At 42.3% G+C, this 72089-nt stretch overlaps 3 protein-coding genes and 1 pseudogene across 3 annotated transcripts in view; all 4 read left to right on the top strand.

Annotated features, from left to right (window-relative positions):
• The first annotated feature begins 285 nt into the window (after positions 1-285).
• Positions 286-4122, top strand: LOC148064718 (ornithine decarboxylase-like). Its single transcript, XM_087809819.1, has 9 exons — positions 286-355; positions 1988-2175; positions 2379-2552; positions 2629-2801; positions 2937-3153; positions 3224-3307; positions 3453-3597; positions 3658-3767; positions 3838-4122. Exons 1-9 carry the CDS (start codon positions 286-288, stop codon positions 4120-4122), a joined length of 1446 nt encoding a protein of 481 aa, XP_087665945.1.
• An 850-nt stretch (positions 4123-4972) lies between these two features.
• On the top strand, positions 4973-24632 carry LOC148064719 (ornithine decarboxylase-like). The gene is made up of 9 exons (XM_087809820.1): positions 4973-5081; positions 22400-22512; positions 22733-22858; positions 22980-23152; positions 23288-23504; positions 23575-23658; positions 23794-23938; positions 23999-24108; positions 24179-24632. Exons 1-9 carry the CDS (start codon positions 4973-4975, stop codon positions 24461-24463), a joined length of 1362 nt encoding a protein of 453 aa, XP_087665946.1. The 3' UTR covers positions 24464-24632.
• Positions 24633-55453: 30821 nt separating this feature from the next.
• On the top strand, positions 55454-58730 carry LOC148064720 (ornithine decarboxylase-like; annotated as a pseudogene).
• A 443-nt stretch (positions 58731-59173) lies between these two features.
• LOC148064721 (ornithine decarboxylase-like) overlaps positions 59174-72089 on the top strand; it is a 16325-nt gene continuing 3409 nt past the window's right edge. The window contains exon 1 of the mRNA XM_087809821.1: positions 59174-59283. Within this exon, the coding sequence (XP_087665947.1) occupies positions 59174-59283 (110 nt within the window). The remainder of the gene's footprint in view (positions 59284-72089) is intronic.

Below are 72089 nucleotides of genomic sequence, written 5' to 3' on the forward strand. Positions count from 1 at the left end.
CGTAGATTAAGTCCATTGATGAACCTCCAAAGGTCACGTGACATAAACACACAACCTCCATGTTTACTGCCCTCAGTGTCATTAAACAGATAAACACACACATTGTCAACGACTGTCATTAACTTGTGTAAATAAAGTTATGGTCAGTCAAGAGAACGATCAGTTCTTTATTTCTTTACCATTTTCTTTAGGGGTCGCGACCTTCATCTCTCTTCATCTCTCTTCATCTCTCTTCATCATCCTCACCTCGACGCCAAACATCTTCTCCCATGTTCTCTCATCGCCATGACGATCATCCTCTCCTTCCTCCTGTCTGCACTCTCTTCTTCATCCTGGACCAGTGTAGTGACTGCAGGTTTGTGTAGTGACAGCAGGTGTGTGTAGTGACTGCAGGTGTGTGTAGTGACAGCAGGTGTGTGTAGTGACTGCAGGTGTGTGTAGTGACTGCAGGTGTGTGTAGTGACAGCAGGTGTGTGTGTAGTGACTCAGGTGTGTGTTGTGCGGCGGGTGGGCGGGGCTTATCTGACCCTCATGTTGGTGTTTATCCTCCGTGTTTGAAGGAGATCATGTCAAAAGTGACCTTTTATTGTGTGTGTGTCTGCGTCAACACAAGTGTGTGTGTTAATCTCCACAAACAAGACGACGACATTTAACACAAGGACTGTTTGTGTCCAGGAAGTTTGACCTGTGAAGAGTGTGTTACTGTGAAGAGTGTGTTGTGCGTGAAGAGTGTGTTGTGTGTGAAGAGTGTGTTACTGTGAAGAGTGTGTTGTATGTGGAGAGTGTGTTGTGTGTGAAGAATGTGTTACTGTGAAGAGTGTGTTGTGCGTGAAGAGTGTGTTGTGTGTGAAGAGTGTGTTACTGCGAAGAGTGTGTTGTGTGTGAAGAGTGTGTTACTGCGAAGAGTGTGTTGTGTGTGAAGAGTGTGTTGTGTGTGAAGAGTGTGTTACTGTGAAGAGTGTGTTACTGTGAAGAGTGTGTAACTGTGAAGAGTGTGTTGTGTGTGAAGACTGTATTGTGTGTGAAGACTGTGTTGTGTGTGAAGAGTGTGTTGTGTGTGAAGAGTGTGTTACTGTGAAGAGTGTGTTACTGTGAAGAGTGTGTAACTGTGAAGAGTGTGTTGTGTGTGAAGACTGTGTTGTGTGTGAAGAGTGTGTTACTGTGAAGAGTGTGTTACTGTGAAGAGTGTGTAACTGTGAAGAGTGAGTTGTGTGTGAAGACTGTCTTGCGTGTGAAGAGTGTGTTACTGTGAAGAGTGTGTTACTGTGAAGAGTGTGTTACTGTGAAGAGTGTGTTGTGCAGGATCTCAGACTCATCAAGCAGCAAATATTTCCTGTACATCGTTAAGATCATTCAAGACTCGTCATGAAACACGTCTGGATCTGTCATCGAAGTTCGACAACTTTATTCAAGTCTCACGATAGAAAAACAACACAAAGTGTCAACGTAAATGCTGAACAAATATTCGTCGATCGTTTGGTTGTTTGCTCATCGTAAATTAAAAGGGGCGGAGCCAGACCTGGAGCTCATAAAACCATCTGGCTCTGTGGTCAGGACATCACTTCCATCCCGACAGTTCAGTCACGAAGAAGATCTCTGTCTCTGCTTGAATCATGAGTGAGTCGACAAGTCAAGGTGAGCTTCAGTTCTTTACTTGATGATTCTTACGATGTTGGATCCATCTCTGAGGTTCCTGAGGGCGACAGAGTGATGGTCATCTGTGGAGTTTAACCTCAAAAGAACGTGGAAATGTTTTGGGTTCTTGAAACATACAGAACTTCAGTTCTGCAGAGAGGACTCTTTGAGACTTCCTCACCATCCTGGGACAGGTTACTGTGCGGACAAGTCACGTACTTTTTCCGAGTTAGTGATGAACAAAAACGTTAAACTTCCCGAGACCCGCCAACTCTGTCACATGTGTCTCTTGGTGTCAAAGTTCTGTTAGAATGTTCCGCCTAAGGTGCGATCACGGTTTCTTCTCTTTTAGTTCTGTGTCTGAGATGTTGTCGTGTTTGTGATTCTCGTCAAATCCATTCATTATTGTCCAAATCCTTCTTTAAAGCTTTGCTGGTGCGAAATGTGTTTCCCAACGATTTTGAGAAAATCCACGTGTTGGCGGACGGAGTGACCCCCGAGGACTTCACGGATACTTTGATCAAAGAGCGTCAGGCAACGGTGAGCAGTCACACCCTGATCCACTGAGTTTACAATCAGGCTATGCAACAGTGCGACCAATCATCCAAGTCTAGGAGGTACCAGAGCCACGTAGAGTTTGACGACAGATCAGCTGCTGTTGAAGTCTTGGAATTGAAAAGTCAGACAAGGTTCTTCAGAGAAGACGACTGCAGTCGTAAACTTCTAAACATCTGTTCCTTCAGGAATGTGAGGACGCGTTCTATGTGGGAAACCTGGACCTGCTGATGGAGAACCATCTCCGGTGGAAGGCCAGCCTGCCCCGAGTCACTCCTTTCTATGCAGTGAAGTGCAACCACTCTCCAGTCATGGTGCGCACGCTGAGCATCCTGGGAACAGGGTTCGACTGTGCCAGCAAGGTTTGTATTGAATGTCCAAACAACTTAAAATAATTTTACAGTGGTTACCAGTAACTACTACGTATGTGGTCTGCAGGGGGAGATTGAGATGACCTTGTCTCATGGGGTGACACCAGACAAGATTGTCTATGCTCACACCACAAAGTCCAGGTCTTGCATCAAGTACGCTCGCAGTCAAGACGTGGATCTCATGACCTTTGACGGCGAGGACGAGCTCCACAAGGTTGCACAATTGTATCCCACGGCCAGGTGAGACACTGGAGCTCCTTGAGTAGTTTGTGAATGTGTTTTAACTAACTTCTGTTGACTATCGTGGCTGGTCCAGTCCCATTAGTTGCTAAAGCCTACACGGGTGTAATCAAGTGAACTTCACGCCTGTTGCAGGTTAGTGCTCCGGATCGTTGCCGACGACTCCAGCTCTATTGTGAGGCTTAACGATAAGTTCGGGGCCACAATGAAGGAGGTGAACCAACTCCTGCAGACCGCCAAAGACCTCGACCTTAACGTGATGGGGGTCAGCTTTCACGTGGGCGTCCTGTGTGGCGAGAGCAGCTGCTTCACCAAGGCGATCGCAGACGCTCGGGAGGTCTTTGACATGGCGGTGCGTCTCTACATCACATCAGAAAAGCACGAGTTTCACATCAACAGTCAATAACGTCCCTGTTTTACAGACGACCATGGGCTTCAGGATGAGGGTCCTTGATCTCGGAGGCGGCTACGATGGAAAGGAGCCTTCAAAGATGAACTTGGAACAGGTGAAGATCTGTTTCTCCAAACTGTTTGAATTGGTCTAGGCCCCTGTGCAACATGGTTGCGTGCTAACTAGCGCACGCTAACTGATCGTTAATGGCACCTTGAAGTATCTTGAAGTATCTTGAAGTATCGTGCATCATGTTCCAGTGTGCGTTGGCCATCAACGAGTCCCTGGCAATACACTTTCCTCCTGAGAGTGGCGTGAAAATCATTGCAGAACCCGGTAGCTTCTACGCCCAGTCAATCTTTACGGTTACGGCCAACGTCGTCGCCAGACGAGTCGTGAAGACCGGTAAGATTTTCTTTCAAGAAGGTCTCGACTCCAGCTCCTAAACCTCACGATTGTCTGCAGAGAACGACGAGAGTCTGATCAACTACTACATCAACGAGGGCAGATTTGGATCCTTCTCCCTGCTCGTCAACCATCCGGGGTTCTTAAATCTTGAGCCCAAGCTACACAGGGTAAGACGCTGACAGAGGTGATACATTTGTCACAGACTTTCTCTCAAGCTAACCTTTTCCCTCTTGGCAGGCCGTTCCACACGACGAGCCCAAGGTCCGCTCCGTCATCTGGGGTCCTACCTGTGACTGTGTGGACAAAGTTCTGGACGAAACGTGGCTGCCTGAGATGGAGGTGGATGATTGGATTCACTTCAGCAACATGGGCGCGTACTCCATCAGCCTGCAGTGCGACTTCAACGGGTTTGAGCGCACAAAGATTTACTACATCTTGTCGGAGAAGAATCTGCAGAAGTTAGTGGCTCTGCTGAAGAAGTCCAGCGAAAAGTCAGACAAGTGCATTGTGTTGCAAGGTTGATTTGCTGCTTCGATCACCTACACAAGTGCTCGACGTTCACCAGTCACATGACCTTCTATTCTCATATAACACAACTTCAATCTGAGCGTTGGAATCCTAGCGCTGGAGTTATGAGGTCAATTACACATTCATCGTTAATACCACCATGGTGAACCACCATTGAAACTGTTTTGTAAGTAGATGAAAATGAATGTTTCAGTTTGTTTCCGTGTCTGGATGATCTAACATGTTTGTTGTTCCAAAATGATAAATGAACAACTTTTGAAATGAAAAAACGTATCTGTACCGTTTAAAATGTCATAAATCTGAATAAAGAGAACAAAACAAAGGTTTGTGTGTCCTTGTAAACAGTTCTGTTAATGTTATTGTCTATGGTTCGACTTCCTCAACTTTCTGATTAAAGCCTTGCTAAAGGAGTTTCTTCACCATCCAGTGCTGCTATGGACCAAAAGACCTGCATCTCTTGTACAGCCATCGTGGCAGATCTTGACCCCCACTGCTCCTGCTTCTTCTGCCTGGGTCAGGGGCACCTGCTTGAAGCCGACACCCGCTTGCCTCGCTCTTCCTCGGAAAGAGCGCCTGCGGCTGGGAGGTTTTGCCTTGGTAGTAGCTACTGCTAAGGCAGCTAGCTCCATCCCGGCAGCTAACACCATTGAGGCCTTACCAACTTGTTCAACCACTAGAAAAGTGTGGTCGGAGTATGAGGAGGAGGATAACCGTTGCATCTATGAGGAGGAGCCTGAGTCCCTGCTGTCTCCGGAGGAGATAAAGATGCTCACACCATAGCCGGCGCTATGCTGAGGATGACCCAGGCTCTGGCCATCAATGCGGGGCATGTACACAAGCAGCAATGCTGGTGGCTACTCGTAACCTGTGGCTTGGACTGTCCAACATAAGTCAGCGAGACCGCCGCACTCTCCTCATTGCGTCGCTTCTCGGCTGGAAGCCACCCGGAAGAGGTCAGAACAGCTGGCAAACCTATTCCATCGACGCCACCAACCAGCACCGCCTTCCATGTCGACCAGACGCCGCCTTTCCAGGATAGACATGACCACGTGCGACGTGACGACCGCCGACCCAGAGAGGACCCCTGAGGACAGAACGGCCCTCACCAAATGTCGGGTCCAGGGGGGCGGTCCGATTCAATCAGCACCTCGTGCATTTAGACAGCGCCCTTTCCAGAATAAAGCTTCAGCAACGGCTAATGCTAATTCTGACGTCACGTGAGAGAGAAGACGTCAGAGGTAACACGTCTACGGATGTAGCATGAAGCTATTGTGATGCTAAAAACAAAGCTACGGAAGTTGGTGTAGCATTGAAAATGTCACGGAAACGTATCGCTCCGTCTTCTTTCATCACAGACTCTTCCTGTGACTTGTATTTTAAAACCCGTAAACAAGCGCTTGACAGCTGCCAGCATTCCCTAGAGCATCAAACCGGCCCTTTTCGCCGGGGCTCCCCGCACGTACTTCCATACAACTAGAGGGACGGGAGGGCCCGTCACACAAGCACTGACATCACAATTTTACCCGTCACTGACAGATTTCCACCTTTCCTGTCTCAAGAGGAAATGTTTCCAGGGAGAACCGTTCACCTCCTCCAGGAAGGACCATCACACATAGAGATGCAGAAAGGTTTCTTTTCAACATAACACAATTGGGGTTTCTGGTCTGTTATCAGACGAGAGAAGAGTGTTGTTGGAACACCAGTTAGATAAGGTTCAAACAACCTGTTCTCTACCAGCAGGAGACATAATAGTAATTAAGTAAGTAATGTATTATATTAATGTATTATATGTATATATATTGTATTTATCAATCAAAACAATATTCAATAAAGTATATACTTTAAAGGTCAAGATAAAACTGATAACACAGAGTTCCAGAAAATCAAGGAAAAGCCTGAACAAATAAAAACGTCTTAAAATATTTCTTAAAGGAGTCAGTAGATCATCAAGAGCAAAGAGAGGAAGATCGTTCCAAAGCTTAGGATCAACAGCCTGGAAGGATTTCTCTCCTCTGGTCCTGAAGTTCAGGAACCATCAGTAGATTCTGATCCACAGACCTCAGAGCCCGAGCTGGGGTGTAAGGCTGGATCAGATCAGTGATGTAAGGAGGAGCCTGACCATGAATAGATCTGAAAGTAAGAACCAGAATTTTAAAGTTGATCCTGAAAGAAATTGGAAGCCAGTGAAGAGTTTTAAGGAGAAATGTGAGTTCTTCTACTAGAGCGGCTCAGAATTCTCGCTGCAGAGTTCTGAATCAACTGCAGACGAGACAGATCCTTCTTGTTAAGACATGAAAACAAACTGTTACAATAGTCCAGACGAGAAGACACAAACACATGGATTACAAGCTCCAGATCATGTTGCGACAACATTTTCCTAAGTTTAAAGATTTTTCTCAGTTGAAGGAATCAGTTTCTGGTCAGTTTTCTACAGTGTTGTATCTATTGTTGTTAATCTACACTCCTCTGCAGTGTTGATTCATATGAACTGTGACCTCTGTAGTGTTGATACATATGGACTGTGACCTCTGCAGTGTTGATACATATGGACTGTGACCTCTGTAGTGTTGATACATATGGACTGTGACCTCTGTAGTGTTGATTCATATGGACTGTGACCTCTGTAGTGTTGATACATATGGACTGTGACCTCTGTAGTGTTGATTCATATGGACTGTGACCTCTGTAGTGTTGATACATATGGACTGTGACCTCTGCAGTGTTGATACATATGGACTGTGACCTCTGCAGTGTTGATTCATATGAACTGTGACCTCTGTAGTGTTGATACATGTGTACTGTGACCTCTGTAGTGTTGATACATGTGTACTGTGACCTCTGTAGTGTTGATACATATGGACTGTGACCTCTGTAGTGTTGATACATGTGTACTGTGACCTCTGTAGTGTTGATACAAAAGGACTGTGACCTCTGTAGTGTTGATACATATGGACTGTGACCTCTGTAGTGTTGATACATATGGACTGTGACCTCTGTGGTGTTGATACATATGGACTGTGACCTCTGTAGTGTTGATACATGTGGACTGTGACCTCTGTAGTGTTGATACATGTGGACTGTGACCTCTGTAGTGTTGATACATATGGACTGTGACCTCTGTAGTGTTGACACATATGGACTGTGACCTCTGTAGTGTTGATACATGTGGACTGTGACCTCTGTAGTGTTGATACATATGGACTGTGACCTCTGTAGTGTTGATACATGTGGACTGTGACCTCTGTAGTGTTGATACATATGGACTGTGACCTCTGTAGTGTTGACACATATGGACTGTGACCTCTGTAGTGTTGATACATGTGGACTGTGACCTCTGTAGTGTTGATACATATGGACTGTGACCTCTGTAGTGTTGATACATATGGACTGTGACCTCTGTAGTGTTGATACATATGGACTGTGACCTCTGTAGTGTTGATACATATGGACTGTGACCTCTGTAGTGTTGATACATATGGACTGTGACCTCTGTAGTGTTGATACATATGGACTGTGACCTCTGTAGTGTTGATACATATGGACTGTGACCTCTGTAGTGTTGATACATATGGACTGTGACCTCTGTAGTGTTAATACATATGGACTGTGACCTCTGTAGTGTTGATACATATGGACTGTGACCTCTGTAGTGTTGATACAAAAGGACTGTGACCTCTGTAGTGTTGATTCATATGGACTGTGACCTCTGTAGTGTTGATACAAAAGGACTGTGACCTCTGTAGTGTTGATTCATATGGACTGTGACCTCTGCAGTGTTGATTCATATGGACTGTGACCTCTGTAGTGTTGATACATGTGGACTGTGACCTCTGTAGTGTTGATACATATGGACTGTGACCTCTGTAGTGTTGACACATATGGACTGTGACCTCTGTAGTGTTGATACATGTGGACTGTGACCTCTGTAGTGTTGATACATATGGACTGTGACCTCTGTAGTGTTGATACATATGGACTGTGACCTCTGTAGTGTTGATACATGTGGACTGTGACCTCTGTAGTGTTGATACATATGGACTGTGACCTCTGTAGTGTTGACACATATGGACTGTGACCTCTGTAGTGTTGATACATGTGGACTGTGACCTCTGTAGTGTTGATACATGTGGACTGTGACCTCTGTAGTGTTGATACATATGGACTGTGACCTCTGTAGTGTTGATACATATGGACTGTGACCTCTGTAGTGTTGATACATGTGGACTGTGACCTCTGTAGTGTTGATACATATGGACTGTGACCTCTGTAGTGTTGATACATGTGGACTGTGACCTCTGTAGTGTTGATACATATGGACTGTGACCTCTGTAGTGTTGATACATGTGGACTGTGACCTCTGTAGTGTTGATACATATGGACTGTGACCTCTGTAGTGTTGACACATATGGACTGTGACCTCTGTAGTGTTGATACATGTGGACTGTGACCTCTGTAGTGTTGATACATGTGGACTGTGACCTCTGTAGTGTTGATACATATGGACTGTGACCTCTGTAGTGTTGATACATATGGACTGTGACCTCTGTAGTGTTGATACATATGGACTGTGACCTCTGTAGTGTTGATACATATGGACTGTGACCTCTGTAGTGTTGATACATATGGACTGTGACCTCTGTAGTGTTGATACATATGGACTGTGACCTCTGTAGTGTTGATACATATGGACTGTGACCTCTGTAGTGTTGATACATATGGACTGTGACCTCTGTAGTGTTGATACATATGGACTGTGACCTCTGTAGTGTTGATACAAAAGGACTGTGACCTCTGTAGTGTTGATACATATGGACTGTGACCTCTGTAGTGTTGATACATATGGACTGTGACCTCTGTAGTGTTGATACAAAAGGACTGTGACCTCTGTAGTGTTGATACAAAAGGACTGTGACCTCTGTAGTGTTGATTCATATGGACTGTGACCTCTGCAGTGTTGATTCATATGGACTGTGACCTCTGTAGTGTTGATACAAAAGGACTGTGACCTCTGTAGTGTTGATTCATATGGACTGTGACCTCTGCAGTGTTGATTCATATGGACTGTGACCTCTGTAGTGTTGATACAAAAGGACTGTGACCTCTGTAGTGTTGATTCATATGGACTGTGACCTCTGCAGTGTTGATTCATATGGACTGTGACCTCTGTAGTGTTGATACAAAAGGACTGTGACCTCTGTAGTGTTGATTCATATGGACTGTGACCTCTGCAGTGTTGATTCATATGGACTGTGACCTCTGTAGTGTTGATACAAAAGGACTGTGACCTCTGTAGTGTTGATACATATGGACTGTGACCTCTGTAGTGTTGATTCATATGGACTGTGACCTCTGTAGTGTTGATTCATATGGACTGTGACCTCTGTAGTGTTGATTCATATGGACTGTGACCTCTGTAGTGTTGATACAAAAGGACTGTGACCTCTGTAGTGTTGATACAAAAGGACTGTGACCTCTGTAGTGTTGATTCATATGGACTGTGACCTCTGTAGTGTTGATACATATGGACTGTGACCTCTGTAGTGTTGATACATATGGACTGTGACCTCTGTAGTGTTGATACATATGGACTGTGACCTCTGTAGTGTTGATACAAAAGGACTGTGACCTCTGTAGTGTTGATACAAAAGGACTGTGACCTCTGTAGTGTTGATACATGTGGACTGTGACCTCTGTAGTGTTGATTCATATGGACTGTGACCTCTGTAGTGTTGATTCATATGGACTGTGACCTCTGTAGTGTTGATACATATGGACTGTGACCTCTGTAGTGTTGATTCATATGGACTGTGACCTCTGTAGTGTTGATTCATATGGACTGTGACCTCTGTAGTGTTGATTCATATGGACTGTGACCTCTGTAGTGTTGATTCATATGGACTGTGACCTCTGTAGTGTTGATTCATATGGACTGTGACCTCTGTAGTGTTGATTCATATGGACTGTGACCTCTGTAGTGTTGATACATATGGACTGTGACCTCTGTAGTGTTGATACATATGGACTGTGACCTCTGTAGTGTTGATACATATGGACTGTGACCTCTGTAGTGTTGATACATATGGACTGTGACCTCTGTAGTGTTGATTCATATGGACTGTGACCTCTGTAGTGTTGATTCATATGGACTGTGATGTGAAAAGGTTGCTAAGCACTTTTTTGTGCGTAAAACCCCTCAGTACATCAATCCAGGTCACTAATATGTCACGTGCGCTCACTCTCGTCCTCGCAGATGATGAAGAACAAACTGTTGATTCTCACCTCAACCTTTGAACTTTCCTCCTTTGACCTCCGCCACAGAAGCTCTTGTCAGTGACATCAAAGACACTCACATGTCAATCAAAGATCAATGATCGCTCAGGTTACTGCACATCAACTCAAGTGTTAGTCACTAATATGTGTTAACAGCGCCACCTGCTGGTCTCTTTCTGCACGTACGATCCTCCACTTTGACCTTTACAATTGAATTGTGGGAAATCAATAACAATAACACTTAATACACAGGAAAGTATTGAAAACATGTTTCAAACATATATAAACACGAACCTGCATGTGTTCAATGAGTCAATCTTTTTTTGATCTATATTATTTTTATTCCATTATTGTGAAGTGTGTCTTCACGTGTGTGTTGTTGTCCATCAGTGTGAACTGCGCTCACGTGAGCCGCGATTCAGCCGCAAATTTAAAAAAGGTGAGTTTTTGTGAAGGTGTTACGGTAGTGAGGAGAAGTCATACGCGGAAGGATCTACGTCACCATCACTGAGAGATTCTTAAAATCCTCTGATGTGACAGTAAAGTATCTCTCAATAGATTCTTAAAATACTCTGATGTGACAGTAAAGTATCTCTCAATAGATTCTTAAAATACTCTGATGTGACAGTAAAGTATCTCTCAATAGATTCTTAAAATACTCTGATGTGACAGTAAAGTATCATTTAATTCATGTATATTTAGCTTGATTAACATTGACATTAATACACTGTACTTAAATGACAATAAATCAATATTTCTACAGTAAAAATACATGAAACTTTGTTCAATTATACTTCAATTGTTATTATCATTATTGTTATTATCATTATTTTTATTATTATTATTATTATTGTTACTATTACTAATATTATTATTATTATTATTATTATTATTATTATTATTATTATTATCAGTATCAGTATCAGTATCAGTATCATTATCATTATTATCATAATAATTATTTTTATTATCATAATTATCATCATTATTATTATTATCATAATTATCATCATTATTATTACTATCATAATTATCATAATTATTATTACTATTATCATTGTTATTATCATTATTATCATCATTATCATTATTTTAACTGCTGCAGCAGGTTTTCACCACAGACTTGCGAGTCGACCAGTGTCAACTGAGCCTTTATTGCTTCTCTCTTTACTTTATGAACATGTTTGTTGTGAAAAACTGTAACAAATATACATATACACAATCATACACAATCATACACAATCCTACACAATCATACACAATCCTACACAATCAAATACAAAACTGGTCTCGAAAAGCGCTATATAAATAAATATTACTTACTTACTTACAATCATACACAATCATATACAATCATATACAATCATATACAATCCTACACAATCATACACAATCAAATACAAAACTGGTCTCGAAAAGCGCTATATAAATAAATATTACTTACTTACTTACAATCATACACAATCATACACAATCATATACAATCATATACAATCCTACACAATCATACACAATCAAATACAAAACTGGTCTCGAAAAGCGCTATATAAATAAATATTACTTACTTACAATCATACACAATCATACACAATCATATACAATCATATACAATCATACACAATCATACACAATCATATACAATCATATACAATCATGCGCAATCATACGCAATAATACACAATCCTACACAATCCTGCACAATCATACACAATCATACACAATCATACACAACCATACACAATCATACACAATCATACACAACCATACACAATCATACACAATCATATACAATCATACACAATCATATACAATCATACACAATCATACACAATCATATACAATCCTACACAATCCTACACAATCATACACAATCCTACACAATCCTACACAATCAGACACAATCCTAGACAATCATACACATGTATTATTATTACCATTGTTATCATAATTATCATCATTATTATTATTATAATAATACTTATAATAATAATTATTATTACCATAATTATAATAATAATAATAATAATAATAATGATAGTAATAATTACCATTATTATTATTATTATTATTATTATAACAACAATAATAATAATTATAATAATAATAATAATTACCATTATTATTATTATTATTATTATTATTATTATTATTATTATTATTATTATTATTATTACAGGAGACACCAGTGATCTTCTCAGCTGCTCTCACGATGAGAAGGTACCACACAGTGATGCAGCTGGACAGGAGGCTCTCGATGGTGTCTCTGTAAGGAGGGTATCATGGGTGGTGGAGATATTGCTCTCCTCAGGAGGAAGTTCAGGTGCTGGTGGTCTTTTTTGACCAGTGATGCTGTATTGTGGCTCCAGGACAGATCTTCAGAGACACCCAGGAACTTGGTGCTGCTCAGCATCTCCACTGCAGCTCCGTCCAGGTCAGTGGTAGATGCTGGGTGTGAACTTACTGAAGTCCACAATGACCTCCTGAGTCTTCTCCACGTTCAGCTGGAGATTGTTGTCTTTGCATCATGACCTCACACCTGTAGACCTTCTCATCGACCACCACAGTTGTGTTGATGAGACCACCACAGTTGTGTTGATGAGACCCCCACAGTTGTGTTGATGAGACCACCATAGTTGTGTTGATGAGACCACAACAGTTGTGTTGATGAGACCCAACACAGTTGTGTTGATGAGACCACCGCAGTTGTGTTGATGAGACCACCACAGTTGTGTTGATGAGACCACCACAGTTGTGTTGATGAGACCCACCACAGTTGTGTTGATGAGACCACCGCAGTTGTGTTGATGAGACCACCACAGTTGTGTTGATGAGACCACCGCAGTTGTGTTGATGAGACCACCACAGTTGTGTTGATGAGACCACCACAGTTGTGTTGATGAGACCCACCACAGTTGTGTTGATGAGACCACCACAGTTGTGTTGATGAGACCACCACAGTTGTGTTGATGAGACCACCACAGTTGTGTTGATGGGACCACCACAGTTGTGTTGATGAGACCACCACAGTTGTGTTGATGAGACCCACCACAGTTGTGTTGATGAGACCACCACAGTTGTGTTGATGAGACCACCACAGTTGTGTTGATGAGACCACCACAGTTGTGTTGATGAGACCCACCACAGTTGTGTTGATGAGACCCACCACAGTTGTGTTGATGAGACCCACCACAGTTGTGTTCATGAGACCACCACAGTTGTGTTGATGAGACCAGAGAAACACCACAGTTGTGTTGATGAGACCACCACAGTTGTGTTGATGAGACCAGAGACCCACCACAGTTGTGTTGATGAGACCACCACAGTTGTGTTGATGAGACCAGAGACCCACCACAGTTGTGTTGATGAGACCCCCACAGTTGTGTTGATGAGACCACCATAGTTGTGTTGATGAGACCACAACAGTTGTGTTGATGAGACCCAACACAGTTGTGTTGATGAGACCACCGCAGTTGTGTTGATGAGACCACCACAGTTGTGTTGATGAGACCACCACAGTTGTGTTGATGAGACCCACCACAGTTGTGTTGATGAGACCACCGCAGTTGTGTTGATGAGACCACCACAGTTGTGTTGATGAGACCACCGCAGTTGTGTTGATGAGACCACCACAGTTGTGTTGATGAGACCACCACAGTTGTGTTGATGAGACCCACCACAGTTGTGTTGATGAGACCACCACAGTCGTGTTGATGAGACCACCACAGTTGTGTTGATGAGACCACCACAGTTGTGTTGATGGGACCACCACAGTTGTGTTGATGAGACCACCACAGTTGTGTTGATGAGACCCACCACAGTTGTGTTGATGAGACCACCACAGTTGTGTTGATGAGACCACCACAGTTGTGTTGATGAGGCCACCACAGTTGTGTTGATGAGACCCACCACAGTTGTGTTGATGAGACCCACCACAGTTGTGTTGATGAGACCCACCACAGTTGTGTTCATGAGACCACCACAGTTGTGTTGATGAGACCAGAGAAACACCACAGTTGTGTTGATGAGACCACCACAGTTGTGTTGATGAGACCAGAGACCCACCACAGTTGTGTTGATGAGACCACCACAGTTGTGTTGATGAGACCAGAGACCCACCACAGTTGTGTTGATGAGACCACCACAGTTGTGTTGATGAGACCAGAGACCCACCACAGTTGTGTTGATGAGACCAGAGACCCACCACAGTTGTGTTGATGAGACCAGAGACCCACCACAGTTGTGTTGATGAGACCACCACAGTTGTGTTGATGAGACCAGAGACCCACCACAGTTGTGTTGATGAGACCCACCACAGTTGTGTTGATGAGACCACCGCAGTTGTGTTGATGAGACCACCACAGTTGTGTTGATGAGACCACCGCAGTTGTGTTGATGAGACCACCACAGTTGTGTTGATGAGACCACCACAGTTGTGTTGATGAGACCCACCACAGTTGTGTTGATGAGACCACCACAGTTGTGTTGATGAGACCACCACAGTTGTGTTGATGAGACCACCACAGTTGTGTTGATGGGACCACCACAGTTGTGTTGATGAGACCACCACAGTTGTGTTGATGAGACCCACCACAGTTGTGTTGATGAGACCACCACAGTTGTGTTGATGAGACCACCACAGTTGTGTTGATGAGACCACCACAGTTGTGTTGATGAGACCCACCACAGTTGTGTTGATGAGACCCACCACAGTTGTGTTGATGAGACCCACCACAGTTGTGTTGATGAGACCCACCACAGTTGTGTTGATGAGACCACCACAGTTGTGTTGATGAGACCAGAGAAACACCACAGTTGTGTTGATGAGACCACCACAGTTGTGTTGATGAGACCAGAGACCCACCACAGTTGTGTTGATGAGACCACCACAGTTGTGTTGATGAGACCAGAGACCCACCACAGTTGTGTTGATGAGACCACCACAGTTGTGTTGATGAGACCAGAGACCCACCACAGTTGTGTTGATGAGACCAGAGACCCACCACAGTTGTGTTGATGAGACCACCACAGTTGTGTTGATGAGACCAGAGACCCACCACAGTTGTGTTGATGAGACCACCACAGTTGTGTTGATGAGACCACCACAGTTGTGTTGATGAGACCACCACAGTTCGATCACTTTTCCGGTGAGCCTTTGATCGGCTGCTTGAAACGTAAGCTCCTGCAATAATTGCCTAAAACAGTCGTTTTAACGACTACTTGTCCGGATATTATGCTCATATCTCTTAAGATATGTCTCAAGTATCTCGGATCTATGATCGTGATGCTCTTCTCAACATCAGAGAGTCGATGGAGGATTATAACCGCGACCGTTACCAACGTCCGGTGAACGTGTTTCCGGCTCCGCTTCTCATCGACTCGGACTCTGTGGAATATCGTTTGATCTCTCGAGTACCGGGCGATTTCCACAAGGGATCGAGTCGGGCTGGAGTACAGGTCAGGATGAGACGTGCAGTTGCGATCGCTCGGAACAACTCTGACGTCATCGAACGTCATCGATGTTTGATCGACATCCCTCTCACTGTGTGTGACGACACATCAGCGCTGCCGTCTGTCCAGACCTCAACGAAAGGTGGTAAGATTTTTTCATTTCCTCTCTTTAATTCGACTTTTACAACCGAGTTGAACTTCAGTGACAGCTGGTACCCACGTGACCGCTGTTCGCTTCAAAAGATCCCGCTCTGCGCGCCTGTCAGTGACGCGGCGTCGTCAGTGACGTCATCGCTGCTGAATGTGGGACTTCTTAATGTTCGCTCCATTACTAATAAATCCTTTATTCTTAATGATCTTTTCACAAGAGTTAATTTGGATTTATTATGTCTTTCTGAGACTTGGCAGAGAGAGGAAGAGTTTATTCATCTGAACGAACTCTGTCCAGTAGGGAGCGCTGTCCTGGGGAAGCCTCGCCTCTCTGGTCGTGGAGGAGGTCTTGCTACTGTTTTTAGGGAGAGTTGTTCTTGCAAAGTGATTCAGACACAGGAATTCACTTCTTTTGAGTCTCAGATGATCTTGGTTGGTTCTACAAGACCTTTCTATTGTGTGTCAATCTACCGTCCGCCTGGTCCTGCGGCGGTGTTCTTGAAAGACTTTAGTGACTTCTTATCTTCCATTATTCAGATGGAATCTGTTCTTATTCTTGGAGACTTTAATCTTCATGTTGATGACGTCACATCTTGTTCTGCTAAAGAACTTTTAACTTTAACTGAAGCCTTTAATTTTGAGCAACATGTTTCAGAACCCACTCATCGAAAAGGCCACATTTTAGACTTAGTTTTTACTCTTGGCCTGAACATTTCTAATGTATCTGTACATGATGTCCATCTGAGTGATCATTCTCTTGTCTTGTTCAACCTGGACTTCATCCCTGAACCTAAGCCTTTGAAAGTTAGATCTCAGAGGCGTGTCATCTCAGCCGATACTGCAGACAGTTTTTCTGCTATGTTTGACCGTCTTTCCTTTGATGACTGTCCAGATGTGGACAGTTTGATTCACTGTTACACTGATCATTGTGTTGAAATACTAGATCAAGTGGCACCTGTTAAATCGAACTTGAAAATTCAGAAAAAACGGTGCCCTTGGACAAATGAAGATCTCCTGAGTCTGAAGAGACTTTGTCGAAAGACTGAGCGTCTCTGGAAGTCTACTAAACTTGAGGTGCACAGACTTCACCTCAGGGATCTGTTGACTTCTTACAATGAGATGGTAGAAACTGCTAGATCTGATTACATCAGAAAACTGGTAGCAGCAAATAGGAAAAACCCCAAAGTTTTGTTTGACACGATTAATTCTCTCGTGTCTCCTGCTCCTCAAATCACGCCGGTCTTCTGTGAAGCTGACAGCAATGCATTGTTGAGATTTTTCATTGACAAAATTAAATTGATCAAAGAGAAAATCTCTCCCCCTTTGTTGGGAACCCCTACTGTCTCTGAGCCCATCTCCTCCTCTTGGTCATCCTTCACTGCTGTATCTTTGGGTGATATTTCAGCACTAGTGAACAAGATGAAACCCTCCTCTTGCTCAGATGACGTCCTTCCTTGTAGGCTTTTTATCAAAGTATTTGATGTAATTGGCCCCTGGGTTACCAATATGGTGAACCTCTCCCTTTCCACAGGGGTTTTTCCCAATGCATTTAAACATGCCATTGTGGAGCCTCTGCTCAAAAAACCAGGCTTAGACCCAACTGACCTCAGTAATTTCAGGCCTATTTCTAAGCTCCCTTTCTTGTCCAAGATCTTGGAGAAGGTGGTGTCCGAGCAGCTGTCTTTGTTCCTGGATCAGAGCGACATCCATGAGAAGTTTCAGTCTGGCTTCCGTAAACATCACTCTACGGAGACAGCTTTATTGAAAGTGTCCAGTGACATCATGATGTCGGCTGACTCTGGTAAATTCACTGTTCTGGTTCTCTTGGATCTGTCCTCAGCCTTTGACACAGTTGATCACCAGATCCTGCTGAGAAGACTAAGGGATGAAGTGGGACTGTCTGGGTCTGTGTTAGAATGGTTCTCATCTTACCTTTCTGGGCGCAGTTTTAGTGTATCTGCCAATCAAATGAGGTCTGAATCGGCAGATCTGTTGTGTGGAGTCCCTCAAGGTTCTGTTCTGGGTGCTTTATTGTTTTTGCTGTACTTGATTCCCCTTGGTAAAATCATTCAGAGATTTCCAGATGTTTCTTATCACATTTTTGCTGATGACATCCAGCTCTACTGCTCTTTTGACCCAACTGAGCCCCAAAGGCTGAACAGCTTAGTCAATTGTTTGCTAGAAATCAAACAATGGCTGAGTGAAAACACTTTACAGCTTAATGTGGACAAAACTGAAACTCTGGTGATTGCTCCTGATGATAAGATTCCAGGGTTGAGTCAGTACTTGGGTGACTTAGGTCAGTCTGTCAAACTGAGCCTGAGAAACCTGGGTGTTGTATTTGATAAAGCCATGTCTCTTGTTCAACACTGCAGAAAACTGACCAGAAACTGTTTCCTTCAACTGAGAAAAATCTCTAAACTTAGGAAAATGTTGTCACAACATGATCTGGAGCTTGTAATCCATGCGTTTGTTTCTTCTCGTCTGGACTATTGTAACAGTTTGTTTTCATGTCTTAACAAGAAGGAGCTGTCTCGCCTGCAGTTGATTCAGAACTCTGCAGCGAGAATTCTGACTCGCTCTAGTAGAAGAACTCACATTTCTCCGATCCTTAAAACTCTTCACTGGCTTCCAGTTTCTTTCAGGATCAACTTTAAAATTCTGGTTATTACTTTCAGAGCTATTCATGGTCAGGCTCCTCCTTACATCACTGATCTGATCCAGCCTTACACCCCAGCTCGGTCTCTGAGGTCTGTGGATCAGAATCTACTTATGGTTCCACGCACACGGCTCAGGACCAGAGGAGAGAAATCTTTTCAGGCTGTTGCTCCTAAGCTTTGGAACAATCTTCCTCTCTCTTTGCGCTTGATGGAGTCTACTGACGCCTTTAAGAAACATCTTAAGACGTTTCTATTTGTTCAGGCTTTTCCTTGAATTTCTCGAACTCCTGTGTTGTTCTCGGTGTTGTCTTGATCTTTGAAGTATGTACTGTTTTGAGTATTGTTTTGATTGTTAAAGCGCTTTGTGACCCTGGTCTCGAAAAGCGCTATATAAATAAATATTACTTACTTACTTACAGTTGTGTTGATGAGAACACCACAGTTTGAGGCATGTTGGGACAACAGATTTCCTCAGTGAGGAGTTGAAGATATCCGTGACAACATCTGTGACAACTAGATGATTAAACTTTATTTATAATCTCAAATAACAACAAGAAGATCAAACTTTATTAATAAATGTGTCAATCATGTGTTCATCAGATTATCTCAAATAAATTAATATTTGAATGTCAATCAACCACATATTGTTTTTATTAAATAAAGAGGAAACTGGAGTCACGTCTGTATTTTTCTTTGTGGCTCAGTTTGAAACAATGTCATCTAAAAAAATCATTGATTTTGATTATAATATAATATATGATATAATTGATTTAAAGAAGAATGAGAAGCGAACGTTGACATATTTGCTGCAGGAGAAGGTGAACATTACTCTAATACATTATTATTGTTGTTGTTACTTTCTTTGACTCGTGAAATAATAACGACATACATTTCTCTGGGTTTTGTTTCCGTCTGCTGTTTCTGATCATTATTTTACATGAATGTTTGTTTGAATTCATCTGATCTATATTAGTTTTTTCATTCACCTCCTAATGTTCCATTTGTTTTGTGTCTTTTGTTGTTGACACAAAATAAACTGTTACAATAGTGTAAACGACACAAACACATGGATTATAAGATCCAGATCGTGTTGTGAGTTTAGAGATTTTCTCAGTTAAAGCTTGTCGTGAACCTGTTGTTAGCTGGTTGTTAGTTTGTTGTGAACTTGTTGTGTAGTTGTTGTCAGCTTGTTCTGAACTTGTTGTAAGCTTGTTGTGAACTTCTTGTCAGCTGGTTGTTAGCTTGTTGTTAGCTTGTTTTTAGCTGGTTGTTAGCTTCTTGTGAACTTGTTGTGTAGTTGTAGTTGGTTTGTTGTGAACTTGTTGTGAACTGGTTGTTAGCTTGTAGTTACCTTGTTTTTTGCTGGTTGTTAGCTTGTTGTGAACTATTTGTTAGCTTGTTGTAAGATTTTTGTGAACTTGTTGTGTAGTTGTTGTTAGCTTGTTGTGAACTTGTTGTTAGCTGGTTGTTATCTTGTTGTGAACTTGTCTTTAGCTTGTTGAGAGTCCCTTTCCGTTGCTCCAACACGACGTCACCTCCGGGTCTTAATACTTTGCTTTATGGAGAAAAAAGGATCAATTCAGAGTGTACGGTCGTTTATTCACCGCTTCAAAACAAACAAACATACAAACTTTTACGATCGATCGGACTCGCTCTTTGCCGGCAGCTGTACAGGTCGATAGCTCCGGGAAAGACGGTCCTGGGTTATGGGTCTTCTCTATATTTAAGGGAAAGTTTCCTGTCCAGGGGGCGTCTGTTCCGGGGCAGTGGTTCTTTAATGTTAGTTCCTGTCTCGAGTCACCTGGAGAGCAACATCCTTGCTTCCCTGTTGTGTGGGCGGATTCCTTTGTCTTCCAGCCCCCCTCTTTTGGGTGTGTTCCGTGTTGCCCTTTTGTTTCACGTCCACAGGTGTGAACAGAGCAGACAGACAGTCCTTCATTAAATCGCTGAATAATCTCTAGTCTGTTTCAAGCTACCCTTGAGACAGTGTATATCAGTATGAAAGTGAAATGTTGGTTGTGAATGTGTATTTAAACGTTTAAGCTCTTAGATGAGGCTAGTATTTTATACTCTATATTTTGATCATCTTTTTAGCATTAATTTAACTTATGGCGTATACGTATAGTGTAGAATAATTTCCAATCTAACAACTGTTAGCTTGTTGTTTTTAGCTGGTCGTTAGCTTGTTGTGAACTTGTTGTTAGCTGGAAGTTAGCTTGTTGTGAACTTTTTGTTAGCTGGAAGTTAGCTTGTTGTGAACTTTTTGTTAGCTTGTTTTTAGCTGGTTGTTAGTAAAACAATCAAAACACGGATTCCGTTCCGTCGCTCCAACACGACGTCACTTCCCGTCCCGACCGGACACACTTCTCCCGGCGACTGAACAGATCAATAGTCCCGGGAGAAAAGGCCCTGATCTGTAGAAACATCGCTATATTTAAGACAAATTTCCGGTCTTTTTTCCGGCCAAATGGTTCTTTCAAGTTCCCTGTGTCCCGATTCCCGTAGAGAGACATCCTAATTTGTTTTCCTGTCATCTAATGATTCAAATGTTTTGGGTGGAGGTTTCTGTCTTTTAGCCCCCCTTTCCCGGGTGTGTCTTGCTTCGTTCTTTTATCTACAATTTAAGGTGTGATTTGCAGATAAACAGATGTTTTGAATAACCGGTGTTGTATCTCTAATTCTGTTTCAAGCTTGTCTTGAAACAGTGTAATCAGTCTGGAGTGAAATGGTGATTGTGAATGTATGTGTATGGCGTATACGTATAGTGTATAATAATTTTAATCTAACAGTGCGCAGACGTCGTATTTGACTTTTATAGTAGTGACTGCAGGTGTGTGTAGTGGGGGTGGGCGGGGCTTATCTGACCGTCATGGACCCGAGTGTCCAGTAAGTTTGACCTGTGAAGAGTGTGTTGTGCAGGATCTCAGACTCATCAAGCAGCAAATATTTCCTCTACATCGGTGAGATCATTCAAGACTCGTTATCAAACACGTCTGGATCTGTCATCGACGTTCGACAACTTGATTCCAAGTCTCACGATAGAAAAACAACACAAAGTGACAACGTTAATGCTGAACAAATATTCGTCGATCGTTTGGTTGTTTGCTCATCGAAATTAAAAGGGGCGGAGCCAGACCTGGAGCTCATAAAACCATCTGGCTCTGTGGTCAGGACATCACTTCCATCCCGACAGTTCAATCCCGAAGAGGATCTCTGTCTCTGCTTGAATCATGAGTGAGTCGACAAGTCAAGGTGAGCTTCAGTTCTTTACTTGATGATTCTTACGATGTTGGATCCATCTCTGAGGTTCCTGAGGGCGACAGAGTGATGGTCATCTGTGGAGTTTAACCTCAAAAGAACGTGGAAATGTTTTGGGTTCTTGAAACATACAGAACTTCAGTTCTGCAGAGAGGACTCTTTGAGACTTCCTCACCATCCTGGGCCAGGATACTGTGCGGACAAGTCACATACTTTTTCTGAGTTAGCAAAGAACAACTACGTTAAACTTCCCGAGACCCGCCCACTCTGTCATATGTGTCTCTTGGTGTCAAAGAAACAAAGTCTTGTCTCTTAAGATGTGATTCCAGAACCAAACGTTCTGGAGGAATCTTTCAAAGTTCTGTTAGAATGTTCCGACTAAGGCGCGATCACGGTTTCTTCTCTTTTCATTCTGTGTCTGAGATGTTGTCGTGTTTGTGATTCTCGTCAAATCCATTCATTATTGTCCAAATCCTTCTTTAAAGCTTTGCTGGTGCGAAATGTGTTTCCCAACGATTTTGAGAAAATCCACGTGTTGGTGGACGGAGTGACCCCCGAGGACTTCACGGATACTTTGATCAAAGAGCGTCAGGCAACGGTGAGCAGTCACACCCTGATCCACTGAGTTTACAATCAGGCTGAGCAACAGTGCGACCAATCATCCAAGTCTAAGAGGTACCAGAGCTGCAGAGGCTACAGAGCCATGTAGAGTTTGACGACAGATCAGTTGCTGTTGAAGTCTTGGAAATGAAAAGTCAGACAAGGTTCTTCAGAGAAGGCGACTGCAGTCTTAAACTTCTAAACATCTGTTCCTTCAGGAATGCGAAGACGCGTTCTATGTGGGAAACCTGGACCTGCTGATGGAGAATCATCTTCGGTGGAGGGCCAGCCTGCCCCGAGTCACTCCTTTCTATGCAGTGAAGTGCAACAACTCTACAGTCATGGTGCGCACGCTGAGCATCCTGGGAACAGGGTTCGACTGTGCCAGCAAGGTTTGTATTGAATGTCCAAACACCTTAAAATTAATTTAGCAGTTGTTACCAGTAACTAATACTTGGTCTGCAGGGGGAGATTGAGATGACCTTGTCTCATGGGGTGACGCCAGACAAGATCGTCTATGCTCACACCACAAAGTCCAGGTCCTGCATCAAGTACGCTCGCAGTCAAGGCGTGGATCTCATGACCTTTGACAGCGAGGACGAGCTCCACAAGGTTTCCAGATTGTATCCCACGGCCAGGTGAAACACTGGAGCTCCTTGAGTAGTTTGTGAATGTGCTTTAACTAACTTCTGTTGACTATCATGGCTGGTCCAGTCCCATTAGTTGCTAAAGCCTACACGCGTGTAATCAAGTGAACTTCACGCCTGTCGCAGGTTGGTGCTCCGGATCGTTGCAGACGAGTCCAGCTCTGTGGTGAGGCTTAACGATAAGTTCGGGGCCACAATGAAGGAGGTGAACCAACTCCTGCAGACCGCCAAAGACCTCGACTTGAACGTGATGGGGGTCAGCTTTCATGTGGGCGGCTTTTGTGGCGACAGCAGTTGCTTCACCAAGACCATCGCAGATGCTCGGGAGGTCTTCGACATGGCGGTGCGTCTTTAAATCACGTCATAAAAGGACGGGTTTCACATCAACAGTCAATAACGTCCGTGTTTTACAGACGACCATGGGCTTTAGGATGAGGGTCCTTGATCTCGGAGGCGGCTACGATGGAAAGGTGCCTTCAAAGATGAACTTGGAACAGGTGAAGATCTGTTTCTCCAAACTATTTGAGTTTGTCTAGGCCCCGGTGCAACATGGTTGCGTGCTAACCAGTGCATGCTAACTGATCATTAACGGCACCTTGAAGTATCTTGAAGTATCGTGCGTCATGTTCCAGTGTGCGTTGGCCATCAACGAGTCCCTGGCAATACACTTTCCTCCTGAGAGTGGAGTGAAAATCATTGCAGAACCCGGTGGATTCTACGCCCAGTCAATCTTCACGGTTACGGCCAACGTCGTCGCCAGACGAGTCGTGAAGAACGGTAAGATTTTCTTTCAAGATGGTCTCAACTCCAGCTCCTAAACCTCACGATTGTTTGCAGAGAACGACGAGAGTCTGATCAACTACTATATCAACGAGGGCAGATTTGGATCCTTCTCCATGCTTGTCAACCATCCGGGCTACTTGAATCTTGAGCCCAAGCTACACAGGGTAACACGCTGACAGAGGTGATACATTTGTCCCAGAGTATCTCTAAAGCTAATCTTTTCCCACTTGGCAGGCCGTTCAACACGACGAGCCCAAGTTCCGCTCCGTCATCTGGGGTCCTACCTGCGCCAGCGTGGACAAAGTTCTGGACGAAACGTGGCTGCCTGAGATGGAGGTGGATGATTGGATTCACTTCAACAACATGGGCGCATACTCCATCAGCCTGCAGTGCGACTTCAACGGGTTTGAGCGCACAAAGATTTACTACATCTTGTCGGAGAAGAATCTGCAGAAGTTAGTGGCTCTGCTGAAGAAGTCCATTGAAAAGTCAGACAAGTGCATTGTGTTGCAAGGTTGATTTGCTGCTTCGATCACCTACACAAGTGCTCGACGTTCACCAGTCACATGACCTTCTATTCTCATATAACACAACTTCAATCTGAGCGTTGGAATCCTAGCGCTGTAGTTATGAGGTCAATTACACATTCATCGTTAATACCACCATGAGTCGCTTTAAATGACCTTGTAACGATGGTTTGTCATGTGACGCTTTGTCATTAACAAGATTTGAAACTGTTTTGTAAGTAGATGAAAATGAATGTTTCAGTTTGTTTCCGTGTCTGGATGATCTAACATGTTTGTTGTTCCAAAATGATAAATGAACGACTTGAAAAAACGTATCTGTACCGTTTAAAATGTCATAAATCTGAATAAAGAGAACAAAACAAAGGTTTGTGTGTCCTTGTAAACAGTTCTGTTAATGTTATTGTCTATGGTTCGACTTCCTCAACTTTCTCATTAAAGCCTTGCTAAAGGAGTTTCTTCACCATCCAGTGTTGCTATGGACCAAAAGACCTGTATGCTTGTACAGCCATCGTGGCAGATCTTGACCATTGCTCCTGCTTCTTCTGCCTGAGTCAGGGGCACCTGCTTGAAGGCGACACACGCTTGCCTCGCTCTTCCTCGGAAAGAGCGCCTGCGGCTGGGAGGTTTTGCCTTGGTAGTAGCTACTGCTATGGCAGCTAGCTCCATCCCGGCGGCTAACACCATTGAGGCCTTACCAACTTGTTCAACCACTAGAAAAGCGTGGTCGGAGTATGAGGAGGAGGATAACCGTTGCATCTATGAGGAGGAGCCTGAGTGACTGCTGTCTCCGGAGGAGATAAAGATGCTCACACCATAGTCGGCGCTATGCTGAGGATGACCCAGGCTCTGGCCATCAATGCGGGGCATGTACACAAGCAGCAATGCTGGTGGCTACTCGTAACCTGTGGCATGGACTGTCCAACATGAGTCAGTGAGACCGCCGCACTCTCCTCATTGCGTCGCTTCTCGGCTGGAAGCCACCCGGAAGAGGTCAGAACAGCTGGCAAACCTATTCCATCGACGCCACCAACCAGCACCGCCTTCCATGTCGACCAGACGCCGCCTTTCCAGGATAGACATGACCACGTGCGACGTGACGACCGCCGACCCAGAGAAGACCCCTGAGGACAGAACGGCCCTCACCAAATGTCGGGTCCAGGGGGGCGGTCCGATTCAATCAGCACCTCGTGCATTTAGACAGCGCTCTTACCAGAATAAAGCTTCAGCAACGGCTAATGCTAATTCTGACGTCACGTGAGAGAGAAGACGTCAGAGGTAACACGTCTACGGATGTAGCATGAAGCTATTGTGATGCTAAAAACAAAGCTACGGAAGTTGGTGTAGCAATGAAAATGTCACGGAAACGTATCGCTCCGTCTTCTTTCATCACAGACTCTTCCTGTGACTTGTATTTTAAAACCCGTAAACAAGCGCTTGACAGCTGCCAGCATTCCCCAGAGCATCAAACCGGCCCTTTTCGCCGGGGCTCCCCGCACGTACTTCCATACAACAAGAGGGACGGGAGGGCCCGTCACACAAGCACTGACGTCACAATTTTACCCGTCACTGACAGATTTCCACCTTTCCTGTCTCAAGAGGACATGTTTCCAGGTAGAACCGTTCACCTCCTCCAGGAAGGACCATCACACATAGAGATGCAGAAAGGTTTCTTTTCAACATAACACAATTGGGGTTTCTGGTCTCTGAAGAAAACCATGTTAGACCCAGGTCAACACATGGCTACCTCGGTCTGACTCTAGACTACAGAACCAGGACAGCTCTGTTATCAGACGAGAGAAGAGTGTTGTTGGAACACCAGTTAGATAAGGTTCAAACAACCTGTTCTCTACCAGCAGGAGACATAATAGTAAGTAAGTAAGTAATGTATTATATTAATGTATTATATGTATATATATTGTATTTATCAATCAAAACAATATTCAATAAAGTATATACTTTAAAGGTCAAGATAAAACTGATAACACAACAGGAGTTCCAGAAAATCAAGGAAAAGCCTGAACAAATAAAAACGTCTTAAAATATTTCTTAAAGGAGTCAGTAGATCCATCAAGCGCAAAGAGAGAGGAAGATCGTTCCAAAGCTTAGGAGCAACAGCCTGGAAGGATTTCTCTCCCCTGGTCCTGAAGTTCAGGAACCATCAGTAGATTCTGATCCACAGACCTCAGAGCCCGAGCTGGGGTGTAAGTCTGGATCAGATCAGTGATGTAAGGAGGAGCCTGACCATGAATAGATCTGAAAGTAAGAACCAGAATTTTAAAATGATCCTGAAAGAAACTGGAAGCCAGTGAAGAGTTTGAAGGAGAAATGTGAGTTCTTCTACTTCTTCTACTTGAGCGGGTCAGAATTCTCGCTGCAGAGTTCTGAATCAACTGCAGGCGAGACAGATCCTTCTTGTTAAGACATGAAAACAAAATGTTGCAATAGTCCAGGCGTGAAGACACAAACACATGGATTACAAGATCCAGATCATGTTGTGACAATATTTTCCTAAGTTTAAAGATTTTTCTAAGTTGAAGGAATCAGTTTCTGGTCAGTTTTCTGCAGTGTTGTATCTATTGTTGTTAATCTACACTCCTCTGTAGTGTTGATACATATGGACTGTGACCTCTGTAGTGTTGATACATGTGGACAGTGACCTCTGTAGTGTTGATACATATGGACTGTGACCTCTGTAGTGTTGATACATGTGGACTGTGACCTCTGTAGTGTTGATACATAAGGACTATGAACTCTGTAGTGTTGATACATATGAACCGTGAACTCTGTAGTGTTGATACATGTGGACAGTGACCTCTGTAGTGTTGATACATGTGGACTGTGACCTCTGTAGTGTTGATACATATGGACTGTGACCTCTGTAGTGTTGATACATGTGGACTGTGACCTCTGTAGTCTTGATACATGTGGACTGTGACCTCTGTAGTGTTGATTCATATGGACTGTGACCTCTGTAGTGTTGATACATGTGGACTGTGACCTCTGTAGTGTTGATACATATGGACTGTGACCTCTGTAGTGTTGATACATGTGGACTGTGACCTTTGTAGTGTTGATACATGTGGACTGTGACCTCTGTAGTGTTGATACATATGGACTGTGACCTCTGTAGTGTTGATACATGTGGACTGTGACCTCTGTAGTGTTGATACATATGGACTGTGACCTATGTAGTGTTGATACATGTGGACTGTGACCTCTGTAGTGTTGATACATATGGACTGTGACCTCTGTAGTGTTGACACATATGGACTGTGACCTCTGTAGTGTTGATACATGTGGACTGTGACCTCTGTAGTGTTGACACATATGGACTGTGACCTCTGTAGTGTTGATACATGTGGACTGTGACCTCTGTAGTGTTGATACATATGGACTGTGACCTATGTAGTGTTGATACATGTGGACTGTGACCTCTGTAGTGTTGATACATGTGGACTGTGACCTCTGTAGCGTTGATACATATGGACTGTGACCTCTGTAGTGTTGATACATATGAACTGTGACCTCTGTAGTGTTGATACATGTGGACTGTGACCTCTGTAGTGTTGATACATGTGGACTGTGACCTCTGTAGTGTTGATACATATGGACTGTGACCTCTGTAGTGTTGATACATGTGGACTGTGACCTTTGTAGTGTTGATACATGTGGACTGTGACCTCTGTAGTGTTGATACATATGGACTGTGACCTCTGTAGTGTTGACATATATGGACTGTGACCTCTGTAGTGTTGATACACGTGGACTGTGACCTCTGTAGTGTTGATACATATGGACTGTGACCTATGTAGTGTTGATACATGTGGACTGTGACCTCTGTAGTGTTGATACATGTGGACTGTGACCTCTGTAGCGTTGATACATATGGACTGTGACCTCTGTAGTGTTGATACATATGAACTGTGACCTCTGTAGTGTTGATACATGTGGACTGTGACCTCTGTAGTGTTGATACATGTGGACTGTGACCTCTGTAGTGTCGACACATATGGACTGTGACCTCTGTAGTGTTGATACATATGGACTGTGACCTCTGTAGTGTTGATACATATGGACTGTGACCTCTGTAGTGTCGACACATATGGACTGTGACCTCTGTAGTGTTGATACATATGGACTGTGACCTCTGTAGTGTTGATACATATGGACTGTGACCTGTAGTGTTGATACATATGGACTCTGACCTCTGTAGTGTTGATACATATGGACTGTGACCTCTGTAGTGTTGATACATATGGACTGTGACCTCTGTAGTGTTGATACATGTGGACTGTGACCTCTGTAGTGTTGATACATATGGACTGTGACCTCTGTAGTGATGATACATGTGGACTGTGACCTCTGTAGTGTTGATACATGTGGACTGTGACCTCTGTAGTGTTGATACATATGGACTGTGACCTCTGTAGTGTTGATACATATGGACTGTGACCTCTGTAGTGTTGATACATATGGACTATGACCTCTGTAGTGTTGATACATGTGGACTGTGACCTCTGTAGTGTTGATACATATGGACTGTGACCTGTAGTGTTGATACATATGGACTGTGACCTCTGTAGTGTTGATACATATGGACTGTGACCTCTGTAGTGTTGATACATATGGACTGTGACCTCTGTAGTGTTGATACATGTGGACTGTGACCTCTGTAGTGTTGATACATATGGACTGTGACCTCTGTAGTGATGATACATGTGGACTGTGACCTCTGTAGTGTTGATACATGTGGACTGTGACCTCTGTAGTGTTGATACATATGGACTGTGACCTCTGTAGTGTTGATACATATGGACTGTGACCTCTGTAGTGTTGATACATATGGACTGTGACCTCTGTAGTGTTGATACATGTGGAATGTGACCTCTGTAGTGTTGATACATATGGACTGTGACCTCTGTAGTGTTGATACATATGGACTGTGACCTCTGTAGTGTTGATACTGAAGCCTCATTATATTTCTGTCAATCTGTTTGCATAACCTTATCACCTGTATTTGTTCGGGTGACACGTGCTGAGTGTTCTATTTAATAAAGGTCAAGCCCGAACACTCAGGAAACGTGTCAATAACTTCTGTCTGTAACTTTCACCCCATGAGTCAGACATAACACCAACTGAATGTTACCTTATAAGGACTTGTGTACAACAGTAGACAACGGCCTTGTAAGAATATATGCGCATGTTTTCACAACAGTAGATAACGACCTTGTAAGAATATATGCGCGTGTTTTCACACTCGTAACTCAGAGCTCTGTACACCTCTCGTTGTTATACGTCTTGTGTAACATCTTTAATAAATCTTTTTGCCAGACTATATTGGACCAGACTTTTTCTCTCACTAACTCAAGGATCCCAATGAATCTTCAAGACTACTTCAATTGGCGTCACGAACAGGATCCTTTGAGAGAGAGGGTTCAGAGGTGCCGGATCCCATTCCGGGGGAGGTGGACTCGAGGCGCCGAGTAAAATAAGGTAAAAAGCATCGAACTCATTTATTATAAAACAAGTCTTTACCTCTCTCTGGGTGGGTAAAGGTTTTCCTATTTCCAAAGTTTGTCAAAATGTGTTAAGATATTGGATGTATATGATGAAGAGTTTTTTCCTCGCGTTGGAATAAGTTGTGAAAATTTCTTGTGTTTCTTGGGAATACTACGTCCTCGTGTTGGAGTAGAAAGAATACTGTATTGTTGTATGGGATAAGCAATACAGGCATTGTTGTGGCAGGTTTTAAAATTTTTTAGAAAAATCCTCGAGGTGAATAGTTGTTATAAATTGAATAGAAGAATAGAGGTGTTGGCTTGTTCCGCAATTCTCGTGTTGAATTCCGTCGTGTTCGGAGGAAGAGTTAACTGGTCCCACATTCTCGTGTTGAATGCCGTCGTGTTCGGGGGACAAAAGTGATAAGGGGGTGTTAAAACATTGTATTGTTGTAAAAATATATAGGAACTAGGACGCAGTCCAGGAATACTGGTCTTACTGATAACTAGATTAACTAAAAAAAAAAAAAAAAACTATTAAAATTTTAATAAGGAAATAAACCTAAATTAAAATGTCAAGTAAATTACAGAAAGACTTTAATCTTTCCACAGATTGGATTGATTGGTCAAAATGTGTTCCGCATCCTCAGAAAAAGTCTTTGTCAGAACAATTTCAGGCTGCAGTCCATGTCTATAGTGGAAATTTTGCGCCAAATGAACGAGATGAAAAAAAAAGCAAAAATGGTGAAATGGTTTACAGAGACTCAAAATGCAGGTTACCTTCCCCAAAATAGTTCCATTCATCTTCTAACTGATGTGTTAAATAGAGTAGAACACAAGTTTATGGGAAGAATAAACGAAATGGAGGCGGAAGGCACTTCGAAATTAACATTGAGAGGGAGAGATAGAGCAGGGAGAGTGAAAAATCTTCAAGACACAAAATGTTTGGTAAAATGGTTGCATCTGTCCGCTGCTCTGCTTGTGACTGAATCAGTTACAGGAAGAACAGCTGCTGGTATCAAAGGGGTGGAGTCAATCCCGCCCTCTGAGAAAGAGGCGGGGGAAGATGGAAAAGGAAAGTTGAAACAAGGTGGGATAATGGCACCATCCAGTGGACTTTACCCGGTACTGTCAGAGGAATTACGATTACCGGATTCACACCAGACTGACACACCTCCACCATATTCATCCAACAATCCATTCAAATCTCATACTGCTTCTCCACCACCACACCCATTATCAATACAAATGCCGGTATTTAATATAACAAGAGGAGTTGTTGCGGGAGATTTTGAGGGAGATGAGGGCCAATCAGTTCAACTGACCATTGACAAAAGTAAACCAAAGATGGGAGGAGGAATAAGTTGTCCCGATTTTCTTCTTCCACTCAGACTTATTGTATCACATTGCATACTGATCCAGTACATGCCACACTCCAACACACCCTGATCAGCAGATGTCATGGCAGAGAACATATGGATTCTGATTTTGCGGCTGAAATGTTAGACCAACTCCCTTCAGGATTGTGGTCTACTTCTCCTACGGATGTAGGACTCTGTACCTTAGTGACTCCTATTACCTTTAATATTTCTCAAGGTCTTGTTTATAGATCCCAATATCCCACGTCTCCAGAGAGTAGACAGGGCATTGCGAAGACCATTAACGGCCTTCTACAAACAGGCGTGTTGCAGACATCACTTAGCTCCAAATGGAACACCCCGATCCTCCCTGTGGAGAAAAAGGGTACAGGGAAGTACCGGATGGTACATGACCTCCGTTTGATTAATGAAAAAGTTTTGACTCCCGTTCTACCAGTACCCAACCCACATGCAGCACTCTCTACGCTATCACCAGAACTCAGGTATTTCACATGCATTGATCTTGCAAATGCTTTTTTCTGTTTACCTCTTGCTCCTCATCTGCGTGACATGTTTACTTTTACATTTGAGGGAAAGAAGTACACCTACACTAGACTACCACAAGGCTTTGTGTTGTCTCCCGGCATTTTCAATGCCACCCTGAGAGACTTGCTCTCTGATTGTGTCCTTCCCCCTGACACCACACTCGTCCAGTACGTTGATGACTTACTTCTGGCGTCCCCCACGGAACAAGGCTGTCTTGAAGCCACAGATGTCCTTTTACGACACTTGTACTCCTGTGGATTCAAAGTGTCCAGGTCTAAGTTGCAGGTTTGCAGACCCATGGTGTCGTTTCTTGGACGATTGATTTCAGCCAATGGCACAGGTGTCAGTACTTCACACCGTGCTACCATTTTACATCATCCCAAACCAACGACTGTCCGAGAAATGCTACAATTTCTTGGCTTGGCAAATTACTCTCGTAATTTCATCCCAGATTTCTCTGACATGGTAGCCCCACTTCGCCAGATGGTGAACAAATGTGGTATGCGTAATCTTACAGCCTCACTGGATTGGTCCGAAGTGGCTGAGTCCTCATTCATCATCCTCAAACAAACCATGGCGGAAGCCGCTGATATGCAGATTCCAGACTACACCAAAGACATTCTATTTGGATGTTTCCGAAAAAGACACATCCGTTTCGGCTGTGTTATTTCAGAAAAAGGGGAACACAGGTGATAGGTTTGTCAACATGTATTGCTCAGTCTTTTTAGATGCCTATGAGAAGAAAAGTCCACCTTGCGCCAGGTATGCATCAGCACTTGCTAAAATTTTACTGAAAACATCTCACATAATGTTAAAGCACTCAGTCATCATAATGACATCACATAGTGTTTTACAATATGTCACGAGTAACCTTTTCACAATGACAGCGGGAAGACAGCAGAAGCTGGAAAAGGTTCTTGCTGCACCAAACCTTGTATATATACACGATGGCATGAACATGGCTGATGGGATGAATGTTGGGACCCCACACATGTGCGCAGACAAAGACAAACAAGCTCAAAAAATCAGGGAACATTTGTACATAACTCCTCTGACAGAGCCAGAAAGGGTGCTGTTCACTGACGGGTGTTGTTTCAGAGGAATTATTGTCCTATTTTGCAGTGGTAGAACAGATAGGGGATGAAGAGATCCCGTTGATAAGTGCAAAGATAAAAGGGAAACAGTCAGCACAAAGAGCAGAAATAATGGCGCTCACAAGAGCTCTAGAAGAATCTGTAGGACAAGATGTAAATATTTTCACAGACTCAGCGTACGCAGTTACAGCGGTACATTTTGGATTGGCAGAATGGTCCAGGACTGGATACATGACTGCCTCAGGAACTCCTGTTAAAAACAGTGAAGACGTAATGAAATTGTATGCGGCACTTATGCTCCCGTCAAAAGTAGCTGTAGTCAAATGCAAAGGACATTCAATCGGACTTGACAAAATATCAAAAGGTAATCGCGCAGCAGATGCATTGGCAAAACAAACCGCGGGTTATCAGCCACAAGGGCAAATGATGGTGGTTCCAGCTGAAGAAATGGATGAGCAGTCATCCTGGTCAAAAATTCTTCACATTCAATCTCAAGCATCACCTGAAGAGATTTCCATGTGGATAAATCAAGGCTCAGGGAAAACAGAAGAAGGCGTCTGGTGTAAAAGGGGACGCCCGGCTGCACCAGTAGCCTATCTGAAATCTCTAATCCTTGAGGCACATGGTCCTACACATGTAGGCAGAGAAGAAACAATTCGAAGATTGGACAATTGGTGGCATCCATTTAAAAACCAAATGGTGAAACAAGCACTAATCTCGTGTAATGTTTGCAATCAAGCTGCAATTAGGCCTACTCTCAAACCATTACCAGGACTAACACACCCCTCAGTTTTCTTTCCAGGACAAATGGTTGTTATCTACTATACTGACATGTTGGTCCCAGTTTCTGGATACAGGTACCTGTTGGTGATGGTGGACGCCTACTCAGGATGGCCAGAAGCATATCCTTGCCGGAAAGAAGATGCAAAAAGCGTCTCTAAACATTTGGTTAACCATTAAATTCCAACTCATGGTTTTCCCCATTGTCTGAAAAGTGACAATGGCACGCATTTCAAGAACACCCACTTACAACAGGTAGGGCCAATTGGGCCTCAGACACAAGTTTGGTTCTGTTTACCACCCCCAGTCACAGGCACAGGTGGAGAGAATGAACAGGACATTGAAGGACAACCTCAACCGAGTCATGATAAGTACCGGAGTCAACTGGCTCGCGGCACTACCAATGGCACTGATAAGTGTTCGAATGTCTGTTAATACCCGGACGGGCTACTCTCCATTCGAACTCCACACAGGTCGCTGTTTTCCAGGACCCCACGCTCCATTACCAATATCAAACCTAAGGGGTAAGCCAACACACACGCCATTTGTCTCAACTGTACAGTTTCTTGGCTCCAGGTTCTCCAAGCAGACTGAAGAGGTCCCCGAGCAACCCGTCCCACTGCAGGTCACCCCGTGTGTCTACCTGAAGGTGCTCAAGCGAAAGTGGACGGAACCACGTTGGACTGGTCCTCATCGCGTACTGGAAAGGACGTCTCACGCCCTCCGGCTGGAAGGCAAAGGAGACACCTGGTTCCACCTGACGCAGTGTGCAGCTGACCCCGAGAGCTGTGACAAACCCCTCCTCAACGTCAACGCCCACACCCCATCTACAACCCTGCCCCCCACCAACGTCGTCCCCGTCAACCTGGACAATCCTTCATCACCCCCGTCATCACTGTCTAACGTCTGACTGCTTGGCATGGCACCAAGAGTCGTGTGAGGAATTTTCCCTGCATCAACAACTGCCGCAGGTTTTTGCCCACACAAAACATTGAATATTATATTAGGATCAAGAAAAGGTGCAAGACCTCCTTGAATCCGCTGTTTCATTTTGCACTCTTGGAGTTTCGTTACGTTCTCTCGCATTTTTAATAATTTAGCTGTTGCACACTTAGTATTACCCATGGCTACCAGTATTCCTCGACATGTAATACACTCCTGTTGCTTGGCTGCATTCATTGTTTCTGTTTTGGTCTGTACCCCAATGTTATTTTACTATGTTCTGCACGGTATAACCCTTTCTACGGTCACAGAGGTATCTTCCCACAATGATACTAACATTCACAACCAGACGCTACAGGTCCCCAAACGATCCAAGCGCCAGATCACACTCGGTCCTGACCATAAGGTATCAGACAAATGCCTGCTATACTATAATTCTAAGATCAAGATTTATCACCAGAGGGGAACTAATAAAATTTATGAATTCGACTTATGTGATGTGATCCCATGCACAGGCAACAAGGCAGCCTATCGGGGTTATGACGCATACATGTGTATCCAAAGTAACTCAGACGTCTCCACACATTGTCCCTGGAATAGCCTCCTGTGGACTACTCAGCCAGGGGGGTGGACAAACACTAAGAGTAAATGTTCTTCCCTGGCTAACAGTAACATTACCCTTGTCCGAGGATCCCTAACTGGTACATCCCTTAATCCACTCCTATTGCATCTTAACGGTCTATACAGAGATCCGCACTGTAAGACGCCCCCACCCAGCATTGGTAGCGTTGTCTCCAGAGCAAAATTCTGGACATATCCCTCATGTGCATGGTCTGGCGTTCCGTACGAACGAGGTTTTGGTAACGTTACTTATCTGCCCCTGGGATTATCAGTATCAGGCACAGATCCTGTGGGACTGTTAAAAATCATCTTCGTAGATCCCCCTGTAATCAACAACCCACCGCATGTCAAACCTTCCCTAGTTGACACCAAACCCCACAACCCAGGACCAAAACGACCCAACAAAGTCACGGCATTCGAGGCTGATGACATAACTGTTCCGGATGCCCTTGTAGCCGGCACCGGACGACACAATCCCAATTTCAATGCCTGGATTCAAACGGCGGTGGCAGCCCGTGAATCAGCCCAAGTCGCCTCATGTTTGGTGTGCATGGGCCCCCACATGATGCTATCGATGACACTTTCCATCTTGATTCCTACACCAATTATTCCGAATGCCATTTTCATGTTATGACCAACTCCATTCTTCGTCCTAATTGCACCATAGCAGACACGGCTTACCCCATGACCACCAGAATGGACCCTCCTGTATTCAACTCTAGGCTGTACGTGTCCAACTTCACCTGTCTTGAAAGAAACCGCACTGAGAGACCCATGACCCCTGTAGGATGGATACTTCCCATACACTGCCTAACTATACGTACCATCTCGGTCAGTGAATCAGTTAAGTTTGTGGCCAGATCAGACATTTGGTGGTTCTGCGGAGGAACTATCATACGACAGACACTTCCACTGGGGTGGAGAGGAAGATGTGCCCTGGTGAATCTTATTTTCCCTGCCAATATCGTCAGCATGTCAGAAGACGACATATTACAATATCGGCCCTCCCACAACCACCTAACTAAACGATCCACTGATGCCCTGACTGGCACCCCTGTATACATTGACTCCATTGGTATCCCCCGTGGGGTACCAGATGAATTCAAATTGGCTGACCAGATTTCAGCTGGATTTGAAAACATTCCCATTGTAGCAGCTATATTTCCCATCACCCCAAATAAGAATGTGGATCGCATCAACTACCTTTATTACAACCAACAACGTTTAGTTAACTTCACACGTGATGGTTTTGCCGCGGTTCATGACCAGCTAGCCGCCACATCCCTTATGGTGGTACAGAACCGCATGGCAGTGGACATGATTCTGGCTGAAAAAGGTGGTGTATGTGCCATGTTTGGTGAACAATGTTGCACCTTCATCCCAAATAACACTGCACCGGATGGAAAATTGACGCGCACCCTAGCCAAGTTGAATGCCATGTCTAACGAACTCAAGGCTAATGCAGGAGTAGATACCTCCACATATGACATATTTGGTGAAATGTTTGGGAAATATGGCTCACTCGTTCTCTCTGCCCTAACCTCTATAGCTGTCTTCTGTGCCATCCTTGTATTGTGTGGGTGCTGTTGCATCCCCTGTGCCAGATCTCTTTGCAACCGAGTTATTACCTCCGCTATAGAGAAAAGAGACCTTGCCCAACCTCCTGCCTACCAGTTACTTTCTACTGTGGAACCAACTGCCCCCGTTTATCAGGACATCCCATTAAATCTGTTATCAACTGCATCTGTCCCTCTCCAAATCCCTGTTCCTGAATACCTGGATGCCCAATTAACTTCTATCTGTCCTTAAAAGACCGCTATTCAGCTTGGTGACACTGTATCTTATGCTTGCATGTTTCTCAGGCGATAATTTTAAAGGGTTTTAAAATTTGTAGCAATTTTGTATTCCGTTTTTTATCTGTTTTTATCTCTTGGTTGTTGTCCTCCTTCAGAGGCCAAAAGGGGAAGTTGAAGCCTCATTATATTTCTGTCAATCTGTTTGCATAACCTTATCACCTGTATTTGTTCGGGTGACACGTGCTGAGTGTTCTATTCAATAAAGGTCAAGCCCGAACACTCATGAAACGTGTCAATAACTTCTGTCTGTAACTTTCACCCCATGAGTCAGACATAACACCAACTGAATGTTACCTTATAAGGACTTGTGTGCAACAGTAGACAACGGCCTTGTAAGAATATATGCGCATGTTTTCACAACAGTAGATGACGGCCTTGTAAGAATATATGCGTGTGTTTTCACACTCGTAACTCAGAGCTCTGTACACCTCTCGTTGTTATACGTCTTGTGTAACATCTTTAATAAATCTTTTTGCCAGACTATATTGGACCGGACTTTTTCTCTCACTAACTCAAGGATCCCAACGAATCTTCAAGACTACTTCAATACATATGGACTGTGACCTCTGTAGTGTTGATACATGTGGACTGTGACCTCTGTAGTGTTGATACATATGGACTGTGACCTTTGTAGTGTTGATACATATGGACTGTTACCTCTGTAGTGTTGATACATATGGACTGTGACCTCTGTAGTGTTGATACATATGGACTGTGACCTTTGTAGTGTTGATACATATGGACTGTTACCTCTGTAGTGTTGATACATATGGACTGTGACCTCTGTAGTGTTGATTCATATGGACTGTGACATCTGTAGTGTTGATTCATATGGACTGTGACCTCTGTAGTGTTGATACATATGGACTGTTACCTCTGTAGTGTTGATACATATGGACTGTGACCTCTGTAGTGTTGATTCATATGGACTGTGACATCTGTAGTGTTGATACATATGGACTGTGACCTCTGTAGTGTTGATACATATGGACTGTGACCTCTGTAGTGTTGATACATATGGACTGTGACCTCTGTAGTGTTGATACATATGGACTGTGACCTCTGTAGTGTTGATTCATATGGACTGTGACCTCTGTAGTGTTGATACATGTGGACTGTGACCTCTGTAGTGTTGATACATATGGACTGTGACCTTTGTAGTGTTGATACATATGGACTGTGACCTCTGTAGTGTTGATACATATGGACTCTGACCTCTGTAGTGTTGATACATATGGACTGTGACCTCTGTAGTGTTGATACATATGGACTGTGACCTCTGTAGTGTTGATACATATGGACTGTGACCTTTGTAGTGTTGATACATATGGACTGTGACCTCTGTAGTGTTGATACATATGGACTGTGACCTCTGTAGTGTTGATACATATGGACTGTGACCTCTGTAGTGTTGATTCATATGGACTGTGACCTCTGTAGTGTTGATTCATATGGACTGTGACCTCTGTAGTGTTGATTCATATGGACTGTGACCTCTGTAGTGTTGATACATATGGACTGTGACCTCTGTAGTGTTGATTCATATGGACTGTGACCTCTGTAGTGTTGATTCATATGGACTGTGACCTCTGTAGTGTTGATACATATGGACTGTGACCTCTGTAGTGTTGATACATATGGACTGTGACCTCTGTAGTGTTGATTCATATGGACTGTGACCTCTGTAGTGTTGATACATGTGGACTGTGACCTCTGTAGTGTTGATACATATGGACTGTGACCTCTGTAGTGTTGATTCATATGGACTGTGACCTCTGTAGTGTTGATACATATGGACTGTGACCTCTGTAGTGTTGATACATATGGACTGTGACCTCTGTAGTGTTGATTCATATGGACTGTGACCTCTGTAGTGTTGATACATGTGGACTGTGACGTCTGTAGTGTTGATACATATGGACTGTGACCTCTGTAGTGTTGATTCATATGGACTGTGACCTCTGTAGTGTTGATTCATATGGACTGTGAGCTCTGTAGTGTTGATACATGTGGACTGTGACCTCTGTAGTGTTGATACATATGGACTGTGACCTCTGTAGTGTTGATACATATGGACTGTGACCTCTGTAGTGTTGATACATATGGACTGTGACCTCTGTAGTGTTGATACATATGGACTGTGACCTCTGTAGTGTTGATACATATGGACTGTGACCTCTGTAGTGTTGATTCATATGGACTGTGACCTCTGTAGTGTTGATACATGTGGACTGTGACCTCTGTAGTGTTGATACATATGGACTGTGACCTCTGTAGTGTTGATTCATATGGGCCGTGACCTCTGTAGTGTTGATACATATGGACTGTGACCTCTGTAGTGTTGATTCATATGGACTGTGACCTCTGTAGTGTTGATTCATATGGACTGTGACCTCTGTAGTGTTGATTCATATGGGCCGTGACCTCTGTAGTGTTGATACATATGGACTGTGACCTCTGTAGTGTTGATTCATATGGGCCGTGACCTCTGTAGTGTTGATACATATGGACTGTGACCTCTGTAGTGTTGATTCATATGGGCCGTGACCTCTGTAGTGTTGATACATATGGACTGTGACCTCTGTAGTGTTGATACATGTGGACTGTGACCTCTGTAGTGTTGATACATATGGACTGTGACCTCTGTAGTGTTGATACATATGGACTGTGACCTCTGTAGTGTTGATACATATGGACTGTGACCTCTGTAGTGTTGATACATGTGGACTGTGACCTCTGTAGTGTTGATACATATGGACTGTGACCTCTGTAGTGTTGATACATGTGGACTGTGACCTCTGTAGTCTTGATACATGTGGACTGTGACCTCTGTAGTGTTGATACATATGGACTGTGACCTCTGTAGTGTTGATACATATGGACTGTGACCTCTGTAGTGTTGATACATATGGACTGTGACCTTTGTAGTGTTGATACATATGGACTGTGACCTCTGTAGTGTTGATACATATGGACTGTGACCTCTGTAGTGTTGATACATATGGACTGTGACCTTTGTAGTGTTGATACATATGGACTGTGACCTCTGCAGTGTTGATTCATATGGACTGTGACCTCTGTAGTGTTGATACATATGGACTGTGACCTCTGTAGTGTTGATACATATGGACTGTGACCTCTGTAGTGTTGATTCATATGGACTGTGACCTCTGTAGTGTTGATTCATATGGACTGTGACCTCTGTAGTGTTGATACATATGGACTGTGACCTCTGTAGTGTTGATACATATGGACTGTGACCTCTGTAGTGTTGATACATATGGACTGTGACCTCTGTAGTGTTGATACATATGGACTGTGACCTCTGCAGTGTTGATACATATGGACTGTGACCTCTGTAGTGTTGATTCATATGGACTGTGACCTCTGTAGTGTTGATTCATATGGACTGTGACCTCTGTAGTGTTGATACAAATGGACTGTGACCTCTGCAGTGTTGATACATATGGACTGTGACCTCTGTAGTGTTGATTCATATGGACTGTGACCTCTGCAGTGTTGATACATATGGACTGTGACCTCTGTAGTGTTGATACATATGGACTGTGACCTCTGTAGTGTTGATACATATGGACTGTGACCTCTGTAGTGTTGATTCATAATGACTGTGACCTCTGTAGTGTTGATTCATATGGACTGTGACCTCTGTAGTGTTGATACATATGGACTGTGACCTCTGTAGTGTTGATACATATGGACTGTGACCTCTGTAGTGTTGATACATATGGACTGTGACCTCTGTAGTGTTGATACATATGGACTGTGACCTCTGCAGTGTTGATACATATGGACTGTGACCTCTGTAGTGTTGATTCATATGGACTGTGACCTCTGTAGTGTTGATTCATATGGACTGTGACCTCTGTAGTGTTGATACATATGGACTGTGACCTCTGTAGTGTTGATACATATGGACTGTGACCTCTGTAGTGTTGATACATATGGACTGTGACCTCTGTAGTGTTGATTCATATGGACTGTGACCTCTGCAGTGTTGATACCTATGGACTGTGACCTCTGCAGTGTTGATACATATGGACTGTGACCTCTGTAGTGTTGATACATATGGACTGTGACCTCTGCAGTGTTGATACATATGGACTGTGACCTCTGTAGTGTTGATTCATATGGACTGTGACCTCTGTAGTGTTGATACATATGGACTGTGACCTCTGTAGTGTTGGTTCATATGGACTGTGACCTCTGTAGTGTTGATACATATGGACTGTGACCTCTGTAGTGTTGATACATATGGACTGTGACCTCTGTAGTGTTGATTCATATGGACTGTGACCTCTGTAGTGTTGATACATATGGACTGTGACCTCTGTAGTGTTGGTTCATATGGACTGTGACCTCTGTAGTGTTGATACATATGGACTGTGACCTCTGTAGTGTTGATACATATGGACTGTGACCTCTGTAGTGTTGGTTCATATGGACTGTGACCTCTGTAGTGTTGATACATATGGACTGTGACCTCTGTAGTGTTGATACATATGGACTGTGACCTCTGTAGTGTTGATACATATGGACTGTGACCTCTGTAGTGTTGATACATATGGACTGTGACCTCTGTAGTGTTGGTTCATATGGACTGTGACCTCTGCAGTGTTGATACATATGGACTGTGACCTCTGTAGTGTTGATACATATGGACTGTGACCTCTGTAGTGTTGGTTCATATGGACTGTGACCTCTGTAGTGTTGATACATATGGACTGTGACCTCTGTAGTGTTGATACATATGGACTGTGACCTCTGTAGTGTTGATACATATGGACTGTGACCTCTGTAGTGTTGGTTCATATGGACTGTGACCTCTGTAGTGTTGATTCATATGGACTGTGACCTCTGTAGTGTTGATACATATGGACTGTGACCTCTGCAGTGTTGATTCATATGGACTGTGACCTCTGTAGTGTTGATACATATGGACTGTGACCTCTGTAGTGTTGATTCATATGGACTGTGACCTCTGTAGTGTTGATACATATGGACTGTGACCTCTGCAGTGTTGATTCATATGGACTGTGATGTGAAAAGGTTGCTAAGCACTTTTTTGTGCGTAAAACCCCTCAGTACATCAATCCAGGTCACTAATAAGTCACGTGCGCTCACTCTCGTCCTCGCATATGCTGATTCTCATCTCGACCTTTGAACTTGAACTTTGACCTCCGCCACAGAAGCTCTGGTCAGTGACGCGGCATCAAAGACACTCACATGTCAATCAAAGATCAATGATCGATCAGGAACTGCACATCAACTCAAGTGTTAGTCACTAAGATGTGTTAACAGCGCCACCTGCTGGTCTCTTTCTGCACGTACGATCCTCCACTTTGACCTTTACAATTGAATTGTGGGAAATCAATAACAATAACACTTAATAGACAGGAAAGTATTGAAAACATGTTTCAAACTTATATAAACACGAACCTGCATTTGTTTGTCATCAATGAGTCAATATTATTTTAATCTATATTATTTTTATTCCATTATTGTGAAGTGTGTCTTCACGTGTGTGTTGTTGTCCATCAGTGTGAACTGCGCTCACGTGAGCCACGATTCAGCCGCAAATTTAAAAACCTTTCGCTTTTATGAAGGTGTTACGGTAGTGAGGAGAAGTCATACGCGGAAGGATCTACGTCACCATCACTGAGAGATTCTTAAAATCCTCTGATGTGACAGTAAAGTATCTCTCAATAGATTCTTAAAATACTCTGATGTGACAGTAAAGTATCTCTCAATAGATTCTTAAAATACTCTGATGTGACAGTAAAGTATCTCTCAATAGATTCTTAAAATACTCTGATGTGACAGTAAAGTATCTCTCAATAGATTCTTAAAATACTCTGATGTGACAGTAAAGTATCTCTCAATAGATTCTTAAAATACTCTGATGTGACAGTAAAGTATCTCTCAATAGATTCTTAAAATACTCTGATGTGACAGTAAAGTATCTCTCAATAGATTCTTAAAATACGCTGATGTGACAGTAAAGTATCTCTCAATTCATGTATATTTAGCTTGATTAACATTGACATTAATACACTGTACTTAAATGACAATAAATCAATATTTCTACAGTAAAAATACATGAAACTTTGTTCAATTATACTTCAATTGTTATTATTATTATTGTTATTATCATTATTATTATTATTATTATTGTGACTATTACTATTATTATTATTATTATTGTTATTATTATTATCATTATCATTATTATCATAATCATTATTATTATTATCATAATTATCATCCTTATTATTACTATTATCATTGTTATTATCATTATTATCATCATTATCATTATTTTAACTGCTGCAGCAGGTTTTCACCACAGACTTGCGAGTCGACCAGTGTCAACTGAGCCTTTATTGCTTCTCTCTTTACTTTATGAACATGTTTGTGGTGAAAAACTGTAACAAATATACATATACACAATCCTACACAATCATACACAATCCTACACAATCATACACAATCCTACACAATCCTACACAATCATACACAATCATATACAATCATACACAATCATACACAATCATACACAATCATATACAATCATACACAATCATACACAATCATACACAATCATATACAATCCTACACAATCCTACACAATCATATACAATCCTACACAATCATATACAATCATACACAATCATACACAATCCTACACAATCCTACACAATCATATACAATCATACACAATCATACACAATCATACACAATCATAGACAATCCTACACAATCATATACAATCCTACACAATCATATACAATCATACACAATCATACACAATCCTACACAATCCTACACAATCATATACAATCATACACAATCATACACAATCCTACACAACCATATACAATCCTACACAATCCTACACAATCCTACACAATCATACACAATCATATACAATCATACACAATCATACACAATCATACACAATCCTACACAATCATACACAATCATATACAATCATACACAATCATACACAATCATACACAATCATACACAATCATACACAATCATATACAATCATACACAATCATACACAATCATACACAATCATATACAATCATACACAATCATACACAATCATACACAATCATATACAATCCTACACAATCCTACACAATCATATACAATCCTACACAATCATATACAATCATACACAATCATACACAATCCTACACAATCCTACACAATCATATACAATCATACACAATCATACACAATCATACACAATCATAGACAATCATACACAATCATATACAATCATATACAATCATACACAATCATACACAATCGTACACAATCATACACAATCATACCTACACAATCATACACAATCATATACAATCATACACAATCATACACAATCATACCTACACAATCATACACAATCATACACAATCATATACAATCATACACAATCATACACAATCGTACACAATCATACACAATCATACACAATCATACCTACACAATCATACACAATCATATACAATCATACACAATCATACACAATCGTACACAATCATACACAATCATACACAATCATACCTACACAATCATACACAATCATATACAATCATACACAATCATACACAATCCTACACAATCATACACAATCATATACAATCCTACGCAATCATACACAATCATATACAATCCTACACAATCATACACAATCATATACAATCCTACACAATCATACACAATCATACACAATCCTACACAATCCTACACAATCATATACAATCATACACAATCATACACAATCATACACAATCATAGACAATCATACACAATCATATACAATCATACACAATCGTACACAATCGTACACAATCATACAAAATCATACACTCATACACATTCATACACAATCCTACACAATCATACACAACCATATACAATCCTACACAATCCTACACATTCCTACACAATCCTACACAATCCTACACAATCATATACAATCCTACACAATCCTACACAATCATACACATTCCTACACAATCCTACACAATCATACACAACCATATAAAATCCTACACAATCATACACAATCCTACACAATCCTACACATTCCTACACAATCCTACACAACCATATACAATCCTACACAATCCTACACAACCATATACAATCCTACACAATCCTACACATTCCTACACAATCCTACACAATCCTACACAACCATATACAATCCTACACAATCCTACACAATCATACACATTCCTACACAATCCTACACAACCATATACAATCCTACACAATCATACACAATCATACACAAATCCTACACAATCCTACACAACCATATACAATCCTACACAATCCTACACAACCATATACAATCCTACACAATCCTACACAATCCTACACAACCATATACAATCCTACACAATCCTACACAACCATATACAATCCTACACAATCCTACACAATCCTACACAACCATATACAATCCTACACAATCCTACACAATCCTACACAACCATATACAATCCTACACAATCCTACACAATCCTACACAATCCTACACAACCATATACAATCCTACACAATCCTACACAATCCTACACAACCATATACAATCCTACACAATCCTACACAATCCTACACAACCATATACAATCCTACACAATCCTACACAATCCTACACAATCCTACACAGCACAGTTAATAAAGTAAAAATATCAACAATACAAATATAAAACAATTACTTTACGAACCGTTTCTCCTTGGAACCAGGTTCCCTGAGCAGTTATGAAGCTCACCTGTTGAACAAGCTTCACCTGGAACATGAACTAAGAGTCTCCTCCTCCAACCTCCTGAATCATTGCAGACCATGTGACCCACATACGTCATCACATGTGAGGAGCAATTAACCCAAAGCATTATTATTTTCATTTCCATAAAAACTTATATTACAACAACTTAAACTAAACATATTTAAAGTTGAGAACACAAAGTACTACAGTTACAATTATTATTATTATTATTGTTATTATTATTATTATTATTATTATTATTATTATTATTATTATTATTATTATTATTATTATTATTATTATTATTATTACAGGAGACACCAGTGATCTTCTCAGCTGCTCTCACGATGAGAGCAGCTGAGAAGTTCAGGTGCTGGTGGTCTTTTTTGACCAGTGATGCTGTATTGTGGCTCCAGGACAGATCTTCAGAGACACCCAGGAACTTGGTGCTGCTCAGCATCTCCACTGCAGCTCCGTCCAGGTCAGTGGTAGATGCTGGGTGTGAACTTACTGAAGTCCACAATGACCTCCTGAGTCTTCTCCACGTTCAGCTGGAGATTGTTGTCTTTGCATCATGACCTCACACCTGTAGACCTTCTCATCGCTGTTGTTGATGAGACCCACCACAGTTGTGTTGATGAGACCACCACAGTTGTGTTGATGAGACCACCACAGTTGTGTTGATGAGACCCACCACAGTTGTGTTGATGAGACCACCACAGTTGTGTTGCTGAGACCACCACAGTTGTGTTGATGAGACCACCACAGTTGTGTTGATGAGACCCACCACAGTTGTGTTGATGAGACCACCACAGTTGTGTTGATGAGACCACCACAGTTGTGTTGATGAGACCCACCACAGTTGTGTTGATGAGACCACCACAGTTGTGTTGATGAGACCACCGCAGTTGTGTTGATGAGACCACCACAGTTGTGTTGATGGGACCACCACAGTTGTGTTGATGAGACCACCACAGTTGTGTTGATGAGACCACCACAGTTGTGTTGATGAGACCACCGCAGTTGTGTTGATGAGACCACCACAGTTGTGTTGATGGGACCACCACAGTTGTGTTGATGAGACCACCACAGTTGTGTTGATGAGACCACCACAGTTGTGTTGATGAGACCCACCACAGTTGTGTTGATGAGACCCACCACAGTTGTGTTGATGAGACCACCACAGTTGTGTTGATGAGACCACCACAGTTGTGTTGATGAGACCACCACAGTTGTGTTGATGAGACCCCCACAGTTGTGTTGATGAGACCACCATAGTTGTGTTGATGAGACCACAACAGTTGTGTTGATGAGACCCACCACAGTTGTGTTGATGAGACCCAACACAGTTGTGTTCATGAGACCACCACAGTTGTGTTGATGAGACCACAACAGTTGTGTTGATGAGACCCACCACAGTTGTGTTGATGAGACCACCATAGTTGTGTTGATGAGACCACAACAGTTGTGTTGATGAGACCACCATAGTTGTGTTGATGAGACCACCACAGTTGTGTTGATGAGGCCACCACAGTTGTGTTGATGAGACCCACCACAGTTGTGTTGATGAGACCACCACAGTTGTGTTGATGATACCACCACAGTTGTGTTGATGAGACCCACCACAGTTGTGTTGATGAGACCACCACAGTTGTGTTGATGAGACCACCGCAGTTGTGTTGATGAGACCACCACAGTTGTGTTGATGGGACCACCACAGTTGTGTTGATGAGACCACCACAGTTGTGTTGATGAGACCACCGCAGTTGTGTTGATGAGACCACCACAGTTGTGTTGATGGGACCACCACAGTTGTGTTGATGAGACCACCACAGTTGTGTTGATGAGACCACCACAGTTGTGTTGATGAGACCCACCACAGTTGTGTTGATGAGACCCACCACAGTTGTGTTGATGAGACCACCACAGTTGTGTTGATGAGACCACCACAGTTGTGTTGATGAGACCACCACAGTTGTGTTGATGAGACCCCCACAGTTGTGTTGATGAGACCACCATAGTTGTGTTGATGAGACCACAACAGTTGTGTTGATGAGACCCACCACAGTTGTGTTGATGAGACCCAACACAGTTGTGTTCATGAGACCACCACAGTTGTGTTGATGAGACCACAACAGTTGTGTTGATGAGACCCACCACAGTTGTGTTGATGAGACCACCATAGTTGTGTTGATGAGACCACAACAGTTGTGTTGATGAGACCACCATAGTTGTGTTGATGAGACCACAACAGTTGTGTTGATGAGACCCACCACAGTTGTGTTGATGAGACCCACCACAGTTGTGTTCATGAGACCACCACAGTTGTGTTGATGAGACCACCACAGTTGTGTTGATGAGACCCACCACAGATGTGTTCATGAGACCACCACAGTTGTGTTGATGAGACCCACCACAGTTGTGTTCATGAGACCACCACAGTTGTGTTGATGAGACCCACCACAGTTGTGTTCATGAGACCACCACAGTTGTTTCGTCCACAAACTTGATGGTGGTGGCTTTGAGGCATGTGTGGACAACATATTGCCTCCGTGAGAAGTTGAAGATATATGTGACAACATCTACGACAACTAGATGATTAAACTTTATTTATAATCTTAAATAACAACCAGATTATTCAACTTTATTTATAATCTCAAATAACAACTATATGAATAAACTTTATTTATAATCTTAAATAACAAATAGATGATTAAAGATTAATTTATAATCTCAAATAACAACAAGAAGATCAAACTTTATTAATAGACAGTCAGTTCTGGTTTTCCTTTACATTTCAGGGCACTGAACTCACTTTTGCCCATCTTGCTCAAAGCTTTGGTGACTCACCCACCATCTTTTCTGAAGCCATTTCTCCCTTCTAAACTTTCTGCCCAGGCGGCTGAAATCATTGCTCTTTCTCAAACCTGCCGCCATTTCAAGGACGCTGCTGTTACTATTTATACTGACAGCCGATATGCTTTCAACAATCTGCATGAAAATACAAAACAGTGGGAGACAAGGGGTTTTAAGACAATTGCGGGGAAAGATATTATTCACTAGACTTATCATGTACATGGGTTTCAATATTTTTTGAAACCCAATCTTTACAAGATTTTTTCAGCAAAATGCATTTTATGCATCAAAAACGATCCTCAAGATCACAGACGTACCCCTAGAGGACGATTTTCAGAACCCAGTCATCCATTCCACACATGGACTTTATACAGTTAAACCTTGTAAACCAATCTGCATATTGTCTGATAATAATTAATGCTTACTCCAAATGGGTAGAAATATTTCCATCAAAGACACCAGATGCACTCACAGTAGCAAAAAAAACTCTCTGTAAACACATTATTCCTACATTTCGAATTCAAAAAATCATCCGAAGTGATAATGGCACACACTTTGTAAACGAAGTAATTAAACGGCTAGTTAACCATTTCAAGATTGATTTGAAAAATAATTGTGTTTACCATCCACAGTCAGCAGGACTGGTGGAAAGAACTAATTGCACCATAAAAATAAGTTAATCAAAGCAATGAAAGACACAGGTTGAAACTGGACTGATTGTATTGAATTAGTAAAACTCAACATGCACATTATCCCAGCCACAGGACAAACACTGTCACCATTTCAAATGTCGTTTGGGCGAGCATTTGTGTTGCCAGGACTGGCAACCAATGAGAAGGATGATCCTCGACTCAAAGTCCTCGACTTGGCCTATGAGATGAAAAAGGCCATGGATGTTCGTGAACTAAGGCAAGAATGTGACATTCCAATTGACTCTGTCCAACAGAACCGCCCTGTTCTCGTGGGAGACTCTGTTCATCAAGATCATCAAAAGAAAAACGTGGGCTAGTGATCGGTGGGAAGGTCCATATCCTGTTCTCATCACAACACCCACAGCAGTGAAAGTTGAAGGACGAAACGGCTGGATTCATTTGAATCACTGCAAACACCGGCCCTCTTCTTTGACCCAACAACAGTGTTCTGATGGACGGAACGTCTAGGCACTGAACATCACCCCTCTACTTTGATTCAACAACAGTGTTCTGATAGACGGAACGTCTAGGCACTGCGACAGCAAGTATGGATGCCCTATTCCCCACAGGAAGACCGGTGGGGACCAGAGACAAGAAACTAATAGACTGTTTGGGAATTATGTTTGCAATAACCTTTTCTGTTGAATTGTTTGTCCTAACTTGTGCCCTTTCCCCCCAAGTTGCTGACACAACTAAGTGATGAAATATTCTACAAAACCCATAGAGCAAAACGAGCGTTGCCCACTGGACTTAGAATTGAAGTTATAGATCCTTCTGAAAAAGGGAGACTGGACACTGGCACCAGAATCACCCAAGATACCCTAGATCGTGAAAACATTGTCCAAATTCCTCTTGACCAACTACAAACCATTCCTCAAAGTCTCCTCTGGTCACCAACCACTATGTTACCTTGGCAGGATCACTGGTTCTATTTGTTCGCGTATTCTAAATCAGCATACACTTACGCATGGTCCAATTATGTGACCACTGAGACTGGGGATTACTATCCTGACCAATACCGAAATGATGGCGCTCAAATATAGAGAAATAAAGTAACTCTCTCTCGTGATATATGCACAAAAGATGTAATTTTGGCCTTCAAACCCATGGCCACATTGCCCAATAATGATCCCGAAGTTAACTGCAGTATCCTCACACTATGGGCCTGGAGCAACTCTGGTAACCATCCCTGGGTCCCTATTCAGGTTTGCTACACCCCCGATTCTCGTACAGTCAAAGATCCGAGTCCTGCCAACGTAATTAATTTCAGAAACAAAAAATTGGTTAGAGTGCATACATAGCTTGTTTTTAGCTGGTTGTTAGCTTCTTGTGAACTTGTTGTTAGCTAGTTGTTAGCTTGTTGTGAACTTGTTGTTTAGTTGTTGTTGGTTTGTTGTCAACTAGTTGTTAGCTTGTAGTTACCTTGTTTTTAGCTGGTTGTTAGCTTGTTGTGAACTTGTTGTTAGCTGGTTGTAAGCTTTTTATGAACTTGTTGTGTAGTTGTTGTTAGCTTGTTGTGAACTTCTTGTTAGCCGGTTGTTAGCTTGTTGTTAGCTTGTTTTTAGCTGGTTGTTAGCTTGTTGTGAACTTGTTGTTAGCTGGAAGTTAGCTTGTTGTGAACTTGTTATTAGCTTGTTGTGAACTTGTTGTTAGCTTGTTGTTAGCTGGTTGTTAGCTGGTTGTTAGCTTGTTGTGAACTTGTTAAAAGATGCTAAAAGATAATCAAATATTAAGTTAGAGAATAATACTGTCAAGTCAAGACTCAATTGCACTCCAAACCAGCAGAGGGCGAACATGTGCAAAAAACTCTGGTGGGACCAACATCCTGGCCTGTGTTGCCAGTAGGACCGAATTTACCTGCGCACCCACCAGAACAGCATGGCCTAAATGTTTGGACTGAGCCCAGTCAGTCTCTCTCACCTGCTCCTGAAAACAGGACATGACCACAGCTCCTGATCACCCAGAAGATGCAACTGGTAGGAAAGAAACTACTTTTAAAGAGGATTATGTTTGCTCCTGAGTGCTAATAATTTATTAAGATACTTTTGTTTAAGCTAATTTAAGCTTGCATTTTGTCTTTTGGTTTGCACTTAAAACTGATCGTTAAAGCACTTACTTAAATAATTTTGTAAACTTGGTTGGAAAAGCAAGTTATACGAACATTTTATTTAACAAAACATTGACCTTCATTGAAATGTATTAAAACTAATGCATGTTTCTGTTTTTAAAGGTTTTCAACCTATTAGTTTATGACAATTATATTCCGAACTGGAATCTTCGTCTGAAATCATCAGAAGAAAATAAAAACCAAAGAGAAAGAATCGAGTTGTCCTTTGCATCCTTCGACAAGTGGTCAAGCCCTTTTCAAGTTTAGGCAGAGTTGCGGTCCGAACACTCACAGAACTTGACAGTTGAAAATCAACGTGTGTCAGTTAAGACTTGGATCAAAGACCCAAAGTCAAGCTGTCGACGCAAAGGCCTACAGTTGATAACCACCGTTTGGCAGTGAAGATTTGGATCAAAGACCCAAAGTCAAGCTGCCGACACAAGGAGATCAATTGAAGTAAAAATCCTCAACCATGGCGAAGGAAACTCTTGGGAGAACAGTCAAGCAACTGAAACAAGAGAGAACCTTAGCGAAAACAGCCTTAACCAAGCAAGCAAACTACCTGAGCAGAGCAGCAGAGGACTTGGTCGAGCACGAGCTACAAGAAGAGTTCAGAAAGCTCAGCTCTCTTGCAAGGAACGTCAGCAACACAAATGATGAATATGAGGCTGGGCTACTTGCAGACAACGAAGCTGAAGTTGATGAGGGTGAAGAGGTCAAGCTTGACCAGTACCAGCGAGATGACCTTGAAAGAACAACAGAAGATTGTGATGCAAAACTGCATGAGGTCAGGAAAATAGTTCAATCTCACCTGTGGCAAAGATATGGGGAAAATGAGGTAATCTCTGCAATCCAGGAAGCAGGGAAAGCCTGTGAAAGAGCTGATTCAAGCCCTATTACTGCGCTCAACCGAGACGGGTTTGAAGTTCAGCTGGAAGGAGTGAGGAACCTCATCCATGATGCCACTTCAACCATGAGGAACTGGGACGGATGGATCCCTCCTGATCAAATAACACACCTGCAAATCAGAGTAAAGGACCTGAGAGCCCTAGGAAACACCCTTGAAGCCAGAAGGGCAGAGTTCCTCACCGCACAAAGATTCGCTGAAGAGGAAAAAAGAGGAAAAGAGCCTCAACTCTTGGCAGCTCTACAACCAGTGTTGAGGATCAAGCCGACCAGTCTCCCTAAATTCAATGGGATCAAGAGGAATTTCCACAGGTGGAGAAAAGACTGGGAGAACCTACAAAAGCAGGGAGAGCCAACTGGCTCAGTTGAAGTTAAGAAGTTTCAACTTCTTGACAGTGTGGATGAGAACATATCTAGAGACCTGCACCTTTCAACATATAACAGTGCTGAAGACATATTTAGGGTACTTCAAAACAGGTATGGAAATAAGTCAACGATTGCTCTGGAGATAATTGAGGACCTGGAGAGCATCCCCCCCTCACGGCAGCCAAGAAAGGTGATCGACCTAATTCAAGCTATAGAAAAGGCCCTGAATGACCTCATTGAGCTTGAATGTTGAGCCATCAAGAATCCCCTGGTAATCCGATCTATAGAGAGCAAACTGCCGGACAATATTAAGAGGGACTGGCTGACATTCATGGTAAATCAATCCAATGGAGTCAACCCCGACAATCACTTTGACAGCCTTCTCACATTTTTAAAGACTCAGGAGGAGATTTTAGAGAGACTAGACCAACTGGGTGTAAGTAGAACGCCCGAAAAGAAGTCTCAGTTCTTGGAAAAGAAATATGCCTCGACAAAGTCAACAGAAAAAGGAGGATGTGTTGTCTGTGGAGATGAAAGGCACCTTGAGAAGATCTTCTTTTGCAAGCGGTTCAAAGAACTGAAGCCCCGCGGAAAATTAAGTGCTGTTGAAAAGCTTGGTGCATGCAGAAGATGCCTCAAATGTCATACGGAGGATGAGGAATGTGTAGACACTTACCTGTGCAGGAACAAAGACTGCATCATCGGACCACCATTTCCTTCTTTGCCTCAAGGGAGGATTCAAAGGGAAAGTATCCGAGAAAGGGAAATCCAGCAACAGACAGCAGCCACTCACAGAGGAACAGGAGGAGTTGTTATCTGAGCTCACCCCAGGCATGGCAGAAAAGTTCAGGAAAGCCTTCACCAACATGGCTGCGAGATCCCATTGTGCTAAAAAGGACCTACCTGGAAGGATGGCCTCAATTAAGTGTGAGTTGCCAGTACTTCTTATGCTTTTGGAAGTAACCGCCAATGCAGGAGAGAAGATTGGAACTCTCATTGACCTAGCTTCAGATACTAACTACATCACTCACAGAGCGGCCAAAAGACTGAAGCTACGCAGTGAAAAGGTCACACTTGTTGTCCATGGAGTTGGAGGCATGGTTATGAAGGTCAAAACCAAAAGGTACTCCCTCAAGGTGAGAGTCAAGACACCTAAAGGCATGGAAAGAGCACACGAGCTCATCTGCTATGGCTTGGATGAAATTGCAAAAGTGCACAGAGTAGTCAAACCACTACAACTCAAGAAGTTTTTCCCCGATACCAACCTGGAAGAACTTCAAAGACCAAAGCAAGTTGAGCTCGTGAAGGAAGACTTGCTCCACAGAGATTAAAAGTAGTAGGAGACCTTGTCCTTTGGGAGAGCCCTTTAGGAAAGACTGTTGGCGGAGCGCATCCAGACCTCTGTGAAGAAGTAGACATGGCTCTACATGATTAGAAAACTCACTTCGCAAGATCGATGAGAACCACAGCAGTGAGGTACAGAGAAATTGCTGAGACCCAAGAATTCAGAGCCGAAACCAAAAGCACAGTTGCTGGCAGAGAGCTCCTAGACTGGTGGAAATGGGACAGCATTGGAGCAGCGAGCAAACCCAGGTGTGGAGGATGTCGATGCGGCAATTGTCAGCCAGGAGGTAAAGATATGACCCTGAGTGAGGAAAAAGAGCTTGAGGTTATTAGGCAAGGCCTTTCCTGTGTAAAAGCTGATGCTCACAGTCAGGAGCCTCACTGGGACACAAAGTATCCCTGGATTCAAAATCCAAGCTCCCAGCCCAATAACGGGAGTGAAGTGAAGGCAACCTTTCTGAGGACAGAGAGACGGCTCAAGAAAGAACCTGAGTGGCGTGCAGCACACAACCCAAGTCCATGAGATGGTGGAGAGGAAAGCAGCAACGAAACTCAAGCCTTGGGTCTGGTCAGGCCAAAGTGGGAGGCAGAAGGATGAAACGGAACATCCAGAGTCACAAGACCAGTTCCCCATTCTCCCCAACCAAATAAGAGCAGAAAACAAAGCTCTTGAAGTTGGCTGTCCTGTTGAATCAGACGGACTGTACCTTTTGACTTCAGGTAACTTCTCAAAGAGAAAAAAGAAAATGAGGGCAGGCCAAAATCTCATTGGAGATGAGGTAAGGGAAAAAAAACCAAACCCACTGACTAGGAGACAATTGCTTAGCCAAGTAGCAGGATTGTACAACCGAATAGGCCATGCAACACCTGTCAAATGTCAAAAAATGATACCAACCTCTGCTCTAGCAAAGACTGACCGAAGCAGCTCTAGTGGAGAAGATCACCAGATCCAAGTCTGGAGACTACCCGCTGAAGTGAGGAAAATCCTCGATCAGTAAGTACAGCAGTCCAACCAAACTAACCACAGTCATTGCTTGGGTATGGAGAGCTGCCACAAAGTGGAAGAAGATGTTGGTCAGGACTTCAGCCAGGAGTAAACCGAAAGAAGAGGCAATTAATTCAGTTCAAATGACCAGGTCCAGAGCCAGAGAAACCTGTTTGTCAGGACCAAGTGGCACACAGCACACAGGAACGTGGCAATCGGAGATGTCGTTTGGCTGGCTGACCAAAACGCCCTCAGGTCAGTTCAGGCTTGCCAGAGTCATCAGCGTCAACACTGACCAGAAAGGGATAGCAAGGGATGTGCAGGTCAGAACCTTTCACAGCTACCCAGTCTCAACCGTGAAGCTCAATCAAAAAGTGAATGAGTGAGTTGTCCTTTGCATCCTTCGACAAGTGGTCAAGCCCTTTTCAAGTTTAGGCATAGTTGTGGTCCGAACACTCACAGAACTTGACTGTTGAAAACCAGAGACAGACACAGAACTTGACAAATACAATATACTCTGCTTGATCTCAGCGGAAAACAGGAAACAAGGACAGGACGCATCAGGAAGCTCTCCCAGTGGGACACCTGGGAATAAAAAAACTTGAAAGAACAATTTCAAACTCAGACTCCTCAAGCAGCAAATATTTCCTCTACATCGTTGAGATCATTCAAGATTTGATCTAATGAAACACGTCTGGATCTGTCATCGACGTTCGACATCTTGATTGACAAGTCTCACGATGGATAAACAACACAAAGTGTCAACGTAAATGCTGAACAAATATTCTTCGATCGTTTGGTTGTTTGCTCATTGTAAATTAAAAGTGGCGGGGCCAGACCTGGAGCTCATTAAACCATCTGGCTCTGTGGTCAGGACATCACTTCCATCCCCACAGTTCAGTCCTGAAGAAGATCTCTGTCTCTGCTTGAATCATGAGTAAGTCAACAAGTCAAGGGCTTGAGCTTCAGTTCTTTACTTGATGATTCTTACGATGTTGGATCCATCTCTGAGGTTCCTGAGGGCGACAGAGTGATGGTCATCTGTGGAGTTTAACCTCAAATGAAAGTGGAAATATTTTGGGTTCTTGAAACATACAGAACTTCAGTTCTGCAGAGAGGATTCTTTGAGACTTCCTCACCATCCTGGGCCAGGATACTGTGCGGACAAGTCACATACTTTTTCCGAGTTAGTGATGAACAAAAAAGTTAAACTTCCCGAGACCCGCCCACTCTGTCACATGTGTCTCTTGGTGTCAAAGAAACAAAGTCTTGTCTCTTAAGATGTGATTCCAGAACCAAACGTTCTGGAGGAATCTTTCAAAGTTCTGTTAGAATGTTCAGACTAAGGTGCGATCACGGTTACTTCTCTTTTCATTCTGTGTCTGAGATGTTGTCATTTTTGTGATCCTCATCAAATCCATTAATTATTGTCCAAATCCAAGCTTTGCTGGTGCGAAATGTGTTTCCCAACGATTTTGAGAAAATCCACGTGTTAGCGGACGGAGTGACCCCCGAGGACTTCACGGATACTTTGATCAAAGAGCATCAGGCAACGGTGAGCAGTCACACCCTGATCCACTGAGTTTACAATCAGGCTGAGCAACACTGCGACCAATCATCCAAGTCTAAGAGGTACCAGAGCTGCAGAGGCTACAGAGCCACGCAGAGTTTGACGACGGATCAGTTGCTGTTGAAGTCTTGGAATTGAAAAGTCAGACAAGGTTCTTCAGAGAAGACGACTGCAGTCGTAAAAATCTGTTCCTTCAGGAATGCGAGGACGCGTTCTACGTGGGAAACCTGGACCTGCTGATGGAGAAGCATCTCCGGTGGAGGACCAGCCTGCCCCGAGTCACTCCTTTCTATGCAGTGAAGTGCAACAACTCTCCAGTCATGTTGCGCACGCTGAGCATCCTGGGAACAGGGTTCGACTGTGCCAGCAAGGTTTGTATTGAATGTCCAAACAACTTAAAATAATTTTGCAGTTGTTACCAGTAACTAATACTTCTGTGATCTGCAGGGGGAGATTGAGATGACCTTGTCTCATGGGGTGACACCAGACAAGATCGTCTATGCTCACACCACAAAGTCCAGGTCCTGTATCAATTACGCTCGCAGTCAAGGCGTGGATCTCATGACCTTTGACGGCGAGGATGAGCTCCACAAGGTTGCCAAATTGTATCCCGCGGCCAGGTGGGACACTGGAGCTCCTCCAGTAGTTTGTGAATGTGTAACTAACTTCTGTTGACTAACGTGGCTGGTCCAGTCCCACTAGTTGCTAAAGCCTACACGCGTGTAATTCAGTGAACTTCACGCCTGTCGCAGGTTGGTGCTCCGGATCGTTGCCGACGAGTACAGCTCTTTGGTGAGTCTTAGCGATAAGTTCGGGGCCACAATGAAGGAGGTGAACCAACTCCTGCAGACCACCAAAGACCTCGACCTTAACGTGATGGGGGTCAGCTTTCACGTGGGCGTCCTGTGTGGTGAGAGCAGCTGCTTCACCAAGACCATCGCAGATGCTCGGGAGGTCTTCAACATGGCGGTGCGTCTCTACATCACGTCAGAAAAGCACGAGTTTCACATCAACAGTCAATAACGTCCATGTTTTACAGACAAGCATGGGCTTCAGGATGAGGGTCCTTGATCTCGGAGGCGGCTACGATGGAAAGGTGCCTTCAAAGATGAACTTGGAACAGGTGAAGATCTGTTTCTTCAAACTATTTGAGTTGGTCAAGGCCCCTGTGCAACATGGTTGCGTGCTAACTAGTGCATGCTTACTGATCGTTAACGGCACCTTGAAATATCTTGAAGTATCGTGCGTCATGTTCCAGTGTGCGTTGGCCATCAACGAGTCCCTGGCAATACACTTTCCTCCTGAGAGCGGAGTGAAAATCATCGCAGAACCCGGTGGATTCTACGCCCAGTCTATCTTCACGGTTACGGCGAATGTCATCGCCAGACGAGTCGTGAAGAACGGTAAGATTTTCTTTCAAGAAGGTCTCGACTCCAGCTCCTAAACCTCACGATTGTCTGCAGAGAACGACGAGAGGCTGATCAACTACTAAATCAACGAGGGCAGATTTGGATCCTTCGCCATGCTTCTCAACCATCCAGGCTACTTGAATCTTTGGCCCAAGCTACACAGGGTAACACGCTGACAGAGGTGATACATTTGTCCCAGAGTTTCTCTCAAGCTAACCTTTTCCCTCTTGGCAGGCCGTTCAACACGACGAGCCCAAGTTCCGCTCCATCATCTGGGGTCCGACCTGCGACTGCGTGGACAAAGTTCTGGACGAAACGTGGCTGCCTGAGATGGAATTGGATGAGTGGGTTCACTTCAACAACATGGGCGCGTACTCCATCAGCCTGCAGTGCGACTTCAACGGGTTTGAGTGCACAAAGATTTACTACATCTTGTCGGAGAAGAATCTGCAGAAGTTAGTGGCTCTGCTGAAGAAGTCCAGCGAAAAGTCAGACAAGTGCATTGTGTTGCAAGGTTGATTTGCTGCTTCCATTACCTGCACAAGTGCTTGATGTTCAGCAGTCACATGACCTTCTTTAAGCGTTAATACCACCATGAGTCGCTTTAAATGACCTTGTAATGATGGTTTGTCATGTGATGCTTCGTGGTTAACAAGATTTGAAACTGTTTTGTGAGTAAATGAAAATGAATGTTTCAGTTTGTTCCCGTGTCCTGATGATCTAAGATGTTTGTTGTTCCAAAATGATGAATGAACAACTTGAAAAGACGTATCTGTACCGAATAAAATGTGATACATCTGAATAAAAAGAACAAAACAAAGGCTTGTGTGTCCTTGTAAACAGTTCTGTTAATGTCTATGGTTCGACTTCCCTGACTTTCTCATTAAAGCCTTGCTAAAGGAGTATTTTCACCATCCAGTGTTGCTATGGACCAAAGGACCTGCATCACTTGGACAGCCATCATGGAAGATCTTGACCTCCACGGCTCCTGCTTCTTCTGCCTGGGTCAGGGGCACCTGCTCGAAGCCGACACCCGCTTGCCTCTCTCTTCCTCGGAAAGAGCGCCTGGGAGGTTTTGCCTTGGTAGCAGCTACTGCTAAGGCAGCTAGCTCCACCCCTGTGGGTAACACTATTGAGGCCTTACCGACTTGTTCAACCACTAGAAAAGTGTGGTCGGAGTATGAGGAGGAGGATAACCGTTGCATCTATGAGGAGGAGCCTGAGTGACTGCTGTCTCCGGAGGAGATAAAAGAGGCTCACACCATAGCCGCTACGCTGAGGATGACCCAGGCTCTGGCAATCAATGCGGGGCATGTATAGAAGCAGCAACGCTGGTGGCTACTCGTAACCTGTGGCTTGGACTGTCCAACATGAGTCAGCGAGACAGCCGCTCTCTCCTCTGTGCGTCGCTTACAGACGAACTTCTCTTAGGGGAACAACATCTCGGCTGGAAGCCGCCTGGAAGAGGTCAGAACAGCTGGAAAACCTATTCCATCGGCGCCGCCGCTCCAAGTCAAACAGAATACAAGCTTTACGATCGCGACCGGACACACCTTCAAAAGGTTCTTCAGGGCCTAGCTGGAGGCCTTGAGCCTTTGGACCAGATAGCTTTAGAGCTACAGTACTGTCACTGAAGACTGCCCTCCTTTTGTCAATAGTATCAACAAATAGGGTCAGTGACCTTTGTTCCCTTTCTGTGGACGCCGCTTGCCTCACCTTTGGCCAGGCAGACGTGGTCTGTAAGATTATGTTTTCTGTCGTCTTCATCAAGATGAGGAGGTGATGAGTGTCTTCAGCCGCCATGTTCAGAGTGACGGCTGAAGATATCTTTCGGGCTGCATCGTGGTCATCTACAGCCACGTTTGTACGCTTTTATTCACGTGACATGACTGCTGGTTCTGTGTCTCACACAGTTCTGGAGACAGTGCCTGACGGAACCTCATCTACAACAGAGTGAGGTTAGGTCGGACGGTTCTTCTTTTCTTGGGAACGGAGTGAAGATCTCTGTCCCAGCTCGGAGTGAACTTGTCTCTTAAGCCTTCGCCTCGATAGTAAACCAATAGAACCAATAGATTTACTAATAGACCTGGAGCCTCATGTATTGTAAGTTTGTAGATCTTCTACTAAATATGTATAAAATGATGAATGTTTTCTAAAAAAATACACATCATTATTTTTTGTGAATGAGAACATATAAGTTTGATAAGAAACTACTGTGTTAATTAATGATCAATATTGATGTTAATGTTACTGATGTGAACATCTCAACATGGCCACTGAGTGACGCCAAATGGTCAAACACGACCTGGAGACCTATGAACGTTGTACCTCTGTAGTGTTGATACATATGGACTCTGACCTCTGTAGTGTTGATACATGTGGACTGTGACCTCTGTAGTGTTGATACATGTGGACTGTGACCTTTGTAGTGTTGATACATATGGACTGTGACCTCTTCAGTGTTGATACATATGGACTGTGACCTCTGTAGTGTTGATACATATGGACTGTGACCTCTGTAGTGTTGATACAAATGGACTGTGACCTCTGTAGTGTTGATACATATGGACTGTGACCTCTTCAGTGTTGATACATATGGACTGTGACCTCTGTAGTGTTGATACATGTGGACTGTGACCTCTGTAGTGTTGATACATATGGACTGTGACCTCTGTAGTGTTGATACATGTGGACTGTGACCTCTGTAGTGTTGATACATGTGGACTGTGACCTCTGTAGTGTTGATACATGTGGACTGTGACCTCTGTAGTGTTGATACATATTGACTGTGACCTCTGTAGTGTTGATACATATGGACTGTGACCTCTGTAGTGTTGATACATGTGGACTGTGACCTCTGTAGTGTTGATACATGTGGACTGTGACCTCTGTAGTGTTGATACATGTGGACTGTGACCTCTGTAGTGTTGATACATGTGGACTGTGACCTCTGTAGTGTTGATACATATGGACTGTGACCTCTGTACTGTTGATACATATGGACTGTGACCTCTGTAGTGTTGATACATGTGGACTGTGACCTCTGTAGTGTTGATACATGTGGACTGTGACCTCTGTAGTGTTGATACATGTGGACTGTGACCTCTGTAGTGTTGATACATATGGACTGTGACCTCTGTAGTGTTGATACATGTGGACTGTGACCTCTGTAGTGTTGATACATATGGACTGTGACCTCTGTAGTGTTGATACATATGGACTGTGACCTCTGTAGTGTTGATACATGTGGACTGTGACCTCTGTAGTGTTGATACATATGGACTGTGACCTCTGTAGTGTTGATACATGTGGACTGTGACCTCTGTAGTGTTGATAAATATGGACTGTGACCTCTGTAGTGTTGATACATGTGGACTGTGACCTCTGTAGTGTTGATACATATGGACTGTGACCTCTGTAGTGTTGATACATGTGGACTGTGACCTCTGTAGTGTTGATACATGTGGACTGTGACCTCTGTAGTGTTGATACGTATGGACTGTGACCTCTGTAGTGTTGATACATATGGACTGTGACCTCTGTAGTGTTGATACATATGGACTGTGACCTCTGCAGTGTTGATACATATGGACTGTGACCTCTGCAGTGTTGATACAAATGGACTGTGACCTCTGCAGTGTTGATACATATGGACTGTGACCTCTGTAGTGTTGATACAAATGGACTGTGACCTCTGCAGTGTTGATTCATATGGACTGTGACCTCTGTAGTGTTGATACATATGGACTGTGACCTCTGTAGTGTTGATTCATATGGACTGTGACCTCTGTAGTGTTGATACATATGGACTGTGACCTCTGTAGTGTTGATACATATGGACTGTGACCTCTGTAGTGTTGATACAAATGGACTGTGACCTCTGTAGTGTTGATTCATATGGACTGTGACCTCTGTAGTGTTGATACATATGGACTGTGACCTCTGCAGTGTTGATACATATGGACTGTGACCTCTGTAGTGTTGATACAAATGGACTGTGACCTCTGTAGTGTTGATTCATATGGACTGTGACCTCTGTAGTGTTGATTCATATGGACTGTGACCTCTGTAGTGTTGATTCATATGGACTGTGACCTCTGTAGTGTTGATACATATGGACTGTGACCTCTGTAGTGTTGATACATATGGACTGTGACCTCTGTAGTGTTGATACAAATGGACTGTGACCTCTGTAGTGTTGATTCATATGGACTGTGACCTCTGTAGTGTTGATACATATGGACTGTGACCTCTGCAGTGTTGATACATATGGACTGTGACCTCTGTAGTGTTGATACAAATGGACTGTGACCTCTGTAGTGTTGATTCATATGGACTGTGACCTCTGCAGTGTTGATTCATATGGACTGTGATGTGAAAAGGTTGCTAAGCACTTTTTTGTGCGTAAAACCCCTCAGTACATCAATCCAGGTCACTAATATGTCACGTGCGCTCACTCTCGTCCTCGCATATGCTGAAGAACAAACTGTTGATTCTCATCTCGACCTTCGAACTTGAACTTTGACCTCCGCCACAGAAGCTCTGGTCAGTGACGCGGAATCAAAGATCAATGATCGATCAGGAACTGCACATCAACTCAAGTGTTAGTCACTAAGATGTGTTAACAGCGCCACCTGCTGGTCTCTTTCTGCACGTACGATCCTCCACTTTGACCTTTACAATTGAATTGTGGGAAATCAATAACAATAACACTTAATAGACAGGAAAGTATTGAAAACATGTTTCAAACTTATATAAACACAAACCTGCATTTGTTTGTCATCAATGAGTCAATATTATTTTAATCTATATTATTTTTATTCCATTATTGTGAAGTGTGTCTTCACGTGTGTGTTGTTGTCCATCAGTGTGAACTGCGCTCACGTGAGCCGCGATTCAGCTGCAAATTTAAAAACCTTGTAAAAACCGCTTTTATGAAGGTGTTACGGTAGTGAGGAGAAGTCATACGCGGAAGGATCTACGTCACCATCACTGAGAGATTCTTAAAATCCTCTGATGTGACAGTAAAGTATCTCTCAATAGATTCTTAAAATACTCTGATGTGGTGACAGTAAAGTATTTCATAATAGATTCTTAGAATCCTCTGATGTGACAGTAAAGTATCTCTCAATAGATTCTTAAAATACTCTGATGTGGTGACAGTAAAGTATTTCATAATAGATTCTTAAAATCCTCTGATGTGACAGTAAAGTATCTCTCAATAGATTCTTAAAATACTCTGATGTGACAGTAAAGTATCTCTCAATAGATTCTTAAAATACTCTGATGTGACAGTAAAGTATCTCTCAATAGATTCTTAAAATACTCTGATGTGACAGTAAAGTATCTCTCAATAGATTCTTAAAATACTCTGATGTGGTGACAGTAAAGTATCTCTCAATAGATTCTTAAAATACTCTGATGTGGTGACAGTAAAGTATCTCTCAATAGATTCTTAAAATACTATGATGTGGTGACAGTAAAGTATCTCTCAATAGATTCTTAAAATCCTCTGATGTGACAGTAAAGTATCTCATAATAGATTCTTTAAATACTCTGATGTGGTGACAGTAAAGTATCTTTCAATAGATTCTTAAAATACTCTGATGTGACAGTAAAGTATCTCTCAATAGATTCTTAAAATCCTCTGATGTGACAGTAAAGTATCTCATAATAGATTCTTTAAATACTCTGATGTGGTGACAGTAAAGTATCTTTCAATAGATTCTTAAAATCCTCTGATGTGACAGTAAAGTATCTCTCAATAGATTCTTAAAATACTCTGACGTGACAGTAAAGTATCTCTCAATAGATTCTTAAAATACTCTGATGTGACAGTAAAGTATCTCTCAATAGATTCTTAAAATCCTCTGATGTGACAGTAAAGTATCTCTCAATAGATTCTAAAAATCCTCTGATGTGACAGTAAAGTATCTCTCAATAGATTCTTAAAATACTCTGATGTTGTGACAGTAAAGTATCTCTCAATAGATTCTTAAAATACTCTGATGTGACAGTAAAGTATCTCTCAATAGATTCTTAAAATCCTCTGATGTGGTGACAATATAGTATATCTCAATAGATTCTTAAAATACTCTGATGTGACAGTAAAGTATATCTTAATAGATTCTTAAAATACTCTGATGTGACAGTAAAGTATCTCCCAATAGATTCTTAAAATACTCTGATGTGACAGTAAAGTATCTCCCAATAGATTCTTAAAATACTCTGATGTGACAGTAAATTATCTCTCAATAGATTCTTAAAATACTCTGATGTGACAGTAAAGTATCTCTCAATAGATTCTTAAAATACTCTGATGTGACAGTAAAGTATCTCTCAATAGATTCTTAAAATACTCTAATGTGACAGTAAAGTATCTCTCAATAGATTCTTAAAATACTCTGATGTGACAGTAAAGTATCTCTCAATAGATTCTTAAAATCCTCTGATGTAACAGTAAATTATCTCTCAATAGATTCTTAAAATACTCTGATGTGACAGTAAAGTATCTCTCAATAGATTCTTAAAATACTCTGATGTGACAGTAAAGTATCTCTCAATAGATTCTTAAAATACTCTGATGTGACAGTAAAGTATCTCTCAATAGATTCTTAAAATCCTCTGATGTGACAGTAAAGTATCTCATAATAGATTCTTTAAATACTCTGATGTGGTGACAGTACAGTATCTTTCAATAGATTCTTGAAATCCTCTGATGTGACAGTAAAGTATCTCTCAATAGATTCTTAAAATACTCTGATGTGACAGTAAAGTATCTCTCAATAGATTCTTAAAATACTATGATGTGGTGACAGTAAAGTATCTCTCAATAGATTCTTAAAATCCTCTGATGTGACAGTAAAGTATCTCATAATAGATTCTTAAAATACTCTGATGTGACAGTAAAGTATCTCTCAATAGATTCTTAAAATACTCTGATGTGACAGTAAAGTATCTCTCAATAGATTCTTAAAATCCTCTGATGTGACAGTAAAGTATCTCTCAATAGATTCTAAAAATCCTCTGATGTGACAGTAAAGTATCTCTCAATAGATTCTTAAAATACTCTGATGTTGTGACAGTAAAGTATCTCTCAATAGATTCTTAAAATCCTCTGATGTGACAGTAAAGTATCTCCCAATAGATTCTTAAAATACTCTGATGTGACAGTAAAGTATCTCTCAATAGATTCTTAAAATACTCTGATGTGACAGTAAAGTATCTCTCAATAGATTCTTAAAATCCTCTGATGTGACAGTAAAGTATCTCTCAATAGATTCTAAAAATCCTCTGATGTGACAGTAAAGTATCTCTCAATAGATTCTTAAAATACTCTGATGTTGTGACAGTAAAGTATCTCTCAATAGATTCTTAAAATACTCTGATGTGACAGTAAAGTATCTCTCAATAGATTCTTAAAATCCTCTGATGTGGTGACAATATAGTATATCTCAATAGATTCTTAAAATACTCTGATGTGACAGTAAAGTATATCTTAATAGATTCTTAAAATACTCTGATGTGACAGTAAAGTATCTCCCAATAGATTCTTAAAATACTCTGATGTGACAGTAAAGTATCTCCCAATAGATTCTTAAAATACTCTGATGTGACAGTAAATTATCTCTCAATAGATTCTTAAAATACTCTGATGTGACAGTAAAGTATCTCTCAATAGATTCTTAAAATACTCTGATGTGACAGTAAAGTATCTCTCAATAGATTCTTAAAATACTCTAATGTGACAGTAAAGTATCTCTCAATAGATTCTTAAAATACTCTGATGTGACAGTAAAGTATCTCACAATAGATTCTTAAAATCCTCTGATGTAACAGTAAATTATCTCTCAATAGATTCTTAAAATACTCTGATGTGACAGTAAAGTATCTCTCAATAGATTCTTAAAATACTCTGATGTGACAGTAAAGTATCTCTCAATAGATTCTTAAAATACTCTGATGTTGTGACAGTAAAGTATCTCTCAATAGATTCTTAAAATACTCTGATGTGACAGTAAAGTATCTCTCAATAGATTCTTAAAATACTCTGATGTGACAGTAAAGTATCTCTCAATAGATTCTTAAAATCCTCTGATGTGACAGTAAAGTATCTCTCAATAGATTCTAAAAATCCTCTGATGTGACAGTAAAGTATCTCTCAATAGATTCTTAAAATACTCTGATGTTGTGACAGTAAAGTATCTCTCAATAGATTCTTAAAATACTCTGATGTGACAGTAAAGTATCTCTCAATAGATTCTTAAAATCCTCTGATGTGGTGACAATATAGTATATCTCAATAGATTCTTAAAATACTCTGATGTGACAGTAAAGTATATCTTAATAGATTCTTAAAATACTCTGATGTGACAGTAAAGTATCTCCCAATAGATTCTTAAAATACTCTGATGTGACAGTAAAGTATCTCCCAATAGATTCTTAAAATACTCTGATGTGACAGTAAAGTATCTCTCAATATATTCTTAAAATACTCTGATGTGACAGTAAAGTATCTCTCAATAGATTCTTAAAATACTCTGATGTGACAGTAAAGTATCTCTCAATAGATTCTAAAAATCCTCTGATGTGACAGTAAAGTATCTCTCAATAGATTCTTAAAATACTCTGATGTGGTGACAGTAAAGTATCTCTCAATAGATTCTAGAAATCCTCTGATGTGACAGTAATGTATCTCTCAATAGATTCTTAAAATACTCTGATGTGACAGTAAAGTATCTTTCAATAGATTCTTAAAATACTCTGAAGTGACAGTAAAGTATCTCTCAATAGATTCTTAAAATACTCTGATGTGGTGAGAGTAAAGTATCTCTCAATAGATTCTAAAAATCCTCTGATGTGACAGTAATGTATCTCTCAATAGATTCTTAAAATACTCTGATGTGACAGTAAAGTATCTTTCAATAGATTTTTAAAATACTCTGATGTGACAGTAAACTCTCAATAGTTACGTGACCAGAGTCTGTGTGTGACACTGTTGCAAGAAAAGCAGTGGAAATATTAAAAATATTGATTTTCTGCAGAGTAAGTAAGTCATTTTTATTTGTATAGCGCTTTTATAGACCAGGGTCACAAAGCGCTTAAACAATTAATCGAAACAATATTCAATAAAGTATATACTTTAAAGATCAAGATAAAACTGATAACACAACAGGAGTTCCAGAAAATCAAGGAAAAGCCTGAACAAATAAAAACATCTTAAGATGTTTGTTAAAGGAGTCAGTAGATCATCAAACACAGAGATGGTTCCAAACCGTGTGCCATCAGTTGATTCTGATCCACAGACCTCAGAGCCCAAGCTTGGGTCTAAGGCTGGATCAGATCAGTGATGTAAGGAGGAGACTGACCATGAATAGATCTGAAAGTAAGAACCAGAATTTTAAAGTTAATCCTGAAAGAAACTGGAAGCCAGTGAAGAGTTTGAAGGATCGGAGAAATGTGAGTTCTTCTACTAGAGCGGGTCAGAATTCTCGCTGCAGAGTTCTGAATCAACTGCAGGCCAGACAGATCCTTCTTGTTAAGACATGAAAACAAACTGTTACAATAGTCCAGACGAGAAGAAACAAACGCATGGATTACAAGATCCAGATCATGTTGTGACAACATTTTCCTAAGTTTAGAGATTTTTCTCAGTTGAAGGAAAGAGTTTCTGGTCAGTTTTCTGCAGTGTCGAACAAGAGACATGTCTTTATCAAATACAACACCAGGTTTCTCAGGCTCAGTTTGACAGACTGACCTAAGTCACCCAAGTACTGACTCAACCCTGGAACCTTATCATCAGGAGCAATCACCAGAGTTTCAGTTTTGTCCACATTTAGCTGCAAAGTGTTTTCACTCATTGTTTGATTTCTAGCAAACAATTGACTAAGCTGTTCAGCCTCTGGGGCTCAGTTGGATCAAAAGAGCAGTAGAGATGGATGTAATCAGCAAAAATGTGATAAGAAACATCAGGAAATCTCTGAATGATTTAACCGAGGGGAATCAAGTATAGCAAAAACAATAAAGGACCCAGAACAGAACCTTGAGGGACTCCACACAACAGATCTGCCGATTCAGACATCGTTTGATTGACAGATACACTAAAACTGCGCCCAGAAAGGTAAGATGAGAACCATTCTAACACATATCCAGACAGTCTTCATCCCTCAGTCTTCTCAGCAGGATCTGGTGATCAACTGTGTCAAAGGCTGAGGACAGATCCAAGAGAACCAGAAAAGTGGATTTACCCGAGTCAGCCCAAATCATGATGTCACTGGACACTTTCAGTAAAGCTGTCTCTGTAGAGTGATTTTTACGGAAGCCAGACTGAAACTTCTCATGGATGTCGCTCTGATCCAGGAGCAAAGACAGCTGCTCAGACACCACCTTCTCCAAGATCTTGGACAAGAATGGGAGCTTAGAAATAGACCTGAAATTACTGAGGTCAGTTGGGTCTAAGCCTGGCTTTTTGAGCAGAGGCTCTACAATGGCATGTTTAAATGCATTGGGAAAAAACCCTGTGGAAAGGGAGAGGTTCACCATATTGGTAACCCAGGGGCCAATTACATCAAATACTTTGATAAAAAGCCTGCAAGGAAGGATGTCATCTGAGCAAGAGGAGGGTTTCATCTTGTTAACTAGTGCCGGAATATCACCCAGAGATAAACCAGTGAAGGAAGACCAAGAGGAGGAGAGGGGCTCAGAGAAAGTACTTTGATCAATTTAATTTTGTCAATGAAAAATCTCAACAATTCATTAATGTCAGCTTCACAGAAGACAGGCGTGATTTGAGGAGCAGGAGACACGAGAGAATGAATCGAGTCAAACAACACTTTGGGGGTTTTCTTATTTGCTGCTACCAGTTTTATGTTGTAATCAGATCTAGCAGTTTCCACCATCTCATTGTAAGAAGACATCAGATCCCTGAGGTGAACTCTGTGCAGTTTAGTTGACTTCCAGAGACGCTCAGTCTTTCGACAAAGTCTCTTCAGACTCAGGAGATCTTCATTTGTCCAAGGGCACCGTTTTTTCTGAATTTTCAAGTTTGCTTTAACAGGTGCCACTTGATCCAGTATTTCAACACAATGATCAGTGAAACAGTGAATCAAACTGTTCACGTTTGGCCTGTCATCAAAGGAAAGAGGGTCAAACATAGCAGAAAAACTGTCTGCAGTATCGGCTGAGATGACACGCCTCTGAGACCTAACTTTCAAAGGCTAAGGTTCAGGGATAAAGTCCAGGTTAAATAAGAGAATGATCCATCAGATGGACACCATGTACAGATACATTAGAGATGTTCAGGCCAAGAGTAAAAACTAAGTCTAAAATGTGCCCTTTTTGCTGAGTGGGTTCAGAAATATGTTGCTCAAAATGAAAGGCTTCTGTTAAAGTTAAAAGTTCCTTAGCAGAGCAAGATGTGACGTCATCAACATGAAGATTAAAGTCTCCAAGAATAAGAACAGATGCCATTTGAATAATGGAAGATAAGAAGTCACTAAAGTCTTTCAAGAACACCGCCGCAGGACCAGGCGGGCGGTAGATTGACACACAATAGAAAGGTCTTGTAGAACCAACCAAGATCATCTGAGACTCAAAAGAAGTGAATTCCTGTGTCTGAATCACTTTGCAAGAACAACTCTCCCTAAAGACAGTAGCAAGACCTCCTCCACGACCAGAGAGGTGAGGCTTCCCCAGAACAGCGCTCCCTACTGGACAGAGTTCGTTCAGATGAATAAACTCGTCCTCTCTCTGCCAAGTCTCAGAAAGACATAATAAATCCAAATTAACTCTTGTGAAAAGATCATTAAGAATAAAGGATTTATTAGTAATGGAGCGAACATTTAGAAGTCCTATATTCAGCACAGACCTGACCTGAACTCCAGACCGACTCGATCCCTTGTGGAAATCGCCCGGTACCCGAGAGATCAAACGATATTCCACAGAGTCCGAGTCGATGAGAATCCAAGGAGGAAACAAACTCACGGGACGTTGATAACTGTCGCGATTATAATCCTCCATCGACTCTCTGATGTTGAAAAGAGCATCACGATCATAGATCTGTGATGCTTGAGACATATCTTTAGTGATATGAGCATAATATCCGGACAAGTAGTCGTTAAAACGACTGTTTTGGGCAATTATTGCAGGAGCTTACGTTCAAGCAGCCGATCAAAGGCTTACCGGAAGCGGAATTTTTAAATTATGGAAAAAACAGCACAGCACAGTTAATTAAATGAAAATATCAACAATACAATTATCATAATTATTACCATTATTACCATTATTATTATTATTATTACCATTATTATTATCATTATAATAATAATAATAATAATAATAATAATAATGATAATAATTATCATTATTATTACCATTATTATTATTATAATCATCATTATTTTCATTATTATCATCATCATCATTATTATTATCATCATTATTATTTTTATTTATCATTTCAAATAACAGAATAAAACTTTCTTTATCATACGTTATAAAACGTATATTCATTTCAAATAATAAAAAGAGACTAAAACTTTATTCATAATTTCAAATAATAACAAGAGAATAAAACTTTATTCATAATTTCCAATAATAACAAGAGAATAAAACTTTATTTATCATTTCAAATAATAACAGAATAAAACATTATTCATTTCAAATAATAAAAAGCGAATAAAACTTTATTCATCATTTCAAATAATAACAAGAGAATAAAACTTTATTTATAATTTGTCTCTGCTCCTGAAGCACCTTCTTCCTGTTAAGTACATCCTTGACCTCCTTTGTTACCCACGGTTTATTATTAGGGTAACAGCGGACAGTCTTAGTAGGGGCGACAACGTCCAAGCAGAAATTTAAATAATCCGTTAGACAGTGTGTCTGACCCTCGATGTCCTCACCATGAGACTTCAGCAGCACATCCCCGTCTGTGGTGTCAAAGCAGTCTCTGATGGCGTCCTCACATCTGGTGTCCACAAAATTATTAATAAAAACAGAAAGTTATAGATTATTGCTGCGGAGCTACTGGAGAGTGTTTGTGCACACACAGGTACACAGGTACCACACAGTGATGCAGCTGGACAGGAGGCTCTCGATGGTGTCTCTGTAAGGAGGGTATCATGGGTGGTGGAGATGTTGCTCTCCTCAGGAGGAAGTTCAGGTGCTGGTGGTCTTTTTTGACCAGTGATGCTGTATTGTGGCTCCAGGACAGATCTTCAGAGACACCCAGGAACTTGGTGCTGCTCAGCATCTCCACTGCAGCTCCGTCCAGGTCAGTGGTAGATGCTGGGTGTGAACTTACTGAAGTCCACAATGACCTCCTGAGTCTTCTCCACGTTCAGCTGGAGATTGTTGTCTTTGCATCATGACCTCACACCTGTAGACCTTCTCATCGCTGTTGTTGATGAGACCACCACAGTTGTGTTGATGAGACCCACCGCAGTTGTGTTGATGAGACCCACCACAGTTGTGTTGATGTGACCACCACAGTTGTGTTGATGAGACCACCACAGTTGTGTTGATGTGACCACCACAGTTGTGTTGATGTGACCACCACAGTTGTATTGATGAGACCCACCACAGTTGTGTTGATGTGACCACCACAGTTGTGTTGATGTGACCCACCACAGTTGTATTGATGAGACCCACCACAGTTGTGTTCATGAGACCACCACAGTTGTGTTGATGAGACCAGAGACCCACCACAGTTGTATTGATGAGACCCACCACAGTTGTGTTCATGAGACCAGAGACCCACCACAGTTGTGTTGATGAGACCACCACAGTTGTGTTGATGAGACCACCACAGTTTGAGGCATGTTGGGACAACCTCAGTCCTCAGTGAGGAGTTGAAGATATCTGTGATAACATCTGTGA

This window comes from Callionymus lyra, chromosome 15, assembly GCF_982586985.1.
Source record: "Callionymus lyra chromosome 15, fCalLyr1.hap1.1, whole genome shotgun sequence".
NCBI lineage: Eukaryota > Metazoa > Chordata > Actinopteri > Syngnathiformes > Callionymidae > Callionymus > Callionymus lyra.

Coding starts and splice junctions, on each gene's coding strand:
- LOC148064718 (XM_087809819.1), top strand. CDS start 286: ATGACGATCATCCTCTCCTTCCTCCTGTCTGCACTCTCTTCTTCATCC. Junction 3,598..3,657: donor CAGACGAGTCGTGAAGACCG/GTAAGATTTTCT, acceptor GATTGTCTGCAG/AGAACGACGAGAGTCTGATC. Junction 3,768..3,837: donor TTGAGCCCAAGCTACACAGG/GTAAGACGCTGA, acceptor CCCTCTTGGCAG/GCCGTTCCACACGACGAGCC.
- LOC148064719 (XM_087809820.1), top strand. CDS start 4,973: ATGCTGGTGGCTACTCGTAACCTGTGGCTTGGACTGTCCAACATAAGT. Junction 22,513..22,732: donor TCAAAGAGCGTCAGGCAACG/GTGAGCAGTCAC, acceptor CTGTTCCTTCAG/GAATGCGAAGACGCGTTCTA. Junction 22,859..22,979: donor GCAACAACTCTACAGTCATG/GTGCGCACGCTG, acceptor CTTGGTCTGCAG/GGGGAGATTGAGATGACCTT.